Source organism: Aedes aegypti, chromosome 1 (genome assembly GCF_002204515.2).
Source record: "Aedes aegypti strain LVP_AGWG chromosome 1, AaegL5.0 Primary Assembly, whole genome shotgun sequence".
Classification (NCBI taxonomy): domain Eukaryota; kingdom Metazoa; phylum Arthropoda; class Insecta; order Diptera; family Culicidae; genus Aedes; species Aedes aegypti.
The window spans coordinates 117,177,476-117,249,564 of NC_035107.1; the positions used below are offsets into that span (position 1 = coordinate 117,177,476).

A 72,089-nucleotide genomic window follows, 5' to 3' on the forward strand; every position below is an offset into this window, starting at 1 on the left:
GAAAAACTTTTCCTAGTTGAGCTATGACGAAACGCCCCACTTACCCCGGATTCTCACTTGCCCCGGGGTACCTTAAATATTTTAAATTGGTCGTTCTATGAATGGCAAAAAGAACGAGCTGTTAAATTCTCTAACAACTAATAACATACATATAGCAGTTATTCCTGAAACCTGGATCTAAACTCAAAACAGATGCTCACTTTTTTGTTTATCGTAATGATCGACTTGATGGGGTATGTGGGGGAGTTGCAATCATCATTCATAGGCGTATAAACATCAACTGTTTTCGTCATTCGAAACTAAAGTTTTTGAAACTTTAGGTGTTTCAGTTGAAACACTGCTTGATAAATATACTAACATAGCTGCCTGTTTGCTTTTGCAATGAACTGGGCTGCAAGTTAATTTGACTTGCAGAAATTGACTCGCAATAAGTTAAAAAAAATGTCATGGAGTAATTCGCAAAGTAATATCAACGGCAGAATTTAATTTGACGAGTGCTCTTCAGGATATTTCTCAAATCAATACCCTGATAGCCCTTTCCCTCTTCTAAAATCCCTTCTACGGTTGATTTGGTCTTAATCGACTCTAGTCATCTTTGTAGCCAACTGACTTCTCATGCAGATTTTGATTCTGATCATGTCCATTTCACATTCCAAATATCCCATGAAGCGTTTCTCAATCCTATCAGTTTCATTTGCAATAATTTTCGAGTCAATTGAAATGTATATGAAACATATATCGATAGTAATCTTGATGTTAACATTTCGTTACAAACAAAACTTGATATTTACAATGCTCTCGAAATTTTAACAAATTCCATTGTTGACGCCAGGGGCATTGCAATACCAAAATGTAAATACGCGATTATAGACGATGATCTTAAACTCTTGAACCGTCTCAAAAACGTGAGGAGAAGACAATTTCAAACAAGGATCGCAATCGCGATCCTGCTATTAAAAATATGTGGCAGGATCTGCAGAAAGAAAACAATTTTCGCAATTAAGAAACAAAAATTTAGAAAAGAAAATGTCTCAATTGGACCCTGATCTTAGCCCTTCTGTAAATTATCTTAAATTTTGAAAAACCCTCAGAAGCCAATACCGGCATTGAAACAGGAAGACTAACCCCGGAACCGGTTCCTCGAAAACCCGGATACCTGTTCCGAACTAGCCAAATGGGTTCTGTCAAGGATGGAAGAAAATCATCTCTAGAGACAAACAACACAGTATTCGAATGATCTAAGAGGGTCGTCGTTCTTGGAAAAGCATGATTGCGATACCTCATTCCGCGCGCGTTGAACCGATATATGGAGCATCAGATAAACTGTTTATCGTGGGACAAACCGTTTGTCGGATGTTGTAACATGTTGCGATTAATGTGAATCAGGACGGATTTACGATGTTAATTTTCGCATAAACCATTCTCGATTGACTTTAAGATCAAAAATGGTATGCTAGAAGTCATATCGAAGAGTGAAAGCGTGAAAATCCTCCAAAACTTGTGAATTCGGTTTGCGAACAATTGTTCGTTAGCACACATGCCGAGCGATTCATTTTTCGAGGAGCGTAGTTTGTTGTAGGGACTTGACGACCAATGGTTTATCGTTGTTGCTATGATCGCACGATAAAAAACAACCGCGATGTATCATTGATTTTGTCATGATCACTAGATTTCCATCCTTGGTTCTGAACTGTGCAGCTCAGTCATAGAATGCAATGAATTAAAAAATCATGAAGTTTGATATGTCGCACGATAGTATTTACTCGCTTCCAAAAATGGCACCGGAACCAGTTCCCCGGAATATCCGGAAATTGTGATCCGCGGCATGCAGTGACTATGATGGCCTTGTAGATATCCATCCTCATCGTTACAGAGCTAAGAATTGTGAATAATCAGCTGATTTCATATTGCAAATTCACAAATTTTGATTCCAGAATAACTCTGGAACCAAGTGGCCAATCCTAAAATTCTGTCCAAGCCCTCAAACTAGAAGGATATCCGCTTCTTTTGTCAAAATTTTGTTTATAAATATCAAAAAAAAAAAAGTTACAGCCCAAAAACGCTTTTTTTTCAACACTCGTTTAGGGGGGTTGGTAATGGAAGGGTTAATCCGTGTAGGCCTGAATGAAAGAAAATAAACTAAAACTCTCACCGCTCAGCGAATACATAACGAATTTCAATCATTATTTGTCAGCATAGTCGTACACATATCTAGTTACGAAAAGTGGCTCGGAAATAATCCTGTGGCCGGAGTTATTCCGGTGGATCACTGGGTCAGGTCGTGTGAAAAGGGTGCTGTGCGTTTTTGCCCTTGGAGGTAGGCAAATTTCAAGTCACAGTCAATTTCCGGATTCGGCTATAATGAGGCCACTTTATCAAGAAATTTTAAGAAAATCGTATCAGTGTAAACCTTTTGAGAAACAATTGATTTCGCAAACCATGTTTCCCGCATTTGATTGATCCTCCAAATGTCCATTTTCGGGTCGCGGAACACCTCAAATTTACGATAAAGTGGCCAATTTGTATCTAAACATTTGTGCCAAGCTTATGGAAATGCGTTTTAGTGAACTGTTGTGTTTGATCTCTAGTTTTCGAGAAATGAAACGGTTTAGAACGCAACAAATCTATAGCCGGTTCGTCTGGGCATTAGGTCCGAGTTGCCACAGCCGGTACATTATAAACGGTCAAAAACTCTTTATTTATAATGTTGAATATCAGATCTTAAAGATATATGCAAATTTTAACGGATTTCATTGCATATAAATAAAGATGACTTGGCAATTCCAAATAATCAAGAAACTTCCAGAAAGTAGCTTATCATTCTTAGTTGATATACTTAACAAATGTTTTCAGTTGGCATTTTTTCCTTACAATTGGAAAAATGCTATGGTTGTACCAATTTTAAAACCAGACAAAAGTCCTGCAGAAGCTTCTAGCTATCGTCCAATCAGTTTGCTTTCCTCCATCAGTAAACTTTTTGAAAAGGTCATTTTGAACAGAATGATGGCCCACATCAACGAAAATTCAATTTTTGCCAATGAACAGTTCGGATTCCGCCATGGACATTCGACCAATCATCAACTATTACGTGTAACAAATTTGATCCGTTCCAACAAATCTGAAGGCTATTCTACTCGTCCTGCTCTTCTAGACATAGAAAAAGCATTCGACAGTGTTTGGCATGAAGGCATGATTATAAAATTCAAAAAACTTCAATTTTCCAACATACATTGTTAGAATAATTCTAAGTTATCTGTCATATCGTATATTTCAGGTCAATTATCAGAACTCCAGGTCTGAAAGAAATCCTCAAGGCAGCATTTTGGGACCAATATTATACAATATTTTCACATCTGATTTACCTGAGTTACCTCAGGGATATAAAAAATCTTTGTTTGCGGATAACACAGGCCTCTCCACCAAAGGACGAAGCCTTCGTGTCATCTCTAGTAGATTGTAAAAAAGTTTGGATATATTTTCTTCATACTTGCAGAAATGGATGATTTCTTCTAATTCTTTCATAATTTAACTGACAATATTGCCACATAAACCAAAAGCTTTTTACTTCAAATCTTCAAGTAAAAATGTTGTTACGATTAGAAGAGCTCCAATAAATTGGTCAGATGAAGTTAAGTATCTAGGGGCCATGCAAGATAAGAATTTAACTTTCAAAAATCAAATTGAGGGCATTCAAGCCAAAAGTAACAAATATGTAAAATGTTGGTTGGTTTGACTTTATTAACGAGATTTTTAGCCCTGGGCTAGTTCATCTCGGGACCAACGGCTTTACTTCCCTTCCGAAGGAAGTCGTCACTATAACTTTTCACATCATAAGTGACTATGTCGGGGATGGGATTCGATCCCAGGTCCTCGGCGTGAGAGGCGAGTGTTCTAACCACTACACCAGGTCCGTCCCCATGTAAAATGTCTTTATCGCCTTATTAACAGAAAGCACCCTCTCCTGTATAGTACTAATGAGTTACATAGAATATCCAATGTTGAAACATTGGAACAAATGTCGAAAACAATAATAAAAATTTTAAACGAAAATCTTTGCAACCTCATTTACCAAAAACCTTAAAAAAATGGAAACTCATATGGCCACTTTAATCCATTATTCAGGCATTTCCATTCTTCTCAATGGGGGGGGACTACTTATTGCATCTGCCAATAGAGGGGAACAATCCTTTCGTTTCCCTGTTTGCGATGTAATGGAAAATAATCTTTTCGCTAAACAGAAAAACGAGCAACTTCCGAAGCAACAAAAACCTCCCCTCTCTCTCTCTCTTGGGTTTGACTTCCACCGATGATGGCAAGGAACAAGCAATGTCAAACAAAGTGTCAACGAACCCTTTTCCGGTAGCAGCTATACTCAAGATCGAATCAGCGATGGTTTGTGAAATAATAACCATTCAAGTGAAAATTTCAAAACTCCGCAAAAAAAAGTGTCTCCATCGTTGTCGTCTATAGAGTGAGGTCGGGTGAAAACTCGAGCTTAGTGAAATAAATAGTATTTCTGTAAGGGGAATGGGCCTGGTGTAGTGGTTAGAACACAAGCCTCTCACGCCGAGGACCTGGGATCGAATCTCATCCTCGAGATAGTCGCTTATGACAAAAAAGTTATAGTGATGACTACCTTCGGAAGGAAAGTAAAGGTGATCCCGAGATGTAATTCTAATTGCACAGGGCTAAAAATTTCGTTAATATAGATAAAAAAATATTTTCATGGAAAGCTACTCCAGAGTATCTTCACCATATAGGCTTCAATTTTACAGAACAAACTTTTGTCAAAATAATTCTCTCCGCTCTTACATGAAAAAATTCGAATTGAGTTTGAAATCTTAAAAAGAAACTGTTGCCCCACCTTACTCTACGAGTGGTGCTAAATCTCAATGATCGAAAACGCTTTCTCCGAGGTTCGTTCCTCTTCTGGTTCTGTAACGTTGACAGGCTTTCTCACGTTGTGTGCCCCGCTGTTACGGCCGTTGGAAGTGTGAAGAAAAAAGTGGCTTATCAACGAAAGGTTCCTTCTATCGCATCAGGAAACGCTTAAATTGCGATGTACTTTTCAGTTCGAACGTTCTGATTTTTTTGGGCTTTTGCTGTCACTGAAGGAGTAACGAAGTGACAAAGGTGATATGAAAAGGCGACGATTTGAAATTTGCATGCAAATTGTAAATAAAGTGCCAAATTGAGCTCTTTCAGTAAACATGAACATAAGAATGGGGGGGGGGGGAATCATGTGAAGTTGAGTGAGGAATTTCGTGGAGTGTGAGAAACAACCGTACGGCCATGTAAAATGAAGTTTTAAAGTAAGAAAAGTCCTTGCTTTACCTTGTGGTAATGTCTTTGGCTACAAAACAAAGCCCTACTAATGGTTTCCAAGTTTGATTACAGGACTGTCGTCCACAATATTTTTATAATGGAAACTCCTTTGACTTCCTTTGGTTACAAGTTTCACACGAAATACCTACTATCCAAGTAACAATGGTAGCTGAACGACAGCTTGTTCAGCTAAAATTTAGTTTACAAAGCCTCTTTCCAGCTGAATAAACTGTTATGAGCCTCTGTACGTGCCATAAATTCTTTTATTCTTTTGACTTTTACTGTGCACCGTGTGTTGGTGCTGTCTCGCTCTCTCTCTCTCACGGGAAACATGAAAACAGAGCGCACAGTAAAAGTCATACGTTTTATAGCATGCATAGGCTCATTCAGCTACCTATGTTACCTGGGTAATATACGAACGCAATATTTCGTTTGAAAATGAAAATGTTGCAGGTTCTATATTTTTAAAACAAGTACTGCCATCCATAGCTCGTGACTATATACTGTATTTTGTTTATTGAAAGATTTAAGCATGTTAAAAAAAAAAATGTTTTATACGATTTTTTGATTTAGTTGATATGGGGTAACATTGATCACCAATATAAACAACGTTCGGTAATACTGAAAATTTAGTAAGAACCACATTTCGCTTGCTTATATCGTTTGCAGAACTTATGTGAGACATGAATCTTCGGTTGTCTCATACTTAACAATGAAAAACCTAATTTCGAAAAGTTGACAAATTTACGCATAAGGTAAACGCAATTTTCACAAAAATGTTAACTTTTATTAGCTTATGAATATAAGAAAGAGAAGCACCATTCATGATTTGGAAATTTTTCATCAATAAATGATAATACGAACTTTTGATAAGGTGAGTCATTCCGATCAATGTAACCCCGCTGATCAATGATACCCCGGATTACGGTACAACATTTTTTTGCAATTTCGTAGAAGACCACTTGAGAATATCAGAAATAATATCGGAATGCATTCACCATCATTTTACAAATTCTGAAAAATTATTGTGTTATGATTCATTACGCAACTCAAAACAGTTGCGTAATGAATCTTTACATCACTGGTTACAGTTGCGTAATGATTATTCCCGCACTACATACTTCGGTGCAGGAAAGTAGGCCGTTTCATGACAGATTGCCGTGATGAAAATCAGCCTATTACGATGAGAAATTGGAAAAAAGCATATTCGTAAGTGTTATTTTTCCTGAAGTGTGCGTAAAAAAAGCTCGATCATTCGCAGAGAGTAGCATGCAGCGCAAGCGAGAGGTTGGGACTCAAACTTTTGGTCACTTATTTTCTCGTCTCCACGTTAATTAAATTGAACAAGTGGAAGTAACCAGAAAACCTGCAAATCCCAATGAATAGTGTGAAAAGTGAAAAAAGACTGCTAAGAGCGATGAAATGCTCTTTTATTGAAGAATGCAGATAACACTTCAATTTTTGGTGAGATTGTTTCCTGCTTTATGACATATTCATATTTACAAACGATTCTCTCTATGCGCGTACGATAATTTCTTGATAAAAAAAAGCAAAATTAAGACATTTCATTTTTAGGAAGACCGTTCATGAACTTTGTAAAAAGAGCGGACAAAGGCGCTTAAACCAAGGACAGGAGGACATGAGAAAGAAATAGGGGAACTGTGGGTAAAATGAACAGGGGGGGGGGGGTTAAAATGAACAGGTTTGTGTTTAACGATAATTATTATATAAACCTATGCAAAACATAGCACCATCCTTAATTCTCCGACTAAGGAACTATTTCGATAACTCTTTCACGGTCTAGAACTGTCAAATTCTGGAAAATAAATAAAAACAAAGTACGTCTCTCCGTTTTCTCATATGATGTAAATTTTTACTCGTGGAATTTAAAGTATTTATGACTAACACCATCAAAAATTCATTGAACTGCTTAGCACATCATATCTTTAAAGTATTTATGATAAGTAGAAGTAAATTGAAAGTATTTTTATGTTCTACAATCTTAAAACAAATGATTTGAAGATGTTGATTCTTTGAGGGTAAAATGACCCACTCGAGATGGGGGTAATATGAACACCATGGTATGGCTAATACTACCGGATTTTATTTCAGATGCCGAGAGTTTTCCGAAGAAAATACAAAGACAGACATGGACAGCCATCCCAATGGTCGCGGCTAAACGTTCCATCAATAGGGTCCTAAAGCCCTATGTTGTTTTCAGCATCAATCGATGGAATATGGTGTAAAAACATGTATCTCAATTAAAAAATATTTTTTCATAGCTCAATATCCTTATAATTTTTTTTTTGTATTTCAATATTTTTTAAACACGGTCAGGGAAACCTCACATAGAGCGACCCCAATCGTAGTAAAAAGACAACATCCATGATGAAAAACTATGGTTGTTTTGCTCTCGGTTGTTTCTCCCGCTTCTCCATAAACAGATTGTTTATGTTTACGTTCAACAGTATGCGAATGATTGCAAAATGGCTTGTGCGGTGAAAAATTGCAACCGAACTAAAAAACAGTCACCAGATGTGCATTTTTTCTCGGTTCCGAAAAACTTAGAGATCAGAAGGATGTGGTTAAATCGATGTGGTATTTATGTTGAAAACCCTATGCCGAAGTTGCTGGAAACAAGCAAATTGTTTGTTTGTGAGAATCACTTCGAGGTAAGTACTTTTGTTGTGTATTTGCGTTCAATTTATAAAGCATTCTCCTGTTCAGTTTTAGCCAAACGATTACCGGAGTATTAATGTGAAGTCCGAGAATGATAGCCAACGAAAACGACTGTGGTTACATGCTGACATCGTTCCGCATAAAAATTTACCTTCAAAATCTCATTTGGATCGATATTCGTTCCTCGACATTGAAACAGATCCTTTGGAACTTTCCTCAGAATTTTCGTTGGATGATTCCAACAGCTCAAGTCTTTCAAAATCAGGAGAAAATCCAGGATGTTCCCAGCATCTTAAAAGTAAGTAATACAAGTATTAGATACGCGCCACAACTAAGTAACACCAAGTAATTCAATTATTGAACATGATTAACAGAAAATCGAGTTCTTTTGGACCAACAAATCAGGTCAGGTGTGTTTTTACAACAAATGTTTAAAACCTGATCCATGGATGATTTGCTTTTCATTTTGCAAAGTACATGGCACATAAAGAAGTCCCGCAATGCCATTGGCCAATTTTTCTGAAGGGGGCCTGCCAACATGTTTTGGTTCCACGGATATAATATCCGTCGCAGTAATCATGGTTTGTATGAATTTCGTACTTTTCATGGATTTTTAGTCATTATACTTTTTCATGATTTCCGCGAATCTGTGGATATTTTGTCTTAAGCTCAAATAATTTTCATTAAAACATTCCTCTAAGAGTTCCCCCAAAAAATATTTTAAAACTTCCATCAGCAATCCCTTCACCACATCTTTAAAATTTCTAATATTTATTCAGGTATAAGAGGTCAAGTTCATATTTCTTCAAACAAATTCGAGCTCCTTGAATTTTCTAAAACCTGCTCTCAGAAATCCACCATTCACTTTTACTGAGATTGTTCTTCTTCTTCTTGGCATAAACGTCCTCACAGGGACAGAGCCTGCTTCTCAGCTTAGTGTTCCTATAAGCACTTCCATAGTTATTAACTGAGAGTATTCTTTGCCAAAGTTGCCATTTTCGCATTCGTATATCGTGTGACAGGTACGATGAAGGGAAGTCAAGGAAATTTCCATTACGAAAAGATCCTGGACCGACCGGGAATCGATCCCAGACACCTTCAGCATGGCTTTGCTTTGTAGCCGCGGACTCTAACCACTCCGCTAAGGAAGGCCCCAAAATACTGAGATTCTAGGCTGTTATTTATTCCAGAAATAACTGTAACTGTTTGTCTGTGCCATTGACATAAGAGATTAAAAATTTTATTTTAGTGAATATTTTTTATAAAACTCTGGAGGTATTTTTATTATGAATTTTGGAAGAGTTTCCGCCTGATGCTTTTGAAAAATTATGCCAATAGTGGACTGACTACCTGACTGAAAAAAAAAATCACCGCAAACCTCCTAAAAGAGATCTTCTGGTGTCAATTGAAAGATTTAAACCTTTACTATAAGGGAAAAGTATAAAAGGGATGGTACACAAATTATGTCACGCTAAATTTCAACTTTTTTGACCCCCTCCCCTCCCTTTGTCACGTTTTTTGTATGAGTCCTCCGAAATTTTTGTAAGGCTTGTCACGTTTGGCTTGACATGCTTGTCACGTTTGGCTTAGCGATGCTTCAGCCCAGGTGAAATGACAAACAGGAATACAATTCCCTACAGAATGAACGAGGGGCAGATAGAAAATAGTCATTATTCACTAAAATTTAGTAATTCTGTGACTACCCGTGTTTCTGAGTGTAAGTTCATATAGAGACTGTCATGCCTTTATTTTTCACAAAGGGACTGCACGAACTTCATATTTTTCCACAACATTTTCAAACAAAGTGTGTATTTTTTTATATGTATCGTGAAGTATATGTCAAAATATGAATATTGCGATGAAAAAAGGTGTTGGTGTCGAAAATCAATATGGGACAGTTATGCTTTTACGGGCAGTATAAATGTTATGAGTCGTGGTTTTCGTTTCCTCTCATACTAACACTTTCTCAACACTGAAATGAATTTTATTGTAGAAACTACTGAATCCAAGGTAAAATTAAGAACTCCACCAACGATTTTCAACCGACTACATTAATCTGTTAACTCTACCAAAACATAGTCAACATCACTACACAAGAAAATTTCTTCTGTTGATTTAACCAGAGTTCTAGTATTTTTGACTAGAAACATTCTTGATTTGAGAAGTTTAGCATCATACTGTTGACCACACTGTGTTGTACGGTGGGTGTCATGGATTGAAATACATTGCTTTGTAGTGGATGCTACTATGGACATAGTCAAATTTACTACACTGCTCAGTGATTTTCACCAGATTATAGTAAACTTAACAGATTTTTGTAGTCGGTTGAAAATCGTTGGTGCAGTTCTTAATTCTACCATGGATTCGGTAGATTATACAACAAAATTTGTTGGCGTGAACTCAATGGTCCCTTCAATATTGAGTTAGGGAGAGTTGACTGTATTAAATGTGGTCAAACCAACAGGGGTACCCAGTATGTAATCTTGAGATAACTTGAAGTATTTCTTCATGTATACTTTGTAAAGACAACTGCCAGAATTTCTTCACGAAACTCTGATTTTTTCAGGGATTTAACAGAATTTTCTGTTAGAATTTCGTCGATTGCTCAAGAATTTCATCCCTAATGGGGACTATGTACCTGAAAAGAAAAGTAATCACTAATCTCGAAGCGTGAGATTTTTTTTGCCAGATATAGTCAAGAAAAGCATGGTCTAGAAAAGTTTGCAGATGAAATGAAATGTCATTTCAAATGAAGGTCACTGTAGAAAATGTCTTGACCGTCCTCAGCAGAATTTCTTATCTTTCTTGATTGGAACTGTATACTTAGCTTGAGAGTTAATTGACGATCTTTAAAATGATTTCAATTAACCTCTTCTAAGAATGACTGAAATATGTTTGGCACAATGTATCGAAAAAACCTGGAAAAATCAAGATTGACTTTCTCTATTCAACTTTTAGCGTCTAGCATTCTTGCAAAAAACATGATTGAATTTATAAGTTGTGTCTGATAGAACTCTTCTAGACCTTGGGGTGAACGGTTCGATAAAATTTGTGAAGAAATGTTTAGTGAGTATGTGGAAAAAAATTGAAGTAATACAGAGATAAGCTTCTTGCAGTTCTGTATTAAATTTAAAATAAGTGGGCTTCTTTTATATTGTTAGGTTGAAAATATAAAATGTACATTTTGTTGTATTGCCATAGACAAACAGACGTAACACTGGAATTATTTCCATCGTATAGAAAAATACCGCTCAGTGGGTTACATACACTACCCGTCATAAATACGGACTCACTAAAATAAGTATTACAACACTCAGTTGAATATTGAATCACCCTGAAAAGTTTAGCATTACCTCAAAACAGGTAAATTCACATTGCTATATCTCGAGATCCTTACGACTTGCAAAGAAGCGATCTTCAGCAAAGTTGTTCAGGGGATCAAGGACATCCGGAAGGCAAATAGTTTAGTTCGCGATTTTGCCGCTAGGTGGCGGTAGTCGGCATGTAAAATTGAGCATTTTAAACTAGTTCTAGCTTGTGATCCACAAGAGATAGAAAGTTCGGGTCTTCGGCAAAGTTTTTCAGAAGGTCATGGACATACGGAAGACAAATAGTTTAGTTCGCGATTTTGCCGCTAGGTGGCGGTACTGCCCATAACTGCATAACAGTCACATTCGACATTTTTGACAAATTGGAGTTAATACCATGGAGAGTCATCAAATGATAAATACTTTCGATCAACTTACTAAAATCTGTAAGATTGTTCTAGAAAATTCGAAAAAAATACCAAGTTGTTTTGTCACATTGGCAATTGTAACCGCATAACAGTCACATTGAGATTATACATGAGCCTTATAATGTAGTAGCAACGAAATTTCTATCAGAATTATTTTCTGGCTGTTCACCCAGTATGCTATAGAAGTTGTACAAAATTTCAGCCTCAAATAAGCACTTTTGAGTTCCCGATTAAATCTGGATTGAACTGGAAGACTTGAACTTTCTTTCTCTTGTGGATTAAAAGATAAAACTAGTTTGAAATACTTAATTTTGCATGCTCACTAGCGCCACCTAGCGGTAAAATCGCGAACCAAACTTCTTGTCTTCCGGATGTCCATGACCTTCTGAACAACTTTGCCGAAGACCCGAACTTTCTATCTCTTGTGAATCACAAGCTAGAACTAGTTTAAAATGCTAAATTTTACATGCTTTCTACCGCCACCTAGTGGCAAAATCGCGAACTAAACTATTTGCCTTCCGGATGTCCTTGATCCCCTGAACAACTTTGCTGAAGATCGCTTCTTTGCAAGTCGTAAGGATCTCGAGATATAGCAATGTGAATTTACCTGTTTTGAGGTAATGCTAAACTTTTCAGGGTGATTCAATATTCAGCTGAGTATTGCAATACTTATTTTAGTGAGTCCGTATTTATGACGGGTAGTGTACATGGTCTGATTCACTACTCACCACATAATAACGCACATGCACTAGTGTCTATGCACGAAAAATCGCTAAAAGGTAACGCGAAAAATATTTGCATGGTGAAATGCAGCTAACGAGTTATTTCTTAAAAATGGGAACTATTATCAAAAAAGTATGATCAACTGTGGACATTAGCATACCTGAATACCATACTATCCATTATCATATTTTATAGTTGGTCAAGATGGGCCCAGATAGCCGTAGCGGTAAACGCGCAGCTACCCAGCATGACCATGCTGAGGGTCGTGGGTGCGAATCCCATCGGTCGAGGATCTTTTCGTATAGGAAATTTTCTTGATTCCCAGGGCATAGAGTATCTTCGTACCTGCCACACGATATACACATGCAAAAATGGTCAGTCGGCAAAGAAAAGCTCTCAGTTAATAACTGTGGAAGTGCTCATAAGAACACTAATCTGAGATGCAGGCTTTGTCCCAGTTGGGACGTAACGCCAGAAAGAAGAAGAAGTTGGTCAACTTCTCACTCGCGGCGCTCGTATCGTTTTTGTTTGAGCTTGATGTTTGCGCTCTACAGCCACTAATGAACATGTTGACCAAACCATTATTTTAAGCATTGTGTCATAGACGAAATTAAAGCTCTTCATGTGCCTTGCAGTTGCCCACAATGGCACATGAGATAATAGGTCAAAATATATAATGTTGTGAAAAGTGAACTGTGATATGTCAAACTTGGGAACCAAAGCTAACACCAAGAGACCAAATATAATGCTAGAAATGGTTCTCATACAGAACCCGACTACTATGTCTTTATTTCGTCTTTGATTCGGCGTTACTGTTCACTTTTTAAATTATTTATTGTTCAAGCTGTGACGTATGTTTGTCTGTGGTATACCAAAGAACACTCTAAATATGGCAATGGCATTTACAATTGTAATAGGTTATAAAATAATTCATCTTTTTAAGCAAAGCATGTTCCGTGATCGTCTAGAAGAGCCCGGTATTGTTTAACTTTATTTCAGAGAGTATCATAGGCATAAATTGTAGTTATATCAAAAAGGTTATGATCAAAAATATCTATTACAGGACCCAAGCTTGCTGATATAAGCCTGAAAGACAACATTCAACCATGGTGCAAACCAAAGCTGGTGGACCGGAGTGTTGCCACGGATAATCTGCTGGTATCATCTGTATCAGTACAATGTAATGTGGTGGTTGCAAACAAGGGGACACAAACCGCACATCAGAATATGCCAAACAGAATGTATCCGTCCACGCCAAACCTTTACGTCTCAAGTCCATCAAGCTCATCTGTGCAACCCAGTGAAGGATCTGTTGGGAGTGTCTATTTACCAAGTACAGCTAGTTTTCACGACTTTAGAGTTGAAAGTTCTAGTCAGGAAGTTCATTGTGAAATTCAAAGGATGGTCAAAACCAAATCAATGAACTATTTAGGAATTTCAAATGATAACTTCTTTGTTATTACTGCACTAAATGAAACAACAGGAATAAGTGAAAGGGATTTACTCATAGTTTTACGCAAAATAAGGCTCAATGAATCATTTGAGATTTTAGGTGACTCTGTTGGTTTGACAGGTGCTCGAGTAGGTCAAATTTTTGATGCATGCGTACCTATAGTTGCTAGGGAGATGAAAGAGTTGATATTTTGGCCGAAATCTAACGACATAAACAAATTTTTACCACTTTCGTTTCTCAACAAATACTTCTCCGTGAAAAGTATCATACGGGCCTATTCTGCGCGGCGTGTGAGGTGACACGAGTCGAATGAGGTGACAATTGTCGACTCGCTCCCAATTGATTAACATTAGTCGTCTCACGTCACTCGCGGTGAGAGCTGCTCGTCTCGACTCACACGCCGCGCAGAATAAGCACGATAGACTGCTTTGAAGTGCAAATTATGAAGCCATCCAGTCCTGTCCTGCAATCGATAACGTATTCACAATACAAGTCATGCAATACATTGAAGTATTTAATATCGTGCACTCCTTGTGGTTTGGTAACATTTATTTCAAAAGCTTTTCCAGGACGAGCAAGTGATCAGAAAATCGTTCGTAAATCGGGTTACTTGTCTTTGATAAAACCAGGTGCAGGAGTGTTAGCTGATCGAGGATTCAAAAATGTAGCATCAGATGTAGCCAGTGCTGGAAGTGTACTCATCAGACCACCTAGTGTGTCTAATGATGAACCTTTATCTAAAGAAGATTCATTATTAGCGAAAGAAATCGCGAGCGTCAGGATTCACATTGAACGCCTTATTAGGAGATTTAGGGAGTTTAATATGTGTGCTCCTCATGCGGAAATATCTTCAAGCCTGTTTGATAAGTTTGACGACATAGTAATCATTGTGGCAGGTTTGGTTAATCTTCAAGCTAAATTAATAAGATAACACTGAGTAAGACAATAAAACAATGCATTTGTTTAAATTTGTGATTTTATTTATGAATATTCTTCCGAACTTACCTAAAACCTCCCATACAATTTAATAAAAATGTGCTCACACCAAAATTTATAGCTAGATTTCATTGCTTTCGTTATAAAGTCTTTATCAAAATTAACTTCATGGAATTCTACAAACTTTTCAGGATTTCGATTCTTCTCAAAACCAGGACGAACAAGCACTAAAACTCCATTTTCTTTCTGTGTCATAACCATTTGCAAATGGATTTGGCAATTTACTTTATCTTTAAGTTTTCCATTTTTGTTGATGTAATATTTGATGTTTTCTTCCTTAAAGGGACATTTGATTTCAAAAACAGTATTCTCATTGATTGCATCAGGAGAAGCTCCAAATGCAGGATATCGAGGATGCAAATAAAGACCACATCGTCTAACATTTTTATAATGTTTACTTATAATATCGACTACCTTATTCTCAAGCCGTAGACCCCTTTCCATTGCTTCCGTAGTTTGGCTGCTATACCCCATTACAGCATTAACCAATGATCCATCGGGAGTCAAACAACGAGACAGTTCATATAACTTTGACGCAGTAATTCGACCAAACTTCAGTCGGTGCCACAATGACGAATTCTGTCCTCTTGTATTCACCTCAATGGAGGTACAAGCTTGTACAGAAATGGAGCACTTACAAAAGGAAATGAAGGCTTTTGAGTCGTTGGTTGACAAAGGTTGTGATTTGAATTCTAGCATCAAATTGTACATGCAACACGCATCACTTTGGGAAGTTGATTTATGATACTTCAAAGCAGTGTTCGTGTGAGAGTCGGGACATTTTCCTAATAACGTTTCAAGAAATCTACCACTTCCATTTTCCACATCATTTTTCCTTTTGATACCAGATGGATTGTGCAAGCTCAAATCGAAATTATCGATGTTTTCATCGACCCGTGCTAGTTGTGGTACTTTCCACAAACAAGTGGTATCAGTTGGGGATGGTGATGAATATTTCTCATAAAGATAAAACAAAAACGCCACTGCGTGCTTGCAGCCGCCAGCGGCTGCCTTACACCCATCACTCTCGCTTTCACAGAATACGTCCTTGATCTCCTCCTCCTGATTATCGATGACGGCCACAACGCTATATTGCCTTTTGGTTACCTTGTGTTCCGGCACTACCCTAGCTTTGACGGTAAACACATCATTTTCGATTTTGTATTGAACTCTTCCTATGGCTGTCTTTAAGTAATCTGGATTGCTGGATCTACATTAGTGAGAAGAATTAGATGAAAACAGCAGTTTGAAGTGTTTGGAAATAATGAAACTACCTTTGGATCTTTCCACGCTTATTTGCATCGCGGAACTTATCGTTGGTGGACAAAAAGTGCTGAACCATATAAAAATCCACTTTTGGAAGAGAGTTAATATCAGCTTTCCGAAATCCTGCTTCCATTTCTCGATATTTTTAAGCAAACTAAGTAAAATTTACGGAATTTCCGTTTTTTCACACAAAAACTCTTGCTTTGCGGATAGTAAACAGTTACTCTCCCGAGTGATTAGCTGATTTTGTTCTGTCAAAGCTATTGTCAAAATGATGAGCCCTGTAGAAAAAAGTATCGATTTTGTTTCCGAAAGGGCAGTTTTTTCTTTACGTCAAGGTTGATCTCAACTGTCAGGGTTGAAATTTTTTCTCTTTTTATATTAAATTATTAAAAATAGTTATCGAAGTTTTTAAATTTAAAAAAAAATGTCGATGATGTTTAAATAACTAATACTTTCGTGTAAATAAATAAAAACAGGTTTTTTTCATTCATTTTAGGACCCAATTCCCGAATGTCTGTGCGACATGCATTGATAATGAACCAGATGCCGAGAATCATGCCGCAACCCGTTTAATTTAAATGGTGTTCATTTTACCCACCAGCATGTGTTCATTTTACCCCCCGTATATGTTCATATTACCCCCATTATATGTTCATTTTACCCCCGTTACATGTTTGTTTTACCCGTTTCACCCACATGTTTGGAATATTGACTCTGTGGAAAGAAATTTGCAAAATTATAATAATGTTGATAAAATTCGTTTTCCATCACAATATTTCAACTTGTTACATTGCATAAACAACCTTCTTCAATTCGGAGCAATTGAAAAAGAATCTGACAGCTTCATATGCAAGAAAACATGAAATTGCTTAGGGTGTTCATTTTACCCCCAGTTCCCCTACATGTGTCGCATCCCAGGAGAACTACAGTTACAACAATGGAGTGTATATTAATTATCTTAGCAACGCCACTCCCAACTATTTAACCCATAATCATGAAAAGATTGGTACGGTTGTCCTCGTTTCTTCCTTCCTTAAGGACATATCTCCTTGAGTATCGAAATGGCCTCTAATATAAACCTATGCATGCTATAAAACGTTTGACTTTTACTGTGCGCCTTGTTTTCAAATGGATCATTAAAATAGCCAAAATGGCCGCTATGGAAAGCGTTGATAGCGCCACCGTAGCCTTGTGTGTGGATTTCAAAAACCGTACAGATATTCGTCCAAAAACCTGAAAAACAATTTTCTTGGCATTTTTTCAGCAATTTCATTATGGTTTTCTGCAGAACTTTCTACAAATATTTATGCAGAAACCATTCTATGTACTACTTTAGGTTCTTCAAGAATTTTTTGTGAAATGAAATCTTTTTTCGTGATTCCATCACGAATTTCTAAAGAAAGATTCCAATGATTCTTTTTCATTGGGTTCTTCAAGTAATTCTTGAAGACGATAAGTCTATACATTTTTCTGAAGATGTTTTTTTATTACAACAATATATTCATGGATTCCAAAAACTGAGCATCCTCCTCCTGAGATCAACCAGAATATTCTCTTAAAATACTACCGATGATTCCACAACGTATTCGTTCAGAAGCTTTAGCATGAAAAATTACTCGAAGATAGTTCTTGTTTTTGATAGTTTTCTAGTGATTTCTTGATGAATTCTGAGAAAAAACATGTTTCAAAGAATTCTTGGGACATTCATTCTAAAATTCTGTCCAGAAATTACAGGAAGATTTGCTTTAGGAGTTTTACCACGAGTTCCTCATAATAAAATTCTTAAAGTTTCATAACTGCTTGCTAGAAATGTTCATGGATTGCTCAACATTAACATTTTTAAAGATTTATGAAAGATCTCATTTATGAATTTCTTCTATAGTTTCTTCGAGTGTTCAAGGATTCCTCCAAAGTTTTTTTCCTGAATATATTTCATTAAGGATTACACACTCAGATTTTATCTCGTTGTTCGGTAAATTTTATTACCGATAACATACTGTAAAAACATATCTAACCGAAGTTTCAGTATTAAAAACGAGATTTACCGAAAAACCGTAAATAAATAAAAAAAAATCAAAAACATATTGTCCAATTTTACCGAAATCGTCGTTTTATTTACCGAAAACAACTGTAATCGTTTAGATTCACCGTAGACTGTAATTTTTTACCGTACATCAGTTCATAGGGCTACAACGCTTTACCGAACAAACGATTCCAAAAATAAAAAACAAAATAAATTGATTTATTTTCTTTCCAATAGTATAACCTTTTTTGATCACCCTATTATAGTCTGACAGCCTGCTGTTACGAACAATGTGTTCGGTAATTTTTTTTTCACAGTTCGCTCGGTAATGATTCACGAACGTTTTGTAATTTTTTGACAGCTGCGTGGCGATTCGAATTACAGATTGTTCGGTAGTTCTTAACTTTACCGAAAGCATTACTGAGCGCTCAGCGGTTTTTATTTCGGTAAAAAAAATACCGGAGTCGGTGATATTTTCTAAGTGTGTACTGCAATAACAACGTAAAAATAAAACAAATAAAAAAAATATAAAAATATTTAACCTTTCAGTCGTCGCGCGAATTTTTGTAACGCGAGTAGTCGCGCGTTGTACTTTGTACAACACGCTTTGTATTGCGAATTTCCCAGGAGTCTGACTACTTAGAAAGATGGCGTCTTCGGCAAAGTTGTTCAGTGGCTCAAGGGCTATAATTGCTCGAGTTAGTTGATTCTTAATTTTACCAACAGGTGACGCTAGTGAGCATGTAACATTTGTTTGGTAGATCTCAGGATCTTGACCACTTGGAAAGATGGCATCTCCGGCAAAGTTGTTCGGTAGCTCAAATCCTTTCTTTGTTTGATCCTCAAAGTTCGAGATTAGCTAAAATAATGATGGTCCTTGAGCTACGCATCAGCTTTGTCGAAGATGCCATCTTTCTAAAACGTCAGGATCCTGAAGAATCCACAAAACAAAATTTTTATGTTCACTAGCGTCACCTGGTGGCAAAATTTAGAATCAACTAGCTCGAACAATGATAGTCCTTAACTTACTGAACAACTTTGCCGAAGAAGCCATCTTTCTAAATGGTCAGGATCCTGAAATATCTGCAGAACAAAAGTAAAATTTCCATGCCCACTAGTGATTTATAACACTGTTCGACAAAAAAAAATTTTTGGATGGATCAGGGACGCGTTTATATGGGTCTTGAAGTGCAAGAAAAGTATAGAAAGAGGCCGTTTTCAAATGATTTGCAGCTCCCCTGGATTATTTTTTCATAAAGCTTGAAAATTTGGCATTTTTAATCACAAAAAGTGTAATAAGCAAAATATTGATATCTTTTTAAATTCAATTATACAATCATTGAATTTGTCCAATCAATATTTTTTAGCACTGGATGACTTCAGGGAAACGTGCACCATTCAGAAGAATATTGGCATCTATTTTGTATATGAGTTTGGATTGTTAACGATCATCAAGCAAGTACGTGAGGATGTGCACCATATAAATACTACTTTTTTTCTATTTCACACATCTGGTTCATTATATAATAATTATTATAGGTTCAAGAAGAAGCTTGATTAGGATTTTATTCTTTGCTCCATTAGATAAAGCAATTAGCAATAGAATCCAGTAACATTTGATTTCAACAAGGATACGACGACTACGCAAAATTTATGTGTCTGTTATATTTATATGGGCTGGTTGGTCTAATAAACTCTCAGCAGAAATACAAAATTTATATAGGTTGGACACTGACATGTAAGTGGTCTTACATGCGCTAGCTGGTTTATCAGGAGACGATGTCTGTAAAAAAATGTGATAACATTGTTATTTGCGATTTCTTAATATTTCTATAGGTTCTCATTAAAAATAGTTTACTTGTCGTGAGATTAATTTTCATCAGAATATCCCTACAAAAATTACAGAATAACAGAAAATAGCAATAAATAACTTAGTAATCAACATTGTCACATTTTTTTTTTTGCGAAAGCCGCTCAGGCAGGCATGAGCCCTATGATTCAGTTTGTGCACAATGCTGATCATTTGCGAAAACTGATTTAGTGGTAACATGCCTGCTTCTTACTTGTAAGATGAAACAATTTCTGGTTAAACCAAATCCGTTTTTTTTTTTTTTTGGTTCTGCATTTCAAATATTTTTTGGCAACTTTAATCAAACTTTCAGTTTCGAGATTTAGAATAAATTTCACAAAAAATTGTGATATAATCTAAATGAGTAAAACACTTTTTTTATATGTCTTCCTGTTTAAAGAAAGAAAAACATACATTACGTGATGTTTCGCAAAATTGTTTATCATAACCGTATTGATAAATTGTTTCTTCACTTAATCGAAAAGCATTTTTACTTATTTAGAGGATATGGGAATGGGGGTTCATAAATGGACACGTTTGGCTTCATAAGGGAAACGAGTTTAAAATTAATTTTAATGGTCGACTTCTTTATGTTTCCAATATGCTTACAACTAAACCCATTTGAAGAAAACATCCCATTGAACAAGAAACTAACGCTCCATTTGAAAGTTTGTTTAAAATTGCCGAAAAAATGTAAAATGTAGAACCAAAAAAAAAAAGATTTGGAAATGGTTTAACCAGATTTTTTTTCATCTTACAAGTAAGAAGCAGGCATGTTACCACTTAACCAGTTTTCACAAATGATTAGTATTGTGCACGAACTGAATCAAAAAGAGCTCATGTTCACAAACTGAATCAAAAAGAGCTGAATGGCTGTCGAGTGGTGTCACAACAAAGGTGAAATTGTTGATTACTGAATTGTTGGTTGCTATTTTACGTTAGTCTGTAATTTCTAGGGATATTCTGATAACAAATGGACCTCACGATAGGTAATCTATTTTTAATGAGTACGTATCAAAATCTTTGGAAATCGCAAATAACAATATTGTCACATTTTTCATAGGTTTCGCCATCGGTTCCTGATAAACCGACTAGCTCATGTAAGTCCACTTACATGCTAGTGTCTAACCTAATTTTGTATTACTGCTAAGAGTTTATTAGACCAAACAGCCCATATAAATATAACAGACACATAAATTTTGCGTAGTCGTCGTATCCTTGTTGAAATCAAAAGTTACTGGATTGCATTGCTAATTGCTTTATCTAATGGAGCAAAGAATAAAATCCTAATCAAGCTTCTTCTTGAACCTATAATAATTATTATATAATGAACCAGATGTGTGAAATAGAAAAAAAAGTAGTTTTTATATGGTGCACATCCTCACGTACTTGCTTAATGATCGTTAACATTCCAAATTCATATACAAAATAGATGCCAATATTCTTCTGAAATGGTGCACGTTTCCCTGAAGTTATCCAGTGCTAAAAAATATTGATTTGACAAATTCAATGGTTGTGTAATTGAATTTAAAAAGATATTGATATTTTGCTTATTACACTTTTTGTGATTAAAAATGCCAAATTTTCAAGCTTTATCAAAAAATAATCCAGGGGTGCTGCAAATCATTTGAAAACGGCCTCTATCTATACTTTTCTTGCACTTCAAGACCCATATAAACGCGTCCCTGATCCATCCAAAAAAAAATTTTTGTCGAACAGTGTAATTGCGGTCTACTCATTATTATGCGAATTCTATGTACATTTGTTGATTTTACCGCATTATAAAGAGCTATACTGTAAACAAAAACTGTTGAGTATTGATCTTACGAAGATTCTTAAGGAATACATTTTGGTTTGGTGTCGATAGATATCTTTGTTACAAAATCATAGCATATAAATCACAACTGTTGTACAAAGTACAACAGCGCGACAGCCCGAAGGTTAAAGAAATACGTACGGAAGAATATTAAAAAAAAAAAAGTAAGATAAACTGAAAATGCCTGCTAGTTCAATAATGTCAATGTAAGACCCATTTTCTCATCAAACAATACATGTTGAACGAAATTCAGAAAAAAATATTTTGCTTCGATATAACGTAGCCTCGATATAACGTAACGAAAATAAAAATCGAGTTACGATATATCGAGGTATAACTGTATGAGAAAAATTAAATATTTTAATCTAAATTCGTGTAGCTGCTTTAGATAACATTCCTGTCTTTGATGTTGTGCGATAGAACCACATATACAAATTCATCGAACTATGGATAAATGCACGAGTTCACTATTTGACGTTTTAGCGGTGCCGTGTTATTTATGTGACCATGGAAACCAGTGAATTCGGCACCGCTCAAACGTCATACAGTGAAACCTCCATGAGTCGATGTTCCATGACTCGATATCGACTCATGGAACCATACTGGTAACAAAATTTCATGGTTACTATGATGGTCCCCTCAAATAACTTTCCAAGGCATTCGTTTCCACGACTCGATATTTCCATGAGTCGATGGTCCCTTCAGATATCGACTCATGGAGATTTGACTGTATTAGTGAACTCGTGCATTGATCCATACTGCCGTGAACTGACTTGCCCCATCTGTAAAAAGTAGGCATTGAGAAAATGGACTGTGAAGTTTCCAAACTTGTTGTCCATACGAATATTCAAAAAATTCCAGAGGATTGGAACATGTTCAAATCTTAATGAAACTTTTACCATTTGCTTTTCACTACGATATCTTTCCGAGAAAAATATAAAGATGATCTAATCACAGTTATTTTTTATGTTACAGGGTGCGAAAGTCCGTAGTGGGACTGATATGCGGTTACTTATCATTATGGCCCATGACAATGGGCACATAATGGGACAATTTGACTTGGTGTTTTTTTTTTCCTAATTTTCCGAACAAATCCTAGTTTTTCATTAGTGCAGCTGAAGCAGCATTAGAAGATATGTTGAAAACCGATCTCAACTCAATTTGGACGAAAATGCAGATGGGCCTGACTTGCGATTCACGGCAGTATACATTCATCGCAAAGTATCGTTTTTTCCGTAAAAATATCCTTTCCTAATTTTGAAATTCGAATAAAAGAAAATAATTATCACTCCTCTTGATCGTGCTCAACAGGCACGATTTTGTCGTTTGAAGAAAGTGGAAGGAAAATAAACAACCATGCGTTTCCACCAGTTTATATATGGCTTAGGGGTTTAGGTAATTGTTGGTGAATGTTGTGCTGAAAGAAACGGAACGCGAGCTTTATGCTATAAAAGCACTGAAGCTATAAAGCCGAAAGCTGCAGCATATTGCTGCGATGCTTTATCCAAACTTCAAGCTTGTATTCCAATAAGAAATATGCAACGCGCATGACGATCATACATTCAAACACACAGCACATACCTAGGTAAATTTTTCTGACCATAATTCGCCCTTTTCGTTTCTTCTGCTTTTCTAGAAGACTTACAGCAGCTTGTTGTTAAACAGTTTTTGATCCGTCAACATTGACTTTCTGTGGGAAGTCTTAAGTTTTTAAGTAAAAAAAATCAAATTTGTAAGAGCTTAGGCCAAGATTTTCACCGAAAATGAAGAGTCGTTCGGCCACAGCTGCTGAAACTCGGAACGAAGCTAGTGTTGAAGGTGAGCGTCCAAACCACAAGAGGCCCTACAATCGGAAGTCGCTTATATGCCGACTATGCCTGCGAGTGCTTCCCAAGAATCAACTACCGGAGATTTTCGCCCAAAGCGGTAACCTTCCGAAAGTCATCCAATCGGCTGTTGGAACGGAGGTCCAGTATTATAGGTTTGAGTAAATTGAATAATACTAAAGTGGGACATTTTTCAGGTTTCGAAGAAGGATCGTTCCATTCGCATTTGTGTCTGCTGTCTAGATATGGTTAAAACGATAAGTGATTTCCGAGCAACTTGCGAGCGAGCCGAAGTTTTGTTCACCCAGAACTTGGAAATTCCCGAAGGATCCTTTTGGACAGAAGATTCTGACCAAAAAATATTTGGAAAATGTCGGACACTAGTGGAGGAATTCAAAATCGAGGTTGATAAACATTTCACTAATCAATTGGCGGTGATATGCGACGTCCAAAAAAAAGATGTTCTTGAGGAATCGACCCATTCCGAAGATATCCCAATGGAACCCACTACGGTACTAGAAGAGGAACACGTCGATGTGGAAGACACAGGTAATGCCGTCAAAGTAGAACCTGAAGAGCAGCTGTACCTTGAAGAAGAGCATCTGGAAGAACAGCCAAGCGGAAGTGAGCATGATTTTGTGTGCTCGGATGTGGATGACCCGGATTTTGTTATCGATGATCAGTGTAACGAAATGGAAGATCAAAACGATGACGAAGAAGTTTCAGCACCAGACATAAAAGAAACACTGGATGTTGCTGCTCCTCGTAGACGCCGAGGAAGACCTTGCTTGCCGGAAGAATTGCTCAAACGCCGAAAGCGGAAGCCAGGAGAACCCAAGCGGAAGCCTGGACCAAAAGGGTACAACAAGCCTCCTCCTCAATCGGTAAGTTAACATCCATTACGTTAAGGGGTCGTCCAATAATTACGTAAGGGTTTATGGAGGGGGTGGGGGGGTTTGAGATTTCTTACGCGCCATATAAATTATTTTTAATTTTCATACAAAAAAATCTTACTACAGGAGGGGGGGGGTCTAAAAACCGACAAAATTGTCGTACGTAATTATTGGACAGCCCTTAAGCTGCGTCGCAGGGCTGTTACGAATACCGTTCTGTCTCAAATTCCAAACAGTGGCGAATTCGTTAGAATTGATATTTTCACAACTTTTTAATGCAGAGGACTTGAATTTAAATAATACATGAATAGATTATTGTGTGAAGACATTGGAGTGGATTTCGTCAAAAATCGCTATAAAAAGGCGAGAGTTTGAAATTTCAGAATTTGAATAAAATAAATAATCCTAGGTGTTGGAGACGAACCAGCCTCCCTCCCCTTGGTTATGCGACCTTGCCGCGATGGGAGGGCATAATCCATTAGCCCATATGATGGAAACCAAAGGCGTAACCTGTAGTGGTGGTATCACATTTTGGCATTTTTTGCTTAAAGCCGCGTCATAATTCATATGGCATAGACGCAATAATATCTCGGATGTGATCCAACGGACATTCTGCGTCATTGATAGAATTGATGCCCATTTCAAATAATTAATCTATTCGAAGTGGACATTAATACTATTGGTGACGTTCAGTTTGCCTTTTGCTAACCAGAATGATCCGTAGCCACTCTTACTATTAGCTAGCTAGATACATCGTTATAATATACGACGTAGGGAATACTTAGGAACTCTTAGGAAAATGACTAGTAGATTCACTGAGTAGAAATAAGTGGCGACAATCTTATTTTAATATGGTTTTTACATTGCCATAATAAGAAATACCTGTTTTGTAACAGCGGTATAAATAATCTAATTCCAGCTTCATTTTCGCAAAATTTACAAGTAGAAAGTAGGCGTTGTGAAGCATTGCATTTGCCACCGAAAAGTGAATCTTGTAGGAGACTGTAATAGAAGCCTAAGGTAACTTTACTCTTCAATATTCACTATAAAAATGACTATGGAAAGTAAGACGCTGAGATCGATCATTAGGGTACACTTGCTAGTTTCGAAAAATGGTTGAACAGACAAGGAAAGCGACTTTTTTCTTTAAGGATATATGAACGCAATGACCAATAAATACTTTTAACAACAAAAATGAAATTAACTAGAACTACTACTAAACAGCCTAATTTTGTTAAGACTTGACGACACTTGACATTTAAGACTCTAATCTTACGTAAAAGACAATAGTAATCAGAATAGCACTTGTATGACAAATTATTCAAAACCATTTCGACTAGACAGTATTAGTAATGACACTACTACACTACTATTTCAAAAAAAATTCTGATGGAGCTGCTGATTTTCACAATGCTTCCTTTTCTCAGAAGCAAGGTAATATGGGTATTTTTGAAAAACTACCACGTCACAATACTAATAAAAAACAGTGTTCATGTGGGCGCAATTGCCTAGTCCGTCTGAGTATTGGTCCTGGTAGAGGGGAAACTTGGCAAAAGCCAGACCGAGGGTTCAGCCTTGACAAGTTAAGCTGTCAGGCAGCTCCAACTGAATACCATACAAAAAAAAAATAATCCTAGGTGTTGGAGACGAACCAGCCTCCGGCTGAAAGTCTCGATAATAAAGATAATAATAATCCTAGGTGTATTCGAATTAAGCCATATAGTCAACGATGATGGATTGATACATTCTTTTTAAGGGGACAGGATCCGTCATTGATTTTAGAATTTTCAAAAGCAGTGTTTTCGTTCAAAATCAAGAAAATTTTCAGGAAAATGTGTTCACTGTATTGTATTCTCCAATTGAAACACAGTGAACACATTTTCATCGAATATTTTTCAGTTTTGAACAGAAAAACTGCTTTTGAAGTTTCGATTATGACGATGATTACGATGACGGAGCGTTGAGCGTTAAAAAAAGCACGAGTTTAATTAAACGATAAGCAATTGTGAATCATGTTAGGGCTGTGTAAATATCAATTTTATCGATACAATAACCGATATCGATGAAGCTATAGTTAACTCTCTCTTACTCGATATTCCGTATCTCGATATCGAATTAGAGAACCATAGTAAAAGTTGGTTTTCATGGCTACTTTGTTGGTCCCTTGAATCGCATTTGCACTGATTTTGTGTTCTGTTATTCGATATCTCCCTAACTCGATGGCCCCTTCAATATCGAGTTAGGGAGAGTTGACTATATTAATTTTCGGTAATTATCATAAAATTTATGAACTTTTTTTGGTAAAAAAAACAGATTCAATGAAAATTTCGAATAATTGCTGAGTATAACATGTAATGGAACTAAGAATTGCAATGGGATTTTTTTTATTTCCGTACAAAGGCCGAAGTGTCTCAGATTTTCATGAAACTTTTTCCACAGGCAGGGCTCATCAATATATGAATAAAAAAAATTGAGAAAAATTCAGGGTCGCTTATTTTTCCGGAAAACTCAGTTGGATTTTTTTTTTGTTTTCCTCTGATACTACTTACTTAGAAAAATCACAACTCAGGAACGAAGCATCGTAGAAACGAAGTTTTTTTATGGAAATGAAAGCAAATTTTCTCAGGAATAAAAAAAATATTATCTGGAAAAAGTTTTCCACAAAATTTTCCACCGTTGAGAAAATTCGTAAAGAAAAGCCGGAAAAACTATGTTCCAATTAGTGGAAAACTTTCAAAAATATATTTTTGAGAAGGTAATTTCATGAGCTTTAATCGCTGAATTTTTTGAAATGTACTTTTTTTTCGTTTTTGAGTTATGGCCAATTTTGTGGAAAATTACCATATAAGCCTTTTCTTTGAAAACCCATATTTCAATCGAAGCATCGGAAAAACAAAGATTTTTTATCAAAGCAATTGCAAATTTTCGAAAACATCTGTAAAAATTATGTTTTTGGGTTTTCGGCTTTCAGTCTCTAGAGATCATAAACGGATTTCCGTTCTACACCTGACGTTTCGGTCACATTTATTGTGCCTTTTTCGAAGGATCTATTAGTACGAAGCATAAAACATTAACATAAACACAATCTTACTTACGTTCACTCGTTTCATGTATGTCTTAAACATAATTGTACGTCGGACCATAACTATAACAAAACACATGATCATAGGGTATCAGTTTGTGAAGGGGGTGTTAAGAAACTCACGTGTTTCGAGTTCCCTTCTTCTACGCTCGTTTTAAATTTACCGGTTGAATTTTGGTGTACCTCCTACGATAATTCACTACCGTCACTTTAGCGCCAGATATCAATTTCGTGTGTGTGTCGTTATAGCTATAATACTATTGTGTGTTATCTCTTTCTGTTGTTCTACGTGTTGTGTGTTGTGTCGTTTTGGCAGTGTGTAACACACCAGCGTACGTGCCGCTCAAGTTATCGGTATCGGTACGCTTGTTGACAGTGTGTGGTGTGTTCAAGATGTGGCATGACTCTAATATAGCTAAATTTTGTTTCTTGCTAGTGGAATCCAATACTTGTACCCTGTCTAGTAGAAATTGGTGGTTGTTGGTGATGCAATGATCCAGTAGTGCTGTTCTCTCCCGTAGCCTTTCCATCTCGTAGTCCGTCGCGTCCTTCCCTGCTTCTCGCAATTCTCTAACTTTGTTGATTGTCGATCGGTGGCCGGACACCCGATCTTTCAGTCGGCATGATGTCATACCTACATAGCTTGCTTCACAGTCTCCACATGGTATTTTATATATCACGTTTATCACGTTTGATCGTTGGTTGATCTCCGCCTTGTCCTTCACTCCTGGTATGATTGACTTGACAGTTTTTCGTTGTTTCGGACAGATTACGATTTCCGGATAATCGGTTTTAAGTGTCCGTTGGATTGTCCTGGTAAGAGGACCTATATTGACGATCGATCGGTATTGTTTTTCGTCATTCGTGGGTGGAGTTACGGTGGGTTGATTTACTTGGCTTTGGTTGATGAGGCGATTGATCAGTGATCTGGGATAGTCGTTTTGTCGTAGTTGGTTGTGGATGATTTTCTTCGTTGTGGCATCGTCTACGTTAGTAGAAAATGTGGTGACCCTTTTGATCAGATTCTTGGCGACATTTATCTTGAGTGTCATACTATGCGCTGATCGATAGTTCAAGAGTCTGCCTGATGCAATCGGTTTTGCATACCATTCTGTTTCAATTGACTGGTCTGGTTTTCTGACCAACATTAAGTCCAGATATGGTAGTCGTCCCTCATTTTCTACTTCCACTGTGAATTGTATTTTCTCGTGGTAATTGTTGAACGTGTCCCTCACGGTTTCGATTTCGCCTTTTGGGACCGCCAGCATCAGGTCATCAACATATTTCTTTATCACTGGCATGGGGAAATTGATCTTTTTTGTGACTGTATTCAACAAAGTTTCCATCACAAGATCCGGGGGTGAGAGAGGATTGCCCATCGCTGTCCCATATACCTGTTGATAATATTGTCCCTTGAATTGAAAGTAGCTGCAATTTATACAGAACTCTATTGTTCGTTTTGTTGAGGAATAGATTCTCGTGCACATTTTGAACGTAGAAAAATAAATACTCGCACGTCAGTTTCTATGGCACTTTAATAGAAGCACGCAACTTGCATTCAATGTACAATCCAACATAATGCGTTACATGTGCGTTACTAGTTAGTTTTGTTAGCTACGACGCCATCCAATATATGGCAAACATGGTGGGAGAATATTTTGGTGTGACAAAATTATTTAGGTGTGAGTCTATTAGAGGGCAAAATCCTCAATATTATCTTTAAGAACAAATCTAGGTTGATGTCCGTGTGTTCTTTTATAGCCTCCCAATGCATGATGACGTTTTGTACCACCAACTCTCTTGGGATGCACGTGAACAGCGAAACCACATCCAGCGATATCAGTACATTATCCGGTGGTAGCTGTACATTGTTAATGTACTCGCAGAAGGAGAACGAGTCCGATATGTTGTACTTGCTCTCTAATGAACGTTGGAGAATTGTTCCTACATATTTCGATAATTCGTACGACGGTGACGTCATACATGCTACAACCGGTCTGAGTGGTAGACCCTCCTTGTGAGCCTTGGGTGCACCGTATATGCGCGGTGCTGTAGCTGTATACGTTTTTAACCTCATCTCAGTCTTGCGGTCGATAAGCTTCAAATCCACAAGACGTTTTGCGAATTGGTTGTTCTTGCGTTGATAGTTGGCTGTGGGGTTGTTAGACAGCTTTGGGTATGTGACGTCATCATCGATCATCGCTTGTAGCTTAACATCGTACTCGTTCCTCTTCATTACTACCGTTTTGTTTCCTTTATCCGCCTCTATTACCACGATGTCAGGATGTTGTTGGAGGAATTTTCGGGTTGATTTCGTGGCAGAGTGATAGAAGTTGCTTATCGTGTCCTTTCTGCCTCTCTTTTCCGCATTCAAGTAGTTTTGTATCTGATTCGCTATCAAGCATCTGTTTTTGTCGCATGTTTCCCTGTTTGGATTGGTTTGTATTACCTGTTCAACATCCGCTATAAGGTGGTATATCGGTATTTCTTCGACATCGGTGTACGGCAAGGCGAATTTTGATCCCAGACTCAGCAGCATTTCCGTTTCGGGAGGTAAAGTTACGCCCGTGGTGTTGTGTAATGCTTTCGAATTTTGTGACGGTATGCCATTCCCCTTGTCGTCTGATGCCACGGATCTGCTAACGATAGCCTGGTACTTCTTCTCAGTTCTGTTCCTACTGTACCGCACGTGTCTTTCGTAGAACAACTCCTGACTGAGGAAGAAGGTGGAACTAGCTTGTTCCGGTATGCGCTCGCATATTGCAATCTTGAGGTTGGAGATGATTGTTTTTAGCTGCTTGATTTTGTAGAACGTATGCTTGATTTCTACATTCAGAATCGCTTTTTTGAATCTAGTAGCGTGACGTTGTAATTCGTTGACGTAGGGGCTGTTTTCTTCAAGTAAAGGAAAAACGCACTTAAAGCTGTTGATTATGTGCGTCGGGAAAACACCATTCCTGCGGCATTTGATCAGGAATTCCTTCCGAACTGCCATGTTTCCCAATTTCTTATTCTGCGTGGCGTACTCTTTAAGATTGTTTCTTGCTTCTGAATAGTCATTTTCAGTTGCATAGATGAATTCCCATTCTTTTTTAAATTGGTCTTTCACCTTGAAACTTGTTCCTCAAACACCATTCTTTCTGCAAGATCCGTTACGGGAGCCTTCAGGTTAATCATAACCATGCACTTCATGCAGATTTTCATCTTTTCCGAACTCCATTCGAATGAAACTTGGTCATGAGACCATGGCTAATCGAGCGTAAATTTCTCCTTACTGATTTGTGGCCGTCCAGTCCACAGGGGTTACAGCATAGCGAATAGTATTCGTAGTATTGAACTTTGTCCATTTCAACAGCTTCGGTAATAACGAGTAATATGCAGCTGACAACACTTGCACTTTCTCACTGCTCTTTGTAAACTACAAAGTAATTCGCCTCCAGAGGAAAAAAAACAGAAAGAAATATATATATATATATATATATATATATATATATATATATATATATATATATATATATATACATATATATATATATATATATATATATATATATATATATATATATATATATATATATATATATATACATATATATATATATATATATATATATATATATATATATATATATATATATATATATATATATATATATATATATATATATATATATATATATATATATATATATATATATATATATATTAGAGTGGTTCAAAAAATCGTTTTTGCTCCACAGACTCCTGATTGGTTGGAAAAACAGTGTTGTCAAGAATTATTCTAATCTGGTCGCCCCTGCTCCTTGTGTGCTCTATTTCTTTCTTTATTTTTTTACAATTTCATCCACACTGATGGCAGCACAGTTAGTTTCAGTTTCAACATCATCCAGGCCAGGCAGTAATGTTTGTAAACAAAACGGCCAGCAAGTTAAAGATGGCCTCCTAGCCACTCTTGCCAAATGATAACACCTTAGAGAATTGGACTCGCCTTGGTTTCTCCGTCAACGCAAGAGCATGATTTCGCTTTCCTCTTTGCCCTATTGGGCAAAGAGCTACAAAGAGACAACGAAGTGCTGTCTGGAAATGTTCTTCACCGAACTGATAAATGGGAAAACATGCTCTCTCCCTAACTGAGAAAGGGAGAAAATATCCTCTTTCTCTTTTAAGCACTGAGGTTGTCAAAACAAACTCTTCACCACTGTGGGAATGAAAATAACCAAACACAAACGTGTAAACTCTTCATCCCACAGAGCACGTACGCTCAGTTTGTGTGTGGGTAAAATCGCTTCTCTTTTGTAGTTGATCATTAAAAGGGGGAGAAAGAGGATAAATCAAGAGCAAGGAAGAAGCCTGGTAGCAACCACGGGCGGCCAATCAAGCTCAAGCTTGGTCCGCTCTGTGTGCACAGAAATGTAGATAAAAGGTAATTTTGATAGAATTATCGCGACGACATGTTAATAAGCTTAAAATGATTATTGTATTTTCAACTGTTAATTTATATAGTAAGCTAAGGGTCGGTTATTGTATATAACTTTTTAGATAAGCAGAAATAAAGTACGAAGGCGAAGTAATCCAGCTTTTTACGAACGCTAATGGCTGCCGCAAATAGGCTCGCTATCTGGTAGGGATCAGTCGATATGACGTTTGGCTAGGGTCCGTTCCAATGAGAATATATACCGAGGTGTGGAAAAGACATTTAGTGTGCGTGACATCCGTGTACGATGCAAAATGTTTCACAACTACAAGCGAGTGAGCTCCCATAAGAAGCCGTGTAAATTAGTGATGTAGTTATTTGTGTTTACGTTTTTTCTCCTTACTAATACATAGCCCTTGCTTCTTCTTCTACACCTTGGTATATATTCTCATTGGGTCCGTTCAATATAAAACGACCCAAGCCAAACGTCAAATCGACTTATCGCTACCAGAAAGCGAGGCCGTTTGCGGCAGCCATTAGCGTTTTTAAAAAACTGGATAGGCCAGGAGAAGTCGATGAACTTGTCATTCATTTTCCTGTCAATTTTCATACAAAATCTACTTTTTCTCTGCTATAAATTCACGCTAGGTTAACCACTTCCCCTGGCCTATGGCCTTCCATCCCATCTTCAAGTGCTCCCCACAAGCACAACACTTCATTGTGGCACTTTAGAATGTCCATGTTGTAACTTGTTCACACAAGAAATCTGCCTCGACGTAGTTGGCAGAACGCGCCCATACCCCTTTCTGTACCAAAGGACAGGGTGATGATGTTTTTAAGTTAAAATAAGGAAAAATTTGGAGAAAACAAACTTTTACCGACTATTAATTTTAGATAATTTCTATGTTCTACCATTTTTTTTAAATGCCAACATTTTAAAAATTTACTGTAAAATAACAAAGATATGAAGACTTAGCTGAAGGTCATATTTTTAAAACTAGAAAATTCACCTTCAAGTCGCCTGTGCCACCTCTGAACCATAATAATTGTGGCTCCAACTCATGGAGAGAATTTCCGTATAGAGAATTTTCCATGAATTTAATCCATGGAAATAAATTATTGAAGGAATTGTTTTGAAAATAGTTGGAAGAAATGGGAAAGAATCAGCATAGGGACTCATGGCGCAATTCTTGTGAGATTTTCAGAAATCTCTGGACAAATTTCCCGGAAAACCCTGGAATAAACCATTGTAGGTTATCCGGGAGGAATTCCTCTCGAAATAATTGAAAGACTTACTGGAGTAAGTACTAGAGTAAGTACATCACTATGAGAATTATCCAATAATATCCTAGGAAAATTTTCAGACATGGAAATCCATTCAAAATTTACTCAACAGTTCCTTATATGATATTCTGACAAATTTTTCAAAAAAATATGAATACCTGTAATATGCAGTTCAACAAAAATTATTCCATTGAATACTTTCAAAACTGTCTTTTGCCTAACATGAATTCTCATTTTTCCTGTTATGCGAGTAGTCAACTATGGATGTTGAGAACACAACTTCCATTCGTAATTAGAATTAGAGATAAACCAATTTGAAGAGGTCTTTAAATTAAGCTTAGCGAGAGTTACTGAATGAGATCATCGCGGTCGATACATTTGTATGTTTATAATGAGATAGTAACTCTCGCTAAACTCTACTTGAAGACCTATGTAACAATGAGAGATTCTCTCTTCACTCGTGCTCATTTCATTATAACAGTGCGATAGACGCGCATACTCGCACAGAGATTGCCAGCACCCTCTCGGTTTTAATGAAATTTTCTGGGTGTGCAGACTTTGACAAAATAAGCCACTTTGCATAATAAGTTTTTCCAAAATTTACTGGACTATCATTTGAAAAGAACCAAAATAATGCCTTCGAGAAATAGCAACTTCTACAAAAAAGCTTTGTATGGCTTGTAGATAACTGTCTAAATTTTTGAATACAAATAATAAAAAAAATATTTGTTCCCCCAGCACCGTACACACTTAAGCCTCTAAATTCATAATTCAAAATATATTGGTTTTAGATGATCCTGTTACCCATCTATAATAAATATTATCATTTTTGTAGCGTACAAATATAAATTCGAAAATATAAATATGAATTTTGACACTACATTTTGATGATGTATTCTAGACTAGAATTTCTAGTACCAAATTGACCAATCATAAAAGGTGGCTCCCAATACCGGACACAATAAAAATGGCTCAATTTTTGTAAATTTGTACATCATTGATATTTTTACCCAAGAACTAGTATTTCATAGCCAATTTTAAGCATTTGCTATATTTTCAAGAACAATTTGAGTTTTACTTACAAGATGTCCATCAACAACTCTCTCATATATGATGACAAACAACATAGTCCACAATGTTGTTCTGAATGTTCGTTCTTCTTATATTTTTTTTTCTCGCATATTTGATACCATGATCGACGACATCCATGAAAAAGTAATGTATTCTGAGACACTTACAAAGATATCATATGACAAATCAAGCTGGAAGACAAGAGGTGCTTGACCAAAATTGTAGTTTGTCCTCATTTAGTTTAAACATGATACAAAGTGCATTCATACTTTCAAATTATGATTATACTCGATCATGCTTGCGTGATCCAAACTATTTTGCCATATTCAAAATAATTATTAATTAGGCTAAATTTTAAGGCGATACGTCAACTATTGAACGATTTTCAAACAAATCTACTTTTCAAAAAGGCATGTATATTTCTAACCAAATTTACTTTCCATAATAGCTTTTTTTCTTCTAATTCTTGATTGGACCATGGTTTCTCAATTTATCGACTTTGTCCGGTATTGGGTGCTGTCCGGTACCAATGTGATGGATTTTACTCAGGTGGCGCATCTAGTTGATGCGCGCCACTAGTTCTCTCTTTTATTCTCCTGCTGTTCTTATACAGCGCAAATAGTGACGTCACTATTTGCTTTGCGTAAGAACAGCGGGAGAGTAAAAGAGAGAACTAGTGGCACGCATCAATGGTCTTCGCCACCTGGGCAAAATCCATAACATTGGTCCGGTACTGGGGGATCGATTTTTAAAGTCGATATCAGCGTTCGACCTGTGCGCCGCCGCGCCATACGCCTATCAACGTCATGCCGCCGGTTTTTCAAAATCACGCCGATAAAAAGTTCAGTTCACAACATTTAATAATATTGAAATTAATACCCCTGGGAATATTTAGGTATTGCTTTAGGAATTCCTATAGAAAATCGTACATCAATGCATTGCAATGTGGCAAAGGATTTCTTCAAGAAGTTGTCCCGTAAATTATCCAGAAGATTCTCTAGAAATTCTCTTACGGATCCCATCGACAACCATTTCAGAAATTATTTTTTTGGAAGTCTTCTGGAAAGTGAATTCATTGTAAAATATTTTTTGGGATTTCTCCAGGATTTTATTTTCAAAGATTTAGTGCTCCTAGCATTCCTTCTTCTTCTTTCTGGCGTACGTCCCAACTGGGACAAAGCCTGCTTCTCAGCTCAGTGTTCTTATGAGCACTTCCACAGTTATTAACTGAGAGCTTTCTTTGCCGATTGACCTTTTTTGCATGCGTATATCGTATGGCAGGTACGAAGATACTCTATGCCCTGGGAATTGAGGAAATTTCCTTTACGAAAAGATCCTCGACCGGTGGGATTCGAACCCACGACCCTCAGCATGGTCACGCTGAATAGCTGCGCGTTTACCGCTACGGCTATCTGGGCCCCTAGCATTCCTTGTGGAATTTAATTTAAGTTATTTTGGTGTTTCTACCAAGATTTCCTTCGGCTTTTCCTTCAACAAATGGTTTCTCTTGGAATATATATATATATATACGCATATATATATATATATATATATATATATATACGCATATATATATATATATATATATATATATATATATATATATATATATATATATATATATATATATATATATATATATATATATATATATATATATATATATATATATATATATATATATATATATATATATATATATATATATATATATATATATATATATATATATATATATATATATATATATATATATATATATATATATATATATATATATATATATATATATATATATATATATATATATATATATATATATATATATATATCATATATATATATATATATATATATATAAATATAATTAATAATTATTTTGAATATGGCAAAATAGTTTGGATCACGCAAGCATGATCGAGTATAATCATAATTTGAAAGTATGAATGCACTTTGTATCATGTTTAAACTAAATTAGGACAAACTACAATTTTGGTCAAGCACCTCTTGTCTTCCAGCTTGATTTGTCATATGATATCTTTGTAAGTGTCTCAGAATACATTACTTTTTCATGGATGTCGTCGATCATGGTATCAAATATGCGAGAAAAAAAATATAAGAAGAACGAACATTCAGAACAACATTGTGGACTATGTTGTTTGTCATCATATATGAGAGAGTTGTTGATGGACATCTTGTAAGTAAAACTCAAATTGTTCTTGAAAATATAGCAAATGCTTAAAATTGGCTATGAAATACTAGTTCTTGGGTAAAAATATCAATGATGTACAAATTTACAAAAAATGAGCCATTTTTATTGTGTCCGGTATTGGGAGCCACCTTTTATGATTGGTCAATTTGGTACTAGAAATTCTAGTCTAGAATACATCATCAAAATGTAGTGTCAAAATTCATATTTATATTTTCGAATTTATATTTGTACGCTACAAAAATGATAATATTTATTATAGATGGGTAACAGGATCATCTAAAACCAATATATTTTGAATTATGAATTTAGAGGCTTAAGTGTGTACGGTGCTGGGGGAACAAATATTTTTTTTATTATTTGTATTCAAAAATTTAGACAGTTATCTACAAGCCATACAAAGCTTTTTTGTAGAAGTTGCTATTTCTCGAAGGCATTATTTTGGTTCTTTTCAAATGATAGTCCAGTAAATTTTGGAAAAACTTATTATGCAAAGTGGCTTATTTTGTCAAAGTCTGCACACCCAGAAAATTTCATTAAAACCGAGAGGGTGCTGGCAATCTCTGTGCGAGTATGCGCGTCTATCGCACTGTTATAATGAAATGAGCACGAGTGAAGAGAGAATCTCTCATTCGTGCTTATTCTGCGCGGCGTGTGAGTCGAGACGACTGGCTCTCACCGCGAGTGACGTGAGACGACTAATGCTAATCAAATGGGAGCGAGTCGACAATTGTCACCTCATTCGACTCGTGTCACCTCACACGCCGCGCAGAATAGGCACGATTGTTACATAGGTCTTCAAGTAGAGTTTAGCGAGAGTTACTATCTCATTATAAACATACAAATGTATCGACCGCGATGATCTCATTCAGTAACTCTCGCTAAGCTTAATTTAAAGACCTCTTCAAATTGGTTTATCTCTAATTCTAATTACGAATGGAAGTTGTGTTCTCAACATCCATAGTTGACTACTCGCATAACAGGAAAAATGAGAATTCATGTTAGGCAAAAGACAGTTTTGAAAGTATTCAATGGAATAATTTTTGTTGAACTGCATATTACAGGTATTCATATTTTTTTGAAAAATTTGTCAGAATATCATATAAGGAACTGTTGAGTAAATTTTGAATGGATTTCCATGTCTGAAAATTTTCCTAGGATATTATTGGATAATTCTCATAGTGATGTACTTACTCTAGTACTTACTCCAGTAAGTCTTTCAATTATTTCGAGAGGAATTCCTCCCGGATAACCTACAATGGTTTATTCCAGGGTTTTCCGGGAAATTTGTCCAGAGATTTCTGAAAATCTCACAAGAATTGCGCCATGAGTCCCTATGCTGATTCTTTCCCATTTCTTCCAACTATTTTCAAAACAATTCCTTCAATAATTTATTTCCATGGATTAAATTCATGGAAAATTCTCTATACGGAAATTCTCTCCATGAGTTGGAGCCACAATTATTATGGTTCAGAGGTGGCACAGGCGACTTAAAGGTGAATTTTCTAGTTTTAAAAATATGACCTTCAGCTAAGTCTTCATATCTTTGTTATTTTACAGTAAATTTTTAAAATGTTGGCATTTAAAAAAAATGGTAGAACATAGAAATTATCTAAAATTAATAGTCGGTAAAAGTTTGTTTTCTCCAAATTTTTCCTTATTTTAACTTAAAAACATCATCACCCTGTCCTTTGGTACAGAAAGGGGTATGGGCGCGTTCTGCCAACTACGTCGAGGCAGATTTCTTGTGTGAACAAGTTACAACATGGACATTCTAAAGTGCCACAATGAAGTGTTGTGCTTGTGGGGAGCACTTGAAGATGGGATGGAAGGCCATAGGCCAGGGGAAGTGGTTAACCTAGCGTGAATTTATAGCAGAGAAAAAGTAGATTTTGTATGAAAATTGACAGGAAAATGAATGACAAGTTCATCGACTTCTCCTGGCCTATCCAGTTTTTTAAAAACGCTAATGGCTGCCGCAAACGGCCTCGCTTTCTGGTAGGGATAAGTCGATTTGACGTTTGGCTTGGGTCGTTTTATATTGAACGGACCCAATGAGAATATATACCAAGGTGTGGAAGAAGAAGCAAGGGCTATGTATTAGTAAGGAGAAAAAACGTAAACACAAATAACTACATCACTAATTTACACGGTTTCTTATGGGAGCTCACTCGCTTGTAGTTGTGAAACATTTTGCATCGTACACGGATGTCACGCACACTAAATGTCTTTTCCACACCTCGGTATATATTCTCATTGGAACGGACCCTAGCCAAACGTCATATCGACTGATCCCTACCAGATAGCGAGCCTATTTGCGGCAGCCATTAGCGCTCGTAAAAAGCTGGATTACTTCGCCTTCGTACTTTATTTCTGCTTATCTAAAAAGTTATATACAATAACCGACCCTTAGCTTACTATATAAATTAACAGTTGAAAATACAATAATCATTTTAAGCTTATTAACATGTCGTCGCGATAATTCTATCAAAATTACCTTTTATCTACATTTCTGTGCACACAGAGCGGACCAAGCTTGAGCTTGATTGGCCGCCCGTGGTTGCAATAGGGCAAAGAGGAAAGCGAAATCATGCTCTTGCGTTGACGGAGAAACCAAGGCGAGTCCAATTCTCTAAGGTGTTATCATTTGGCAAGAGTGGCTAGGAGGCCATCTTTAACTTGCTGGCCGTTTTGTTTACAAACATTACTGCCTGGCCTGGATGATGCTGAAACTGAAACTAGCTGTGCTGCCATCAGTGTGGATGAAATTGTTAAAAAATAAAGAAAGAAATAGAGCACACAAGGAGCAGGGGCGACCAGATTAGAATAATTCTTGACAACACTGTTTTTCCAACCAATCAGGAGTCAATCTCTCGACTACCTGCCTCAGATGTTTGTAAACAAAATGGCCAGCCCTTCCTCACCTACCCTGTCTGGTTTTCTCCACAAAGTGAGTATAATGGAACACCTTAGAGAATTGGACTCGCCTTGGGAGATACCAACATCAGTTCATCCCAAAAGCAATGATGATGTGTTCGCAGAGCCTCGCAGTAAGCTGGAGCTGTCAAATGGAAGATGTGCGTTTGGATAGAGCCAACGTTTCGGATTATTCAACCAACAGCGAATGCTGGTTCATAATTGTTGTCAGCGTACGAGGTCGCTCCATCTATCAGAACAAAATGAGCAGAATAAAGCCTGGTAGCTACCTGGGAGGGAGAAACCGATACGAAATTTCTGTACGTCATAGTGAGCCGAGATTTTGCTGTCACGAACTGTCACTGTGAGCCCGGATCTTAAATAATGGACCAACATGGAAAAAGCGCGTAATTGATCAAAACATATTTTTGCATTTCATCAAATGTGACAAAAAATCGATTGATAAGCTATTCATGCCTATTCAAAAGTATTGTCACGATAGCACCTTTTATTCTGATTGAATATAAAGTACTCAAATACGCACCATTTTACTTTTTCTAATAAAAACGAAAATGAAAACTTTGGCCCTTTTTCCATGTTTGTCCGAAAAGGTGGAAGGTACACAACAAAAGAAAACTAGCGATTTTCATCAAGTCTGCCTTGATTGACGTTGGCAAGCTGGAGTTTTCTTGCAGTTTGGAAAAAAATATGTCATATTTCGTGTGTAGTATCGGTGTCTCCCTACCAGGTTGCTACTCCAGTATCGCCAGATCAGCTGCACTTACACAAGTAACCAACCAGATGACTGCTTGGGATTAACAGGCACCCTCAGTGTATAAGTGTTGGTGATCTTCTATTTTAAGCGGTAATGGTGCCTGCCACGTCAGAATGCTGAGCAATGAGAGGAACGGGGAGGAATTGATGATGCATTAAACTGGTTACCACGGTAGACCGTATATACCACTGCGTCTACGCCAGTTTATGCGGGAAGGGTGAAGGGGTGGGGTAATTTATACGGCAGAGAGGCTTACTGTTTGGTTAGCAGACTGCCTATGTATCAGACGTAAGGAAAGGCGTGCGCTATAATGATGAAAGAATGGAAGCGTAGGGAAACGGTTTATTTCTGTCCGTCTCTGGTTCTAGCAAATGCTATGAACTGTGATAGATATTTTAAGAGTGGTAGATAGAAGAAAGTGAAAGATATATACAACTACAAAGTACGAGGAAAGGGACGGGCCTGGGATTGAACCCATGACCTTCTGCTTATGAAGCAGAAGCGGTAACCATTAGACCATCTACCCCGTCTCTGTGCACACAGAGCGGACCAAGTGTTGAAAAGTACTAAACTGATTGATTATTGCATTTTTTGAGTCAACTTCAGAGTCCGATAGAAGTTTATGGTAGTTCTATGGTGTATGTATAAAATGTGCTAGAACCCGCTTATTGGACCAGTATATTTTGGTCGGAATTCAAGATTTTCACTTGATCCACTCTGACTGAACACATATTTGATTTGCAATGACCCTGCAATACCTTAATTTTTTAGCTATCGTAATAGCACCGATTTCGGTATTGACGATATGGATTATTAAAGATTTTACGATACTGGTGTCGAAGGGTCTTGATAATCTGCTTATCTTTGAGATATGCACCCAGTTTGACCATGCAAGCATGCAAGCGGTGATCTTTAGTTCAGTCAGAGTGGACCAAGTACACATAGTCCATCAAAAAATTGTCCTATCAGAGGTTTGGGTTATGATTTTTCATGATTATCACTTCACATTATATTATTTGAAAGTAACACTAAGATGTGTGAAAATATTGAACGAAAATTTAAACGAGTTTTAAAATTAGAGAGCTTTAGACTTTAAACCCATTTTTCTCAAAATATGAAAAATGTCACTTGGTCCACTCTGACTTAACGCCGACCATACGTATGACTGTTTCATGTTCTAATGACCTTGCAACTTTCATACGTGTAGTGGAAGTCTAGAGTAGAAGCAAAACATAAAAAACCTTCTGGCCAAAGATGTTGCGTTGCCTACTTCCCGTACTCCAAAATCACCGGTGTATTATGGAAGGTGTGAGTTTTTAAACTTATGCTGGAGACTTGGCCCCTGACCCCCTTGTACATCAGTGAAATAAAATAATCTATATAAATAAAAATGGTGTGGTGTTTGTATGTCACGAAATGGCTTCCGAACGGGTCAACCGATTTGAATGATTATTTTTCCGTTTTGTTCGTCAAGAGTTCCTACGTGTTTGTGTGTATAAAAATTCATGGCGTCTTTCAACAGCCTACTAGATGGCAAGACGAAGTTTGCCGGGCCCACTAGTATATTAATAAATTTTAACTTTAAAACATCATCTCTGTGTGACCACAACTTAGCGAATACTAAACAAATTCAAAATATTTTGTAGAAATTAAAATATTCTTTTGTAGAAATAAGATGTTTTTAAACTGTGTATAGGGTAACGGTCGTATTTTGAACCCCTTAAGGAAGTTATTTTAGTTTTTTGTCCCGGTTAATTCATTGCACAGCGCAACCAAGACAAAGAATACGCCAAAATACGAAGAAAAACTTCCTCTACGAGATAAAAATGCCCACACGGTCATGTAAAATTCAAAAAACGTCGAAAATAATTGAATTGTGAAGCACTGTTTTTCATTATTTTGGACACAACAATACATTTTGGACCCTCAAAGTATATATTTTGGACCCCCGGCATTTTTTTATCGATTGGCGACAAAGTTTACGACACTGGTTGTATAATACGCTTGTCCATAGTTTAATCAATCGATTGACAATGGAAAACCGAAAAATTCTATGCTATTAGTCCAGAAATTTGAAAAACGTTTTTGTTTACATTTGAAAAAATTCTGACGGCTTCACTTTCTGTGTGTAACGTGTTGTAACGGTTGCACTGATTGAATTAAATTAATTTCAGATAAAATAAACACATTTTCTGTGTACAAACGGTCGATGCAAGTGTGGAATAGTCCTATTTTTTTAATTGGCATGCGAATTTAGTTGGTCTTCTGATTTAAACTGGGATATTTGCAAGAAAATGGCCCAGGGGGTCCAAAATATATAGAGGTCCAAAATACATTGGTCACCCTACAACACATTCAATTTGTAAAGGGTTTAGATGTAGTTATTCTACGAAAGCTACTTAGAATGCGAATTTCAATGAAAAAATAATTTATTATTTTTATATTTTTAATATTTTTGCCTAAATAACTTGTTTACTAAAACCATCTTATGATAACTACGAGTTGAAAGTGCGCATATTTTTTAATAGTTCCAAAAATATTTTTCTTTATAAAATTAGTCAAATATTATTAAGACCTTTTTATATATGTTATTATAATTTTCATGAATGATTAAACTTTTACGACAAAATTCTGAAGCTGCCAACAATATACTGATACATTTTCAAACACCATCTTTCATCCTTGATTTCAGTCACTACCAGCTGGTTTTAAAGTGAAACAGCTTGGACTCAAATTATAAGATTGCACTAAAACTTCAAATTCAAATTTCTTGCGAAGAAAGCATCCAACAACAGTGCACTTTTTATTTTGGCTTTGTGCACTAGCAAAAAGCTTAAAATAAGAAGATCAGAAACGTTTGCCAACTATTTCTCTAGTTTAGTGCCTTTGAAAACGTGAGTAGGGGCACGTGTCAGCCATTGTGCCGGTCGTCTTTGGATTCCGTCAAATGTTTTCAATAGTTTATTTTCGATAATCAATAGTTTTCTCCATTCGTGAGAAATGTTGTATGAATTTCCGACCGATTGGTGGGAAAATATTAAAAATCTATCGATAAATGGTTGAGTTAATAGCGTTCAAAGCCTAATTTGGTTAACCTAACCATGTATAATGGGAGTGTGGGGATCAGAAAATTTCCTTCAGGTTTCTGGAATTGTTCACATGTCATACGGTGCCACTTATGGAGTTCAAGATCTACCGCCTAAAATGCCAAATGTGCGCATTCCGGAAAAACGTCTTTTTTTTCAATTTTTGCCATTTTTGCGTTTAGTGACAGTTTTAAATCACACTTTTTTGGAGGGAAGTTGTGAATTCAGTGATTCACCCTTCTTTTTGTTCGTGGTTGCAACCATATTCAGTGAATAAATGCTAGAAGAAGTGACCTTTAAGGTTTAGATGAATCGAAGCCAAACCTCAAATTTTCAAGAGCACAAATCTGGAGAACCGAACACCCGTTTGAGCTTAAAACTTAATCGATTAGTCACTAGCTGGTGGTTACCAATCGATTGAGTTTTCAGCTTAAACGGGTGTTCGGTTCTCCAGATTTGTGCTCTTGAAAATTTGAGGCTTGGCTTCGATTTATCTTCACCTTAAAGAGATTTGTTTCCATGAGCATGACTGTGTCCAATAAGGATTACCAAATATTTATTGCACTTCTCGTAACAACCCAGTAATGTCGTCATGTTATTTCACGGTAATCTTATATCATTGCAGATTTGTGAGATATGCGGAGTCATGGTAAACCGGGAGAACCAGGAAAGGCATCGAAACGAGCATCTGGGAAACCGACCTTACGTTTGTACGATCGAGGGCTGCTCCCACGCTTTCACCAGTAAGGCCGGACTTCATGGTCATCTGGCTCGGCATGCGGATCGGGACAAGATCTACGACTGTGACATCTGCGGAGCGAAAATAAAAACCAAAAGTTCACTGCATCGGCACAAAAAACTGCACACCGCGGAGAAACCACACGGGTGCGATATTTGCGGCAAACGATTCTGGAGGAAATCGTATCTCAATCATCACGCTACGGTTCACACGGGAGTGGCGAAATTCCCGTGCGAATATTGTGGATTTGTTTTTAAGAATAAGTATTGGCGCTCGTTCCACATTAAGCAAAAACACGTGGCCAAAGGGGAAGCGCCCAAGTTTGAAGCTTTGGAGGAACTGGCGGAGAACGAAGAAATGGCCGAAGTATTGGAGGACGGTGTGGAAATGGGACAAATATTAGAATAAAATAATTGATGAAAATAAAAAAAAATCTTGTTTTTGAAACGAAAACTTATGGAAAAGAACATCCATGAAGATGTAGTGATATGCTCGAATTCTAATAACAATTCATACCAAAACACAAGTTTAACATAAATAAATAACACATTTTGCACATTTTTTCTTTATACTTGGTTTGTACCTTGATGACTACAACGTAGTGTCCTGCCGGACGTATTGTAGAGCTCCATCTTCGTCGATCTTATGCAATACTTCTTCAGTTGTCCAAACATGTTAAGGACGCCAGCTCCTCTTCCACTGCGTACAGTCAGCGTATTCGTGATCTTCCACGAAGTCGCCCACCTGGTTTCCTGGATATCGAGTTAGAGAGCCATAGTAAAAGTTGGTTTTCATGGCTAACTCGATGGTCCCTTGGATCGCAGTTGCACTGGTTCTGTGTTCTGTAACTCGATACCTCCCTAACTCGATGGTCCCTTCAATATCGAGTTAGGGAAAGATGACTGTATTCGCATCTTTATACACTTGATACAACTCGTGATTTACGCGTTGTAATGTCCGCAATGTCCACGTTAAGTGTCTGTTGGGCCTTCCTTAGCCGTGTGGTTAGAGTCTGCGGCTACAAAGAAAAGCCATGCTGAAGGTGTCTGGGTTTGATTCCCGGTCGGCCCAGGATCTTTTCGTAATTGAAATTTCCTTGACTTTCCTGGGCATAGAGTATCATCGTACAGTGGCCCAATTTTATATTCGTAGGGGAATTAGGGGCATAATGAACATACGGGGCGAAATGGACACCCTCTCAATATCTGATAATACACATATTTCATCAAAAGTTCATTCACTGCATGAAATCTGTAATGCATTTGAAATGCTTGACGGTAAAAAAAAATATTTTTTGCTTCAATTGTTCTTTAAAATTTGACTTAAAATTTTTCTCAGTTTCAAATTGGCATATAAGCAAGACCGTGGAAGAATCTAATTTTTGAGCAAAGTAACGAACCCAGAAAGGTTCTTTTTAGCTATTATGATTGAGGGAGAGTCCTTTTGCATATCGGAATGATTGACAGTCATTGAATATATTGGAAAAACTAAATTTCATACAGGTGTTCATTTTGCCCCGATACCTTTTTACCAGCCTTGTTTTCGACTCAATTTTCTATCTCGCTTTTCTGACATATGATATGATTTTTATCACTATGAATGAATGTGGCACGTCGTACTCCCAACTAACATTCACTCATTTAACAAACACCATTATGGCAGTTTTATCCAGCATCATGTTTTATAACATTTTAATAATTTCCATGGCCAACCTTTGTTAAAGCATTGTTCACACAAATTTGGAGAAACTTTTAAGCATGTCGTTGAACACCAACTTTATTTTTCAGCTTTAAAAACGTTTTACAAGCATTTAGTTCAGCTTTTATACGGCTGGTCTAAAAATAATTAAAGACTAATAAAAACAAAAAAACTTTTTTTCTAGGCACTTTATAAATATAGTGTACACTATTATTATGATAGTATAACAATCTTATTTAAAAATCGCCTGTATACTATACTGGATTCGAACTCGAGACCTTCCAATCGTCAGCGGTTTGCCTTGCCATCTGCGCCATCCTAGGATTGATGATTGTACCGTCCAGTGCAAAATATAAACTTCTCATAGCTGAATATTGACCATGTTCGAGCTTCTATTCGACAACGTCTAAACAACACATGGTACGCTAATCTACAACTGAACAAGCATATTATTCAGCTGCTGTTTAGTGCTGATCCAAGCTGAGTTCAGTCGGCTATTTTTAGCGCACAGTGAGAAAATTTATGTCGATGTTGGTCAAAATAATGTTTATTTACACAAAGTAAAACCAATCTGAAATAATTAATCTAATTTCATAATAAGTTTTAGTTTGTTCAAAACTGATTAATTAACTTAAATAATTTTATAAATTATAGTTTGATTATTTTTTTATGTGTATTTTTCATAAACCTATTACATATGCGTTGAAGTAAGAGTTCTTTGTATGAATATATTTGAATCATTTGAAGGGGTAGTTCTCAGAACCCAAATCATTTTTCTTAGAGCGCAGTATTTATTCAGTTGTGAAGAAATGTCATTTCAAATGTAGCTGGCTATAGAAATTTATTTAATCAATTCTGTCAAAGAAATTTCCATTTTTCTTGTACGGAAAAACATCCCGAGCAGGCGAAAAAAGCTTAGCAATAGAAAATATAATATGGGTAGCTTAAAGTGATATTAACTTGATAGATATATGATAGAAAATATCTGGAAATGATATCTAAAATAAACTACTAGAACAAAATTGGCATGTCATATTTAGATTCTGCAAGATTTTACCAATAGCTGCGAGCTATCCATTAGATCTACGTCCATCAAATTTTTCATAGGTTTAGAAGTTCCAGGAACAACATTTTGATATTGTTTTCAGATATTTTATCTCTTATGTCAATCAAGTCAATATCACGCTTTGTTTGTCAGTACTTTGCTCCTACTCGGAATACTTAGCTTAAATGTTTATTTTTATTTTTCACAATAATTCTGCATTTCTAGAGACTGACCATGTTTATTTTCTGAACAGCTATTTCAAAAGTTTTAAAAGAGCATAATTTATGAGCTTTGAAATGCATTCGGAACTCAACACGAATTTCGGATATTTTGTCCATTTTATGAAATTTAGCTATAGTGTGATCGCTTTTACAAGGCTTATTTATTGCTGAACAATGTGTTTGTTAATCGACATTTTGGCCTCTATTGGATCAACTGTTCTTATAATGTACTGAAGCTGAATAAAGATTTAATAAGATACTTATTCAGTTCTTATTCATGCTTATGTTAAACATGTGGGAATAGCTGAAGTGCGACGCAAGTAAAACGTTAGTTCGTCTTCTGAATATCCTTTTATACATATACATTTGTATAGTGGAATATTGGCTTTTTAATTGGGGGAAACATGTCTTGTTCAGCTCATTTGTAGAACAATCTTGACTAGTCGAATGAGAATCTTTGGAAACGTTTAATAAGTGGCGATTCAACTTTTGTTCATTCTAATGCATAACGTTGAACATTGATCTAAGTTTGTGTTAAAAAAGCACCTTCTCAGCTCTTTATAGAGCAAATTTTATATTCAGCTGCCATTACCATTATTGAACAATAATTAAACATGCATGCTTGTTTGTGGCTCTGAATTGTTAGTTGGGCTAACATCAAACTTGAAAACTAGCCGGGGGTAAATTAAAAACATTGCCATTTAAGGGTCTTAAAACGAACATTTGCTTAACGTGTCCATTATGCCCCTAATTCCCCTACAGGATACTGTTTTCACATCAAGTTAGTAAAAAAACTATTATATGATGTATTGAGTTTAAACATCATGCGAAAGGTAATGATGGAAGATTGAAATGTAAGATACCGAATTCCAGACCATTTGCTAGGTAGGAGATCTAAACAATGGAGATCTTTTCCCGTATCCATTACGATGAGCAAGAGTTAGTTTTTATGCATCGAATTATCCTCTGCTCGCGTCAGGTGCCCGCATCGCAGTTGTTTAGTAATCTAGGTTCAAATCATATCACTGGCACCAATTTTGGTTTATCCACATAGTGGAAAATCTCGGGAGAAGTTGATGAGTGGAAAATATGATCGAGTGAAAAGGAAATATCCACAGATTGGAATGATTTTCGTTTGTCATCTATCGTAACTCCAGGGAAAATAAAATCTTCTTTCCCTGGAGTTACGATAGATGACAACCGAAAATCATTCAAATTTGTGGATATTTCCTTTTCTACTCACTAACTTCTCCCTAGATTTATCACTATGTGGATAAACCAAAATTGGTACCAGTGATATGATTTGAACCTAGAACATTACTAAACAACTGCGATGCGGGCACGCTACCATATCAACCTGACGCGAGCAGAGGATAATTCGATGCATAAAAAACTATAACTCTTGCTAAACGAAAATGTTCCCGTGAGGAAGCAAAAACGTTTCATAATTGGGTCCTAAAATTTGTAACGAAATCTTGTTTTTATTTAATAACACGAAAAAGCATGTTACTGTAATTACTTTAGCAATTTTTCCCGCTTAAATAATGGCTATATCATGTTTAAACTTTAATTTAAAAATTTTGTCTATAAATGAACCTTGACACTTTTGACCATGTTTGACGTTCGCTTAGTCGACAAAAACACCACAGGGGTTTTAGTTCGACCACTGGGGAATCTGCTGACGCCCTCGATAATCAATGTGCGCTACACCATTCATCAATCAATGGGAATTTTTAATTCCTAATTTGAATTTCCACTAAAGATTTTCGTCCAATCAGCATTCTCTGTGCTCTGTCCAAGATATTTGAGTCAATACCTGCTAAACAATTAAACGATTATTTGAAAAGTAAAAATTTATTGTCTCCATTTCAATCAGGATATCGTAACATCTTGCAGCACTGTAACTGCATTGATAAAGGTTGGAAACGATATAAGGGAAGCTCTCGTCAAAAAATGGTTACAGTCATGGCACTACTAGATTCCAGTAGTGATCCTTTATCCTTATAAAGGATTACTAGATTCCAGTAAAGCGTTTGACACAATTAGTCATAGCTGACTTTGTGATAAACTTTTACGAATTTTCAAACTTGATTATTTTTCGGTGAAATTGATACGTTTGTATCGACAATTCGAGTGACAATTAGAAGTTCGGCAGCCAAAACTTCGGCGAAGTTCGGCGTCGGCATTCTAATTTGGTGCTTCGTCGACGCATAAGAATTGTCTTTGTCGGCGTAGCACTTCGGTAGAATGCCGACGCCGAACTTCGGCGAACTTTCGGTGATATTTCATTTCTCTTATGAACTTCGGTCTAAAGTTGATCTGAATGCACAATACTTGACACGCCGCTCACAATACGTTGAATTTAACAACAAAGAATCGGGGAAGATCACAGTTCCCTATGGTGTACCCCCAGAGATCCATTTTAGGTCCACTTCTTTTTTCCATGTACATCAATTATCTGCCACTCACTCTATCTTTCTGCAAATTTCATTTATATACTGATGATTGTAAGCTATATTTGTCCGATACTGAAAATAATTAACATAATACTGTAAGAAAAATGAACACTGAAAATCAAAATATTTTAAAGTGGTGTAAATTGCACGGGCTATTATTGAACTCGAAAAAAACAGGCAATTATCTTCAGAAATAAGCGTATGGCAATAAATAACGCTTCCAAAATCAAAGTGGACAACGATACGATTGAATATTCCGATACTGTTAAAAACCTTGGCTTACTAATGGACCGTAAAATGTTTTGGAATGACCAAGTAAATGCAGTATGTAACAAAGTATACAAAGCTCTTCATTCTCTCGTTGTTGTAAAAAGTTGCACTCCACAACATACACGTCTTCTACTTGCAAGATCTCTAATAATTCCACTGTTTGATTATGGGAATGTTTTATTTTCTCTAGTTTCTAAGAAAAATTTACAATAACTGAATTCAGCGTTTAACACAGTCATAAGATATGTTTTCAATCTTGGAAAATTTGACCACATATCTAGTTACGCCAATTCCTTACTCGGTATAAGTTTCACCAATTATCTAAAAACTCGAATTTGTACTCAAACATTTAAAATTCTAAATAATCCTCCCACGTATCTTAGCAACTTTTTTGCGTAGGCCCGGTCCTTGAGAGCACCTTTATTAACAGTGCGATGTCTTTCTGGATATCTTAAAGATTCGTTTCGACACCGTGCAATTAGAGCGTGGAATGAATTGCCAAGAAAGTGTAGGTGTGAGAGGAGTTATCTATCATTCAAAAATAGTGTTGATAAATATTATAATAAGTAGCAAAGTAAATTGGTATAAGTCGTCTGGTAATAGCATATACTTTGAAAACCGTTAGGCGGTTATTTGTGCTGTTATACTGTAGTTGGAAATAAAAAAATACACATAGTACGAAAAGTTGGCGAAGTGCTCTCTGAATATAAAGCTTTTGCAAAAAAGTTCTGTTTGAGTAACTTTGCCCAAAGAAATAAATAGATACGAACAAAGTTCTTGATAGTGTACCAAATACGGAATACCGTAAAACGGGGTATCTTTGGTAATGCGGGACTCATCACATAGCGTTTTGATTCATATTACGGAAAAAAATACAATACAGTGAAATACAAATAATCGAAACACATATGAATTGTTTCGTTCTGTATGAAACTTTAGCGTAATAAGGCCTTGCAAACACTTAAATTTCGAATGGTGGATGAAGATTCGGACTCGACATCTTGAAATAACTTTAATAATTAAAAATGTTCGACCTCTTCGTGATTTTTATTCCGGACATAACCACAGGTTTGCTTCATATTCCGAACACTCTGATTTGAATTCCGGAAAGCTCTTAAAAACACAATTGGAATAGTTAAATTTTTAAATAAACGCAGTAAGCCGTTAGGAAGACGTCAAAACTAGTTGAGCATTGTAAATTTCCATGGACTGCTGTATAAAATGTTTATTAATCATTTTTCAAATTGAGAACTTTTTAACGGCAAATTTTGAAACATTGCACTGTGGTCCAGAAAGCAGTTTTACGCGGAAAGATGTGTTTTGAGCTTAAGAATGAAACATTAGACGAAAACGATCTTCTACATTAGATCGTTTTCGTCTAATGTTTCATTCTAAAGCTCAAAATGCATCATTCCGCGTAAAACTGATTCCTGGACCACTGTGCATTGCGAGTGAAATCTTTCCCATACAAAGTAGAGTGTCTGGAATTTGAAGCTGTCCGGGATTCAAATCCAAACAGTACTAAACGAAATAAGATAATATGTATTAATCAGTTAAGCTAAACGAATGCAACAGTAAATAATATTAGTATACCGTCAAGCTACCATTCACCGTGCATTTAAGAAAAATTTGCGCTTCAAAAAATTATATAACTTTTCCAAATAATTTGAAGCGTACTAGAATACCACTACGGAACGTGCAATTATATAATAATTCAGGGAAAAATCTAAAACTAGTGATGCATAACAAAAAATTACTCAAAAATTATGTTTGAAAATTTCATATTAAGGTCGCCTCGTACCGTTCTATGTCACCATTTACCGTGCACACTAGTGCACCATTCACCGTGCGTATAGTTTTCGTTATGTTTTAATTTTGTATCTTGAAAAAACGTTGTTGATGGAGCAACTATGTTGCTAGTAGTGTGTGCACTCATTTTTAAGAGTATTCAAATCTTCATTTACAATAAAAACCATAAAAAGTTAAAAAAAAATGGCTAAATAATTAGTTTTTCATTAAAATCGTTATAGGAGGTTTGACTGTATTGTCCAATCCATTCCATATACACTCGAAAAACTAAATATAAAGTAATTTAATGACAACATACCAATAAACCAAATATTACCAAATAATTTCATGCCTTCTACACTAATGCACGGTAATAGGAACCATATGTATTGAATAGGATCCATTCACCGTGCATTTGGGTTTCAACTGAAACAAAATAAAAAATTCTAATTTGCATAAAATCTCATTGCTCATACGGTGAAATACATCTTATTAATAGTATCCACAGTGAAAACTTGTTGAAATTTTGAAAAGTTTCATATTCTACACAGTTCGAACGAAACGTGTAAATTTCTGAGACATATGATGCACATAATTGGAGCGTGGAAAATCATGGATATTTACATGATATGTCATGTAAACTTCAATTATATGTCATGTAACCCATCAGGATTCTGTGTGATTACTATGTAACATTTTTACATGATTTCAGACTTAAATTTACATGACGTCATGTTTACATCGCATAAATGAAGTTTACATGACGTGTAATCTTCATTATTTTTAACTGTGTATCGTTAAATTAAAAAATGCGATTTTTTGGCGTTTCTTCTAAGACTGTTGAAAAATTTCATTATCAAACAGAATTCACATGATTTTGACTACATAAACTAGATTTTTAAAAATGCTTTGTGACCAAAACTACTTCATTTCATCAGTTTTATTTTATTTTGCTGACAAATTTTATTTTGCTGACAAATTTGTGAAAATTGTATGAATATTCTGTAGGAATATGTATATGTGCACGGTGAATGGAGGCCGTACGGTGACTGGTGACTTAACGGTATTATATTTGAATCGAGAACATATGAGACGAATATTAAAAATTGATGCAACGTTAGCAATTTCGAAACGTCTACGAACAATCTGCTCTACAATCACTATTTGATGTAGTTTTGAATAGTTCGCCACTTATATTTGATAGCCTAGTTATAATAGACCTTAAATATGATCTCAAATCTCTTAGGGAAAACCATGTTTACAAACTGGGACAATTTTAGTAGTCTAAGTCAGAAATTTCCATATAACGTTAAACGCCTAGAGGTTTGCAACGCCCTATAAATGTCACGTAATTCACTCAATTTTGTTCCATTTATACTCTACTATCAAAGTAACCCCAAAACAAAAAAAAAAACTGATTTTCGGTTATATGAAAAAATTAGAGGGGGATGTGTACAAGACACGACCGCATGACGTTAACTACGCCATGTGTTTTTCAGCATTTGAATTTTAGTCGATTGTCATAGTTGCAGCCTTCCTTTAGTTCAAATTCTAAAATGATATCGTAACGGTCGCAATATTATAGATTTTCAATTGACACCCAGTATATTGCCGTAAGACGTAGTTAACGCCAAAAGAAGAATGAGCGAAGAAGCAGAAATTGGTCTGCTTTTATAATGTGCTTCCCAACCAACGTGTTTGGTTGCGTAAGAAAGGGGTCGACATTTTCACAATTTTCGACAGTCTATCGTCAAAAATCAAAAGTTTTCTTAATTTGATTAAAAAAAATTTGTATAAATTCCCGACCGATTGGTGGGAAAATTTTGAAAATCTACCGGTAGATGGCTGAATTATAAGTATTCAAAATCTTACATAATTTCGTGACGGTCGCAACATTTCAGATTTTCAATTGAGTTTATTTATTTATTGTCAATCATGCTTGTAGACCATTACAGAGAGTTTCTTATGCGCTAGTTACACTTCTACATTCAATTACCTATTTTTTCTTCTTAAGATAAAGTGCGGAAGTATTGTTTTAGCTTCGCTTTGGACCAAGTTAAGTCGATTGAATTGTAATGTTTATTATAAGTAGTCATCATTTGGTTCATTGGCCCAAATTTTGCATAATTAGTACGGTGATAGTTGATTGCAAATAGTTCTCGATGGCGTAAACGTCTAGATGGTACATAAAAGTTTAATTTAGATAGTAATTCTGGGGAATCAACTTTATGGGATACAATATCGTTTATAAATGAAATCATGGCATATTCACGACGCTCTCTTAGTGTTTGAATATTAATCAACATACATCTAGCTTTGTAAGATGGTAATGGAAATTCTGTCCAACCTAATTTGCGAAGAGCATATAATAAAAATTGTTTTTGCACCGACTCTATCCTTTCATCATGTACTGTTGAAAAAGGTGACCAAATTATGCTGCAATATTCAAGTATTGATCTAACATAGGCAATGAACAATGTTTTTATTGTGTATGGATCATTGAAGTTATAAGCGAAGCGTTTAATGAAGCCTAACATATTATTAGCTTTATTTATCATAGTGTTATAGTGATCAATGAAAGTAAGTTTTGAGTCTAAAATTATGCCTAAGTCTCTGATTCTATTACATTTTTCAACATTTTGATTGCCTAAAGTTATTGTTACATTGGGAATGTCTCTTTTCCTGTTAAAAGATATCAGGTTACATTTTTTACATTCAGTTGTAGTAGGTGTCGTAATTCATCATGACTCGACGTCGAAAAGTTCGAACAACGAACCCGATGAGTGAGCCAGTTGGAAAAAGCCAGAAACAAAATCTCCGAGGCCTATCGCTCGGATCGATGCTCCGCTTTGTGAAAACTCGTCGGCAAACTCGCGACTCGCTGCGTGCCCTGCCTGGATCGACGATCACCCGCCCGGTACGAAGGCTGCTTGACACTGATGGTTACGAGACCACACGCTCGTTTCGATGCTGCTCCTCTTCTCTCGTTTCACTGCAAGACCTATCGCTTGCTGCTGGCGGTTCCTTTGCGACCGATCGTCACTCGATGACTTTCGCCAATAGAATGAGCGCTCCCTCCGTAGCGTGCTGCTTTTATACACATGAATGATGCAATGCACAGATGGATAATGCAACCCGTTAGACACTCCCCCCGTGGATGCGGAACGATTTTGCTGCTGAATGTTAGTGTTTGAGTTTGGGGTATTGAAATATTAGGAAAACCCGTCTCTCACAGCATTAAGCTTTGTAAAGGGAAGTCATTGTGATATGAATAATTTCGATACACATTTTTCAGCTCATGTTTGTATTTTTAGATGTATATATTTTTTCAATTAGTATAATCTCCTACATTTCTTACTATGTCTACTCTAATTTATAACTGTATAAACGAATTTCTCGTCAAACCTCGATGGCTTACGTAGAACGGCGCGGGGACGCAAATTTCTATTTGTACCCAGGGTAGGTGTTGTATTATCTCGGCAATCGTCAGAGACTCCGTTCTCCAGAGCCGGGGATGGTAGTGATGAGAAGCCTTCTTGATCATCTCTGTCTGCATAACTTGAGTTGTTGTCCGTGTCGAATTCTGGTGCCTGTACTGTTGTTTGCTCTTCGAAAAATGGTACACGTTTAACCTCCTGGATGTTTCTAGAGTATTGAATACCATTCTTACTCATCACAGTGATTTTTGGTCCATCGATAGCAATCACGCGGTACCTCTCCGCAGGAAAAGTAGGATCGGTTTTGCTTCTTTTATGTTGCGCCAATAAAACCCAATCTCCCATCACTATATCGGAGTCCGTAGCGTGTCGAGTTTTGTCCGCATATCGTTTGCTTTTCAGTTTCGATTCGGCATCTTTTTCTCGAATGTCTGTTCGATCCAATCTACTAGCTGACCACAACGAAGGAAACGTTCCTCTGAACTTCCATCCAACTAGTAATTCAAATGGGGTAGCGTTCAAACGAGAAACTACTGTGTTGTGATGGTGTACATATTTCTGAATAGCAGTCCTCCAACTGAGTTTGTCAAGTTTTGAAGCTGCTACCGCTTTTATAATGCCCTGATTTTGGCGTTCAACTGAGCCGTTCGACTGAGGGCTCAGTGGAATAGACTTACGAACTCTTACTCCTCTATCTTCCCACGTAGAAACAAAATTAGATCCTTGAAATGGCGGACCATTGTCACTTTGCATGATCTTCGGTAGTCCCCAGAGCTGGAAAATACTGCATAATGCTGCATTCGTACTTTCCGCATCCGTGCATCGCATTTCGACCACGGACAGGTATCGTGTATATATGTCCACCACAATTAGAAACTCTCCAGAGCCACAACCAGGGAGGGACAAGAAATCGATTTGTATCACTTCCCAAGATCCATCAGGAAGTTCGCGGGATGACAATGGAACTGGTGGATTTCTCTTAGATAACCTTATACAAGTTTCACAGTTTCTGATAAACTTCTCCACACCTGCTGACATACCTGGCCACCAAAAGAATTCACGCATAATCCTTTTCATCGCCATTTCTCCGACATGCCCTTCGTGAGCTGATTTCATCGCTTCATTTCTAACAGACAGAGGAAGAATCACCTTATTGTCTTTAAACAGCAGATTGCCAAGAAATCGCAGCTCTTTTTTATGAGGCTCAAATTTGGTCAAATTGGATCCCCAACAACCACTCTCGATGGCCTCTTTAACTGATTGCAGCTCATGATCATTTTCGGAAGATAATTCAATGCGATGCCATGTGAGTTCCATACTTGCGAAATCAAGTGAATACAAGAAATGATTTTCATTATCATTTTCAAATGGAACTGCTTCCTTTGCATCATGGACCAATCTAGAGAGCGCGTCTGCCACATTGCAGTTACCTGTTATGAAGAAATAATGAGGGCATGTTAAAGGTCTGTAACCACAGGAACTTACCTGGAACCCTTTCGATGCGGAAATCGTATTGCTGTAACCGTAAAGCCCAGGACTCGGCTCTGGAGACGGCACGTCTTCCCAATCTGTATTTGCCATTGTAGATGAACTGATTAGCTTCTGAGTCCGTTCGCACGATGAAGGACTTGGTCAAAAGGTAGGTTGCAAATCGCTCCACTCCCCATACCACGGCGAGTGCCTCCTTATGCGTTTGAGGATAACGCTGCTCTGTAGCAGTCAGTGACTTGGAAGCACACGCGATCACTCTAGGTATGGACTGGTTGTTGAACTGGACAAGAATGGCTCCTAAACCTATTGGGGAGGCGTCAACAAAAAGTTCCGTTCTGTCTTCGGGACTATAGTACCCCAATCTCTTGATAGTGTATGTTGATATGTTGCGAAGCGCTTCAAATTCTTTGTCTTCGTGGTTGGTCCAATAGAAGCTTTCGCTATTTGCTAACCGGCGCAAGTACTCTGTTCTCTCGGCTCGATTGATCAAGAATCGATCAATGTACGTAACTAGTCCAAGGAAGCTTTTCACTTCTTGACACGATGTCGGCTTTCTGAAATTTTGTATTGCGTTTATCTTTTCGTCCTCTACTTCCCATCCATCCGCTGTTAATTTAAAGCCTACAAACGTAACTGACTGCTTCTTAAAACGGCATTTAGTATCGTTCAGTTTTACATTATGATCATTGAATCGGGCCATGACTTGCCGCAAATTTTCATCGTGCTCCGCTTCTGTACGACCGAACACTAACACGTCATCGAGGTAGTTTTTTACTCCGGGACATCCAGCTAATACTTTCCGTTCCAAAGCCTCCTGAAACAAATCCGGGGCATTGCATAATCCAAACGGTAATCTGACACATCTGAACGTTCCAAACTCAGTAAAAAAGTTCGTGAGATGTCGGGACTCTTCTGCTAGCTCGATATGGAAAAACGCGTTCGAAAGATCGATTGTCGAAAACCAACGGGCTCCGTTAAATTCTGCAAGGATACTCTCGAGACTTGGCATGGCGAAAGGTGTTCTCATTATGCAACGATTTGGACCTCTGAGGTCGATTACTAATCGAATGTTGTCCTTGCCTTTCGGAACCACCAGCATCGAAGAACAAAATGATGTATCCATATTTGATTTCACCGGTTCAATTATATCCGCTCTGACCAATTCCAACAGCCTTTGGTGCACGATTGGTTTCAGTGAAATTGGTATGTTCGTGAAAATATTCCTGCATGGTGGCGCTGACTTATCGTAGTGTATCACCACAGGCGGAATGTTGAACTTAGGAAATGCCACACCTGTGTTTAACGATCTTACGCTTCCTATTTTGTCATTGGACTCTGTGTTGGTGGAAATTGAGCGAACCGGAACTTTAAAGCCCAGTAACAATACACAGTAGCGGATTGCGGTCGACCTTCCAAGTAGAGAGTAATGTTCATTTACTACATAAAACTTTTCGAGGAGTACTGGTCTGTCGTCCGATATATACAGGGGAGCTTCGAACGTACCAAGAACTTTGATGTACTGAGAAGATGCATATGGTTTCAAAGAACGATCCGACTGCTCACGGAAATTAAAAATTTGTGCTCGGTATTGCTCGTCACTGTTCAATTTGATGAAATTTTTCTCAGAAATCGTGTTAACTTGAGCCCCGGAGTCGATTAGGAACTCGCAGGGCATGCCAGCTAACGTTACTGAGATCATTCCTTCATCTCCAATGTTTAGTGCGGATACCAATTCGAATATATCAGATGAAATTACCTGGACAGAAAATATGCAAAAATGTTTCAGCTCATTATATTTATCAATCAATAAAAAAAATACAGCATTTCATTTAAAACAAAAAAAAAAAATCAATATTCAGAATTCAAATTTCACGACTTGAAACTTTATGCTTCGTCAAATCCACTTACTTCTTCTTTGTCAACATTCTCAAGTTTTGGAGCTTCGATAGCTGCCATCCGCTTGGAACTTGGACCATCTCCTGTGATGTCCGCTTCCGAAACCCTCTTACGTGATGATGAACTGCTGGGGAATCGTCGGGAACATGCTCTCGCAATATGCCCCATCACACCGCAATTTCTGCAAATTTTGTCTGCCGCATCGCAATCCACTGGCAAGTGGTAAACGCTGTTACACCGCCAACATCTGCCTTCACGTTCACGAGAAGCACCGATGCTCCTTTCACGAGGTGGTACAATATTCCTGTCACGAGATGTCCTGAAGTATCTGCTGAACTCACGGCGGCCACCAGTTGAAGCACGACTTCTCGAGTACCTCCCCGACCCGGCATTAGAACGATTGTAGCTTCTTGCTGGGAGATAGTTTTGTGGGCTTCGATGCTCGTATCTTGGTTGGCTTGGAGAATCCGCTCGTACTGGTGCCAGCGCTGCTGCAGGCTCAGACTTCATTCGCTTCCTCATGAAAAACTCTTCGTTTAGCCGAATCGCCTCCAGCTCTCGGATTTTATCGACGAGGTCCGTAAATGATGCGTTTCTACTCAACATTTTGAGAGCAATGGCACGAACTTCCTTACTTGTAGCGTATTCGGCGATGGTACTTACGATCTGCTCAAACTCTTTGCCTTCTTCATAGTCGCAAAGCCGAGCAACTGCTCCCACACGACTGATGTAGGAGAGATCAGATTCATTCGGTTTTTGATCCATCACAGCCAGCTTTCGCCTTTGCAACAGAACGTCTGATCCAGACCCGAAGTACGACTTAAGCCGGTGTAGAGCGTTCGAGAAAGGGAACTCATTTTCATCCGGCGCAAGAGAGTCTGACTTCGTGTTTTTGAAGATTTCAAGAAGTTGTTGTCCAGCTTTTACTCTAAAAATGGTGAACATAGTCGGTTCATCCTTTACTCCCAGTAACTTCATCGAATCAATCAGTAAATCTCGCCACATTTCGAACGAATGGCGCTGTATGCCTTCTCCTTCCACATCCGGTTTACATTTACATTTATAGAAGAGATGGAAAGCTGATGAACACTAGACAACAACTTCGACTCCTCATTTTTGACTGACGACTCGGTTTGTTGAGTGCCACTTGAAACCGTATTGGTATCCTCATCATTATTACTCGTAGCAGCTGTAACAACACCTACGCCCGATTTGCGCAACTGTTCATTTTCTTCTCGCAATTGTTTTATCTCTTCGAGTAGCGCAGCAGTACGAGCTTTTTCGGATTTCAGTTTATTTCTGAGTTCAGTTTTTGTAACTTTTGGTCGCGTGATGTAAATCGTGTCCGGTGATTCGCTGCGAAAAAACAAAGACACTTCATCAGATGTACGTTCTGTTTTTTTTTCATCACTGATAAACGAGACCAAACGCTCTGAAAATTTCCACTTCTAACACGCGTTCTAAAGTTTTTAAAATTGTTTTGAAACTAGCAAGAAAATCATGCATTTCGATTTTTGTTCTCGGTAAGTCCACTCACTTTCTCCGGATGAAAAAATAAACAAAAAACAATATTGTAGCTTCAAAATTAAACATAAATTTCTACGGTCATCATTTCCGCCGAAGATTCTTCTCGCATTCTCTTGCCAAAACCTATCATTTGACCTAGAATACTTCACTGTCTAAATGGAATTGTGATGCCGGAATGAAATTCACACTTTCTGCCGATTATTCTTTCTCAGGAGGCCGCTCGCTCCTCAAAAAGAAAATCCAATGAATACTCTTTAATTCTTTTAACTTCATGATTTAAAGTTGAAAAAAAAACATCATACGGCCTCCATTTCTCTTGTCAAGTCCTATCGCTTGACCTAGAATACAGTCGAAATTAAATTTTGATGCCGAAATGAAAATCACACACTCTGAAGTCTCTTTTCGAGGAGGCCTCTCGCTCCTTCTAATTAAAAAAAATCAATAAATAGTTTGAAATTCTTGTAGTTTCAAAACATTTCTCATTGCACTCTACTTTCGTCGAAGATTCTCCTTGTATTCTCTTGTCAAGTCCTATCGCTTGACCTAGAATACTGTACTGTCCTAATTGATTTTTGATGCCATCATTTCTTTTCACTTCACTTCAATTAAAAAATATTAAAAAAAACTTACCTCCACCGAGAACTGCTTTCCTCCACTGCGCCATTGTCGTAATTCATCATGACTCGACGTCGAAAAGTTCGAACAACGAACCCGATGAGTGAGCCAGTTGGAAAAAGCCAGAAACAAAATCTCCGAGGCCTATCGCTCGGATCGATGCTCCGCTTTGTGAAAACTCGTCGGCAAACTCGCGACTCGCTGCGTGCCCTGCCTGGATCGACGATCACCCGCCCGGTACGAAGGCTGCTTGACACTGATGGACCACACGCTCGTTTCGATGCTGCTCCTCTTCTCTCGTTTCACTGCAAGACCTATCGCTTGCTGCTGGCGGTTCCTTTGCGACCGATCGTCACTCGATGACTTTCGCCAATAGAATGAGCGCTCCCTCCGTAGCGTGCTGCTTTTATACACATGAATGATGCAATGCACAGATGGATAATGCAACCCGTTAGACACTCCCCCCGTGGATGTGGAACGATTTTGTTGCTGAATGTTAGTGTTTGAGTTTGGGGTATTGAAATATTAGGAAAACCCGTCTCTCACAGCATTAAGCTTTGTAAAGGGAAGTCATTGTGATATGAATAATTTCGATACACATTTTTCAGCTCATGTTTGTATTTTTAGATGTATATATTTTTTCAATTAGTATAATCTCCTACAGTAGGCTTTTCTGACACCACGTGTGGAAGATTTGTACATCGTGTTTAAAAGTATGTATGTCCTGTGCAGTTTTTATTTCCAAATAAAGTTTCATATCGTCAGCATAGATTAATACTTTTATTTTGTCAAGAATAAACGACAAATCGTTCACAAACAGTATAAACAAAAGCGGACCTAAATGAGAGCCTTGTGGAACCCCTGAAGTGGCATGTATTGGAGTTGACTTTTTTCCTTTGAATTTCACTATTAGCTCGCGAGTGGTTAAATATGATTCAATCCATTTCAGCAATTTGGCTTCAATACCAATTTTTTGTAGTTTAAATATAAGCATGGGTATATCAACACGGTCAAATGCTTTACTAAAATCTGTGTATAAAGCTTCTACATGATTTCCTTTTTCCATAGCACTCAATGAATAGTTTACAAATTCGAGCAAATTAGTGGCTGTCGAACGCCCTTTAAAAAAGCCGTGCTGCGCTGTAGTTATTCTGTTTTTGATTTGGATGAATACTTTTTCATTTATGATAGCCTCAAAGAGCTTCGGAATGCACGAAATAAGGACAATGCCACGATAGTTAATAATATCAGATTTTTTGCCAGATTTGAAAATGGGAACAAGGTATGAGCTTTTCCACATCTTTGGAAAGACTCCAGACTCCAGTGGCATATTAAAAAGCCAAAATAAGGGAGTAGTTAATTCAATTGCTAATGTCTTCATGAAGATTGGTGGAACTCCATCCGGTCCATTTCCTTTGGTTGCATCCAAGTTTTTCAAACCATTCAATATTTCATGCACATTTATATGACTGATACCAACATCGTTAGGAAATTCAGGATGGAAATCGAAATATTCATAATCACGATCAGCTTCAGAGTATGTTGTGTATACTTCTTGAAAAAATTTTGAAAATAAGTTGCATATATCTTGTGAGGTATGGCCAACCTTTTCATTAAAATACATTGTAGAAGGAAAGTTATTGGATTTTAGTTTAGATTTAACATAGTTGAAGAAATTCTTTGGACAGTTTTTGATTTCTTGCTCAGTTTTGGAGTTGTAGCTTTCATATGCCAATCGCATTGCTGAGTTGAGTTGTACGCTCATATTCAAATATAATTGTAAATTCTCTTGACTTTTATGCTTTTTGTAAATTTTATGTAGTTTTTGTTTACGATTCTTCAAATTTATTATTTCTTTATTGAACCAAACAGGATGTTTTGAGAAACCATTACCCCTTCTTTTAATGATTGGTACTTCTTCTAATATTATTTTGAACAAACAGTTGTAGAAAACTTCTGTTGAATTATTTACATCATTTTTGCTTCTCAAAATCGTTTGCCAGTTAATGTTATTTAATTTATTTCTAATGTTGTCATAGTTAGCTGAATTAAAGTCGAATATTTCCTCAAATTCATTGTCAATATAGAAATCTGTATTAGAAATAAACTGAGAAAATTCTATTGCCGTATGAAACACTTCATTTTTCCAAAGTGGAGTCAATGCCTCATTAACACAAAAGTCATCAGAGACGTTTGTCAGCAAGAGATCAAGATAACAGTTTTGTTGATTTTTTACATGATTGATTTGATTAAGACCTAAGTTTGCAATTTTGTCAAATATAAACTGTAGCAATTCACTTTCTCCAATGACTGGGAGTAATATATAATCATTGTCCATATCTGGTATAAAATCAATGTTGCGTTGATTAAAATCACCGTAAATATGAATCTTAACTTCAGGGGGTAAACTAGACATAACATTTTCCGCTACACTAAAAAATTTAGCGTATGTTTCTTTGCACGCATTGTTAGGAGGAAAGTATACGGAGACAAAAATATGTGTCTCGCCAGACAATTGCACTTTCGCCCACACGTGCTCAAATTCTTTAAATTTAGTGGTAACGATAATTTCAGAGTTCAATTTTGCTGAAACTGCGATTAAAACTCCACCACCCGACTTTTTTTCAGACCATTGATAATTACGATCAGCTCTATAAACATTGTAATTATTTCCAAAAATTTCTTCACTCCGTATACTCTCATCCCAACTCGTTTCAGTTCCCAGAATAACAGAGTATGCGCAACCTGCTACTTTACGATGAATTTCAGTCAATTTGGCTGCGCTTCTCATCCTGTTAAAATTTTGACAATATGTTATAATTTCATTTGAAGCACCTGATGAGTTTACTGAAGAACTCGATGAGTTAATTTCATTAAAACTATCTAATGCTATCTGGGTCGTTTGCTTATACTCTACCTCTGAAGAACGCGTCAAGTTGTCATCTACTTCCTCTGAAGAGAGCGTCAAGTCCGACGAAAACACGAATGTTTGCATGCGCATGCTTCGCAAGGTGGTGAAGGTGGACTTCTCTGTGTCATGATGTGTTGTGGATTCGTGGGGCCGTCCGGTTGATAAGGGTTGAGTGTGTCCCGTTTTTCAAATCGAATAGTTGGGCGATAATTAGATGGTGGTCGAGAAAATTGATTTTTTGTCGCCGCAAGGAGTTCACGATCGGGTGGAAGATAATTTGCGTTCATATTAGATATATTGCTGTTGTCGTTATCGTATCTACGGCTGCCGAAAACTGTGCGGCGCGGGGCATTGGTGTAATTGTTGTTGCAATCGTTGTTTACATTATTTTCCAAACGGCTGTTTCTACTGGTTGTAGAATTTCGAGTTGTGTTCCGCTTACGTCGCCTTCGAGCCTTCTCGGCCTGCTTTTGCTGATCCAAGCGGCGGAGTTGGCGTTTGTCGTATTCCTCCCAATTCGCTTTCCATACTTTCCTCGTACCTAAAAGTCGCCAGCCAGAGTTGTCCTCTTTTTTGCATTCAATTCAGCATTTAAACTTGGAGGTGAATCCAATGTGGGGTCTAGTGATTCAACTTCGGTGCTGGAGTTCGTCATAATATTTGCTGATATGGCTTTCAGCTCATTCAAAATATCTATTTCCAGTAATGGGTTGTTTCTCATAGGCTCCAACGAAGTTTTTGATTTTTGACATCGGTCACTAGAGCTTCCAAGCGGTCAATGGCTTCATCGATCACGCCCAAACTGTTCGGTAGAGTCGAACGATGGATCACCTCTGTGTTCTTGTTAATTTGTTCTGCTAGTTGCGCCTGTTGATCAGCAAGCGACTTAAACTCAAAGCTTGCAGTAACCATGGTTTGACATGAACTGCAGCATGGTAACACAAAGGATGAAGTGTCCATTCTTCTTTCCTTCTTCCGGAGCGATCCTCTTTGAATATTGACTCCCACGCAAGCAGGGTGGAAATTACGTGAGCACCCAATGCACGACCACATAATTGAGTCGGAAACGGAATCCAACAAGCAAATTTCACAATTCATTTTCACAAAACACTTTACACCGGTATCTAGCACGTACAAAAAAAAACGAAACGTTAGCAATAACAATTTAAATGAAAAGTGCGCGACCGGGAGCGATTAAAAACGCGTCCGAACTGATTGACGATCAATAATGCCATCAATAATGAATCAATAATTGACACCCAGTATATTGCCGTAAGACGTAGTTAACGTCAAAACATACATTCATTCAAAATGAATCTTTTAGCAATCTACCAACTGCAATCGACAGCTAGGATGCCAGTACTTGTTTTAAAAAATCATATTATAATTCTTTGAAACAGCATGCATAAATATTCAAGTTTTCTTCGAAAAACCTATCAAAGTTACCCTGTTTTACGGAATCATAAATTTGGAGCCTCGCAACTAAATTGTCGGATCACATGCTTCGATTGTTTGATGCACATCTTTTACAAGTCGGCATAAGCTACACTGTTTTTGTGGCATGGAAATTATAATCTGGTTCCAATTCATGTCGGGTAACATGAAATCAGAATGTTTGACACCCAAGTATAATAATGTTTTCACCGAACTCCACAAAAGTGTTCATCTTGCCCCGATACCTTTTTATCAACCTTGTTTTCGATCCAATTTTTTATCTCGTTTTCTGACATTTGAAATGATTTTTGTCAACATGGTTGAATGTAGCACGTCGTACTAATTACGGACTTGGAAACCAGTCGAGAGTAACTGAAAAATATTGACATTTGCCATAGTTGCAGCCTTCCTATAGTTCGAAACCTAACATCATATCATGACGATCGCAATATTTTAGATTTTCAATTGACACCCAGTATATTGCCGTAAGACGTAGTTAACGTCAAAGATAAATGAAGAAATTGATAAATTTTATGTTTTTTTCTTTTATTAAGCTTTGAACTAGTTATGGATCACCTAATGGTCATTTTCGAAAACAAAATATGATTAGAAACCATGGTGACGCCACGCTGTATAAAACAAAATTATGTCCCTACCTGGCATTGCAGAATACCGTTTTGTCTCAAATTCCGAACAGACTCATATTCCGAACACTCGGTTTTTGTATGGCGATTTGGTTGAAATGTTTCGTTGAAATATGTCACCAAATATCAAAGAAACGGTAGTTAATTGCAATTCAATTTTAACGTCTCCAATATCATTTATACCGCGGGAGTAGTGGTGATTCTCAAGTTTGAGCCTAGTAGAACAAGCTCAGATACATTTATTTGCTAAATTATTCATTTGAATACGATTTATGCTGTTCGGAATTTGAATCAAGGTGTTCGGAATATGAGACAGAATGAGCACAGTGTTCGGCATTTGAGTCAAAATGTTGTTCCATACTTTAACGTAAAAACAATACTAAAACTAACTAAATTAACATTATTATCGGTACACCTAACAGCTAACAGTTAGACTTTGCGAAGAAATGAAAATTTACACAAATATCAGTCAACTTATGTCAATCAGATGCATTTGAAGTCACTGTTGGCCTTAAGTGTTCGGAATATGAGTCAAAACGGTACATTTGTTTTCGAGAATACACCTCAAAATTTGCGGAAATTTATGAAGAAGTGTTGACATCTGAAAACGATATGGATCAGTGGGAAAGGAAGTTTCTTATTAGGGATCAAATCTATAGGCCTTTTCATGTGACAGATCCGTCTATGCATTTGTTTACATCGGTGGAGGACCGGTGCTAACACGGGCCTGTCATTTTTATAGAAGAAATGTCAAAGTGCTTCCCGATCAGCTGATTTGAGACGTCATTTGAATAGGCCTATTCATATTATGGATCAGAACACTTTAACAGCAATTTATCTGCGAAGCAAACGAATGGTGTGTTAGTAAAAGCATACGTTTTGGAAGTTATTTCGGAATTATTTTATTTTTGATTCATAACTGTGGTAGGGGAAAAGCACCAATGTTCGACCCATCCGTACGATTTTGCCCTACTTTGTATAGAATTCTTGTAGGTCGAAAATTAGTGCTTTTCCCCTACAGTTATCAATGCCCTACGACAGGCCTGTCCAACCTATTTGAACCGCGGGCCAAATCGCAAAAAAAATTGTCGCGGGCCACATGCCTAAACGCACAAATATTCCCATAAAGTCTGACAAAAGTTAGTAAATGAAGCTCATAAAATCTAACAAAAATCAGTGAGTGGAGTTAATTTCATTTGAAGGAATTGAAAAAAAAAAAAAGATAATTGCTTAGCATTCTAAGAGTCCCTATGCATTGTGAGAGTCCCTTTCAAAATTATAAAATGATCTAGTCCACAATATTTTGAAGAATCTACCCCAGAAATTTAGGATCCTGTGAGAATAATACCCAGGATTTTTATTAAAAACCCGTTCTCTGAATTCTGTCAGAATCCGACCTAATATTATAAGAAATGTAATTTCAAATGGGGCTCTTTGTAGGAAATTTCTTGACACATTCAGTCAATGAGTTTCTTTACTTTTCTTAAGCGAAACAGCACACTTAACTTTATCCGTGAAAGTAGTGTCCGGAATTCTTAAAAAATAGCCTGCCTTTCTTATAATCCTGTCAACGATGAATCATGGTAGAAACATTGTTAAAACACCCATCATTTGATATTTAGAATTTGAATCATTCATAAAATATCTAAGCAGGTCAAAGGAAAGTTTTTAAGTGAATTCAATGAACTTTCGCCTGATGTTCTCAAGATCATCCCAAAATAAGGAAATAAAAAAATAACTTTTGAACAAAAAATCAATGAAACCACTTTAATTCACTTCATCCATTGACAAAGTGCGCAATAAATTTCAGTAAGATATGCATGAAAATTATACAACGTTTTTATCGTATCTTGCATTGTCGATTTTTCCCGTCGAAAGCAATACTACCGATCTTTCAATGGAGAAAACAGATAACCGATTGCAAAAAAAAGTGAAAATGAATATCAATGAAAGTGGCTGTATAAATAAATTGTTTTAAAATCACAGAGATCAATGATTGCTGGATCCATTCATTTCCTTCGTGGCTCCCTACTGTAGCAATGGTTGATAACAATCTCATCCAGCCAGAGGAAAGAGAACTCTGAAATTGACGACGAAGACGGACCCTTTTAGACCCAACATTTCATTTTCGATCAACAGATAAATCTCTGTTACTCGATATATAGTAACCTCGATATCGAGTTAGACAACCATGGTAAAAGTTAGTATTCATGGCTAACTCGGTGGTACTATGGATCACAGATGCAGGTTTTGAGCTCTGTAATTCGAAACCTCCCTTACTCGATGGTCCCTTCAATATCGAGCTATTGAGAGATGACTGTAAATATAATGTTTCTAATCAAAATCTATCTTAGCACATTTTTGCTATTGGTTTTTTTTTTTGAAAACATGATTTTTTTTTCTAAAGGTCTAAAGGTAATTAGTTTGTGGAAAAATATTTGTTTATTTGTTTATTTGTTTATACTACATCAACAGGCAAGTAGTAGCCCCAATGATGTCTTAAAATATAAGTATATGCTAACATTAACAACAAAGTACAGTGACGTCAAAAACAATAAGAATGAATTTAAAAACAAATATAGTCAGGCGATAAAACTTAAACTAAACACTTAGACTAAATATTTCGTTCAGCGAAAAACAATGAAAATCTTCGACGGAGCGTCTCTCGGGTAATGTTGAAATCAAACAATGAAGATACACTGTTGAAAACTCGCTGTAGTCCACAAAGAGCACCGTGAAGTCCATAATTTGTACGAAATAGAGGCAGTCTTAGCATGATGTTGTTGCGAAGCGAGCGTGGTCGGACGTTCAAATTAATTTGTTCCAGAATAGTTCCACAGTCGATGCGTCCCTGCAACACATCCGCAATAGTCAAAGCTCTTATGACATCCCTTCTACAGCGAAGAAGGTCCAAGTCTATTAGCTGACAACGACTTTCGTAGCTCGGCAGGCGAAACGGATCTCTCCGTTATTGCTGTTTGCATTTGAGGTGCAAATCTTGACTAAATGTCCTCCAAATTCGGTAACACAAACCAATCAAAGGACTCCTAGCAACGATTATCTAAATCACCGCTGACCTAGATAGAAAAACCTATCTTTGACATCGCATTTCTTGTGGAAAATCTTACCGCGTTTGGTGTTCCCGCATTTGACATTTGCGTTTCAAACGCACACAGCAATATAAACTGTAGCATTACACATTGAATGAGAGTCTGGCATTGAGGCATTTGTGGATCATAAAGTAAGTTGATTTTAGCATAGCATAGTATTGCAGACTGTACATGTCAATGGTCTAATATTATTGATCAATAACGGCGCCGGCCAAGTTCCTACAGTCATTTGGGATGGGGAAGGAATGTTAGGGTGTAATGATTGTTGCTTCTAGAGACCGAGAATACCTCTGCATATCCACAATAGACTGACCCTTAAACAAAAAAGTTGTAAAATTCAACGGGGCACCCCCTAGATATGTGCCTTAAGGTAAGAAAAAAGCTTTCTCAAAATTTCAACTTATTTGGTTGCTTCCCCAGCTGGCGCATTCAATTCAAAGTTTGTATGGAATATTCGTCTCAAATATATTGAAAAATGATCCTATGTCACTGTTTCTTCTCGTACACTAGTCAATCGCGTTCAATTGAGCCCAGAATGACAAATTCACTAGTTGATACGCTAATGAACATAGTTGCCGAAGGTTGTATCTGGATTTAAGCTCATTTTCATTAAGCTTTCAGTTGTTGAAAGTTAGGCTTAGATCAGCACTCCCGTACAATCACACATGTGCATGCACCTTGTGCCGCAGCTGGCCCAGCGTCATAGGTGGCTATGTTGCGCTTAGTGGCTACCACCCAGCTAAGTTGAAGGAATACTATGCAATATTGCAAATCTACTTCAGATAGTTAAAACACCAACTTTATCAATTTTAATCATCATACAACCTTCTACAATATTGTTTGCTATAGTATCAAGTAGTGTTTTTGACATTCTGGGTTCAATTGAACGTGATCAACAATTTTCCTGACTCAAACAGGAGATGATGTGCTGTTTCCTATGTGTTGGAGCTGAAAATCCCATATAAACATCAATTCAATTGCGCCAGCTCATGGAACGACCAAATGAGCTGAAACTTTCAGGAAGTCTTCCTCTAACCTTAAAGAATAATCCTGGTGGGTGCCCCGTGGAATTATACAACTTTATGTTTCTCCCATACTAAGGTGGGCCAGTCTAATCCACAATCACTACGGGAAGGGTGTTTATTAGTGAGCGAGGAAAAGATCTGGGAGTCACCATTGGTCAGTGATGCGATCCATGGATAAGGAGGAAAAATACGACTTAAACTTAAAGCTAGTTTTGCATTTTGTCTCGAGAAGTTTTTCGTAAAAGATTTAAAAAATACATCAACATGTATAATGTCGAACCATTCAAAAGATGTTCTTAGTAATGGCGAAAAGAGAAAAAAATATGTATATATTTTAAATCATATTAAACAGGAATGATGCCGACACTTGTAGTGACGAACCATACATAGTTTGTTTGAAAATTACAGAAGAGTAACGCTGTATATTTTTGTCTCGAGATAAAAAGTTTTAAAATATACGTCAACATCCATAATGTCGAACCATTCAAAAGATGTTTTTAGTAATGTTAAGGTGAAGATGAATCGAAGCCAAAGTTCAAATTTTCAAGAGCACGGATCTGGAGAACCAAACACCCGTTTGAGCTGAAAACCTAATCGATTGGTCACCACCAGCTGGTGACCAATCGATTAAGTTTTTAGCTTGAACGGATGTTTGGTTCTCCAGATCCTTGCTCTTGAAAATTTGAACTTTGGCTTCGATTCATCTTCACCTTAAAGAGAGAAAATATATGTATTTAGAAATTATATAAAACAGGCATATTACCGACACTTGTAGTGACGAACCATACAAAATTTGTTTGAATATTACATAAAAGTCGAGTCTAGTACACGACACTGAAGACGGCCTTACAGTTGAGGTCGAAATACGTGTATCTGTCAAAGGATACAAACTCTAGTGGAATTAAATGGTATAGTACTAAATTAGGTTTTTTCATCTACTTATAAAATTAACGCTGTCATGAAAAAATGTGTCATTATAAGCCTGAAACGAGCTCACCAGTTGGTAATCCATCCTCGACTGAACACGGATATCTTTTCGTACTCACACAATGCTAAAAAAACTACTCGGCGTCCCGAAAACAAACTGTCTTGCTTGGGTTTTCCGAAGCACTGCCCAGCAAAACGCGCGAAAGCGAAACACAAACTCCTGGCGTCCCGAAAACAAAGCGTCTTGTTTCCATAAAATAAGTTGATTTTACTAATCAAAAACATGTTTTAAAAATTAAGAAAAACTTCTCAAATATGCGTATAATGATCCTATATATTGTTTAAAAATAAATAGATTATTTTAATTTCCAAGTTACCAAAAAACTACGAAAAAGAATCAAAAGGGTTTCCCATCTAAAAGCATGGTTGGGTATTAGAGGGTTAAACATCCAAGAGGAGAAAAAATCCGTTCGTTGAAAAACAGCTGGTCGAGGACGGCATGCCCTTGCTTGCAGACGGAAGTGTCGCCTTCAGTGTCATTTCCCTCTCAATTTGTCGAGACTGTTGGAAAGGGTGAGCGGAATATGGCGCCTCGCGTTGAGACTGAGAGATTGTATCGAAGGGGTGGATAAACGAAATTGGTGTCGTCGTTCCCATGGCTGGGTAACATTAGGGGTGGACTAGATATATTTTCAATTTTTGGATATGTTCGTGTGATTAAGTGATGGCAGACACATGAGAACCACCCTATATGCAGCGATTCGCATATCGAAATTTTTCAACTTGTTTCAACATTGTCCGATTGCATAACTGAAACAACCGAGTAATTTTCAGCAGTGTAATCAGGATAGGTTCTCTAATGATGTGAATTTATATTTTTTGCAATTTCTCATCGTAATAGGCTGTTTTTCATCACGCCAATCTGTCATGAAACGGCCTACTTTCCTTCACTAAAGTATGCAGTGCGGGAATAGTCATTACGCAACTGAAACCAGTGCTGTAATGATTCATTACGCAACTGTTTTGAGTTGCGTAATGAATTATTACACAAACTGGGAGGGAGAAACCGATTCAAAATTTATGTACGTCAAGGTGAGCCGAGATTTTGCTGTCAAGAACTGTCTCAGTGAGCCCGGATCTCAAAGGATGGACAATCATGATGAAAGCGCGTAATTCATCAAAACATATTTTTGCATTTCAACAAAGTTGGCAACAACCGGTTGAAAATCAATTCCTGCACACCCAAAAGCAATGTCACGATAGCACATTTTAATTTGATCGAATATAAAGTATTGAAACACTCATCTTTCAACTATTTTCCAATCAAAATGAAAATTAGATGCACATAAAACTATGGCCCTTTTTCCATGATTGTCCAGAAAGATCGAAGGTACCACAACAAAAAAAAAAAAAAAAAAAAAACTAGCGAT

The 72,089-nt window shown here is 37.0% G+C and overlaps 3 protein-coding genes across 3 annotated transcripts; 2 read left to right on the forward strand and 1 right to left on the reverse strand.

Moving 5' to 3' along the window:
- The first annotated feature begins 7,644 nt into the window (after positions 1-7,644).
- LOC110676783 lies at positions 7,645-14,265 on the forward strand. The gene is made up of 3 exons (XM_021845943.1): positions 7,645-7,997; positions 8,059-8,302; positions 13,527-14,265. Exons 1-3 carry the CDS (start codon positions 7,812-7,814, stop codon positions 14,213-14,215), a joined length of 1,119 nt encoding a protein of 372 aa, XP_021701635.1. The 5' UTR covers positions 7,645-7,811; the 3' UTR covers positions 14,216-14,265.
- Positions 14,266-14,874: 609 nt separating this feature from the next.
- LOC110676787 lies at positions 14,875-16,420 on the reverse strand. Its single transcript, XM_021845955.1, has 2 exons — positions 16,187-16,420; positions 14,875-16,122 (listed from the first exon to the last, which is right to left on the reverse strand). The coding sequence occupies exons 1-2, from the start codon at positions 16,309-16,311 to the stop codon at positions 14,922-14,924; spliced, it is 1,326 nt and encodes a 441-aa protein (XP_021701647.1). The 5' UTR covers positions 16,312-16,420; the 3' UTR covers positions 14,875-14,921.
- Positions 16,421-23,490: 7,070 nt separating this feature from the next.
- LOC5565950 (zinc finger and SCAN domain-containing protein 21) lies at positions 23,491-44,588 on the forward strand. Its single transcript, XM_021845963.1, has 3 exons — positions 23,491-23,836; positions 23,893-24,579; positions 44,051-44,588. The coding sequence occupies exons 1-3, from the start codon at positions 23,633-23,635 to the stop codon at positions 44,570-44,572; spliced, it is 1,413 nt and encodes a 470-aa protein (XP_021701655.1). The 5' UTR covers positions 23,491-23,632; the 3' UTR covers positions 44,573-44,588.
- The last annotated feature ends 27,501 nt before the right edge of the window (positions 44,589-72,089 follow it).

Coding starts and splice junctions, on each gene's coding strand:
- LOC5565950 (XM_021845963.1), top strand. CDS start 23,633: ATGAAGAGTCGTTCGGCCACAGCTGCTGAAACTCGGAACGAAGCTAGT. Junction 23,837..23,892: donor AATCGGCTGTTGGAACGGAG/GTCCAGTATTAT, acceptor GACATTTTTCAG/GTTTCGAAGAAGGATCGTTC. Junction 24,580..44,050: donor ACAAGCCTCCTCCTCAATCG/GTAAGTTAACAT, acceptor ATATCATTGCAG/ATTTGTGAGATATGCGGAGT.
- LOC110676787 (XM_021845955.1), bottom strand. CDS start 16,311: ATGGAAGCAGGATTTCGGAAAGCTGATATTAACTCTCTTCCAAAAGTG. Junction 16,123..16,186: donor AAGCGTGGAAAGATCCAAAG/GTAGTTTCATTA, acceptor TCACTAATGTAG/ATCCAGCAATCCAGATTACT.
- LOC110676783 (XM_021845943.1), top strand. CDS start 7,812: ATGGCTTGTGCGGTGAAAAATTGCAACCGAACTAAAAAACAGTCACCA. Junction 7,998..8,058: donor TTTGTGAGAATCACTTCGAG/GTAAGTACTTTT, acceptor GTTCAGTTTTAG/CCAAACGATTACCGGAGTAT. Junction 8,303..13,526: donor ATGTTCCCAGCATCTTAAAA/GTAAGTAATACA, acceptor TATCTATTACAG/GACCCAAGCTTGCTGATATA.